Raw genomic sequence first — 72,089 nt, forward strand, 5'->3', positions numbered from 1 at the left:
TGGACACGGGAGCCCTTCCATAATACGGATTGTCCTCATCATAGGTGAGGCTGCTGCGGGACCCATTTTTGTTGGCCTGAGATAGTCACAGGATGTGCTGGATGAGCTGCTATACTCACCTTGACCTACCCTATCCATCTTAGCACAGAGGAAGGGGCAACTGGAGTTTCATACAAGTGCCATCAAGGTGACCTAATAAAACTTGCCCAGACCAGTATTTTAAAACTAAGCTACAATGGGTTTGCGAATGAGTAGAGGAGAAGAGACAACATGTGTCATAGGGGAATGGACAGAGAGAGGATAGGTATGTGAGAGGTTAAGAACTGTCCCCTAAAAAAAATCTGCATCCCTTCAAAAGGTACTCCTTCTCCTCATGTCAACTCGCAAATGCAAAAGCACTTTGGTGGGGAGAGGGAAGAGCTCCAAGTATACAGGCTGTAGCAAATGCTATCACAAGCAAACAATAGTTTTATCATATAAGAAACCAGACATAGTACTTTTATATGTGTTGTATTCTTTGCCTAGACCATTGCCCTTAGTGTGGGAGGACACTCAAAAGATGAGCCATGTCTAAGGAGTTTTGTCAAATGCGTTTCCAGGTGCATGAAATACAATAAAGTTGTCCAGAATGAAGAACTAAAGAGCACAGCAGCACATAATCTTCTTCTCAAAAGTCTACCAACCTAAGATGTTTTGACACCTTGACTAGGGTTCTGTCGACATGAAATCACCATCTTTGCCTCAGGTGCCTGGCCTGCCCACACTATTTGAACCAGTGCTGAGGGCCAGAGTTTGCAACTTACCAAACAGATGAAAGATTATGGGCTTCCACTCAGCCACTCCCCACCTAAATAAAGTTCTATCCAAAGACAAACAAATCCTTCAAGAATGAAATTTAGTCTATGGTGTACTACGCAATTCAAAGCGACGGTGAAGTGGAGAATGGTGCTTAACAAAATCTGTATTTACAGTAACAAGTAATCAATATAGCACCTCAATAGAAGGCGTCACTCAGAGGTTTGCTAAAATGTTGCATCTCAAAGTGGTTGTATAGTTTGCAATGTTGTGCTCCTTAGAGTATTCTGACTTGAGATCTGTGTGAGTCCTTGGTTTCCATCTCAGCCACAGCCACACACCTGCAGAACACCATCATGCTGTTAGAATTTGTGCGAACGAACATCATCTTTGGGATCCCCAGTGGGACATATGGTTTCAGACCTGGTGAAAATACAAATATGCTGTATAAGTTATACTTGAAACCCACTAGAAAAGTTGTGATTTTTCAGCATTTAATTCATTACCATTGAAGAGTCATTGGCTAGTTGATAAGTCACTGTCTAGTAACTCTTTCAAATCAACGGCTAACAAACCTTGTCATAACTGTGGGGGTTCCTCACTTTTTGTAGTGATAAAACCACTTCTGCAAAGTTATGATCCTACCTGGCCAAACACATGTCCCTTTATCTTTAATCTGAATTTAGGAAATACCCAAATTACTTTAGAATCTGTGTCAGCATTTCATGCAGACAAATTAAACACACTCATGGACTGTGAACCCAGAACATTCTTGTATTGGAGGAGCGGGCGGTCCATATAGGTCCACAGTGAAGTAATGGGGCATGCAACAAAAGTCAAAAGGTTCCCTTTTCCTAGTTTTAAATGGCAGGTAAGATTAACCCCGTGGTCTTTATGTCCAAACGTATTGTAGAATGGCCTATGAGTATGGTGAAATTGAAATCCCACACCACGTGTCGTCAGTATATGTAATTTACTTTCCACATTTGAGTATTCTTAATTCTAAACAGTTTGAAATAATGCAACAGTTAGTAAGCAAAAAGTAAATAATAAAATTAAAGCGGTTTTTATAATTTGTATATACGGATTTTGTTATAACAAAAAAGAGCTGATTTGTTCATTCCTTATTATTTCATAAAAACATTTGATCACATAGGATTTATTAAAACATAACATTACATTTCTTTTAAAAAAAACATTTGAAAAAGCAAGAAATTGTCGATGCGGCGTTTCGGTGAAAGAGTTGATCACCTTCTTCAGGACAATGCTTTCTTATATTAAAAACAATTATTAGGTAATTTTCTGGTTGCAGTTAAACTAAATTGGCTTTAAATTGTAGTACCGGAAACTTTCTAGGGCTCCAGCTGGTCAATTTAATCTTTATCGCTAGGGCCAGATCTTATATATATATCCTTTGACTCCTTTTCTTATCAGTATGTGTTGCTAATCTGAATTAAAATGTGATTAAGCAGATATTATTCATTCATGGTAATATCCTTCTGTCAGCGACTATCCCCGTTCAACTTATTTAAAAAAGAAATTTCCGCAATTGGTTCTGGGGGACTTAAAATTGTAAGTTTCTTTTTCGGAGCCTGGATTTATAACAGGATGGTTGTTGTCCCAGATATATTTTACTTAAATCTTTATACTGGAGCAGACCTTCTTATTTGTAGTTTGTCTGCAGATAGGTATGCCTGATTTTGTATTTTCAGGAGATTTTTCTGGGTTTCTGAACTCGCCTCCGCACCCGTCCTGTATCGTGGCTGTAATGGGGCATGCTACATACCTTCCACAACCTAAAAGAATGCCCCTTTACTTTCTCCTACAACTTGTGTATCCTCTTGCTGTAAACTACAAACTAATTATAAAATTGGGAGTGTGGAATCTGTGAGGCAAGTTCCCTAGGAGCATTATTGACTGTTATTCCATTGAACATTACCCCTTTGATATGACATATCCTCAAACAGCCAGGAGTGAAGAGAAAGCAATATAGTGTATAATAAAGGTGGCATAAGAAAAGTACCAAATACTAGAAGAAAAAATAAATAATAGATGAACAATCCTCAAGTTGCACAGCAAACAAGAGTCTGATGAAAGAAAGCAGGAAGAAGAAAAGTAGATATGGTTATTCAAGGTGAGCAGAAATCAAGGGTTGATTATTATGAAGATGAATATGTCTATATGCTGTCTGTAGATTCTGTAGAGGCGGACCCACGTCTCCTCCCACCTCAAAGTCCTACACTGGCTCCCCGGCGGCAAATGATGCTCACCCACGAATACAAAGTCCTTCACAACAAGGGTCCAGCCTACCTCAACCAATCTACCCGCAAACTTCACTCCTCAACCCTGTCCTTGGCCTACACCCCCAAATTCACAGAATCAGGGGGGTGGCCGTGCCTTCTCAGACCTAGCAGCAAAGTCCTGGAACAGCCTCCACCTCCGTACATCCCCCACCCTACAGGAGTTCCAGAAGGATGAAGACTTGGCTCTTCAACTAACTATCTCAACAGCAGCATCCTTCCCAGCACCTTGATACCCTCAGGGGTGATAAGAAGCGCTTTACAAATCCTATTTGATATGATTTGGTTTATGAAGATGGTTGCCCTATTGATCGTTATCCAGGCCTGGCTTACCGTGTCTCTTCAATATCCTTTATTGTATCAGGCAGCTCCACGTTGAGAGTCTCAGGAAGTAAAAAAGCGACCAAGCCACAGACAATGGCGACCGAGCAGTAGATCACTTGTGGCAGAACCTTCCATACTTCATCCAACAACAGGATCAGTGGAGCCAGGGCCACACCAATGCGGGAAAGAAATAAGTTGTACCCGATGCCATTTTGCCTGTAAGTACAATGTGAAAACAGACTTGAAGCCTTAGAGAACCATGAACAGACTAGGACAGTTCACATCATACTTGTGTTCAGCAGTACTGTGAATGGACCTCATATATTATCCTCTTCCCCATTTCTATTTGAATTATGTTTGGTTTTTGCTACAGAAACACTAACCAAACCTTGTGCTAAAAAATGAAAGAAGGAGATGTGTTTCGCTTCCATCCAGGTTGAATCTCATACATTGACTTTTTAGTAGTGAATTAGAGTGAGAAATGCAATTAACCAAAGTTTGTCCTACCACTCTTGCCTTTTTCCCCATTACTCAGTTAAACCACTTTAACATGCTAATTTTTCTGCACTATCAATTTTACTTATCTTATGGCTCCTTTTTGGTATATTACATCACTAGCAGCCCGTCCCGACGTTGTCCGGGTATGAATTGCGGCCGGCCAGTAGTATATTGTTTTGAAGGATTTCGTTTTGATAGCATTTCTTATCTGTGGCAGGCCTGTGAAAAGCTTTCTGTGGTTTTATTCGTCATACACATTGAATTTTCTTCTTAAAATTCCTAGGTAAAACTAAACAAATTTAATTTGCCAGTAGGGCAAAAAGTTAGGACAAAAGGAGGAATGATTTACCAGCTTATACTTTAAGCCCAAATAGTTAGATGGATTGCAATTACTCTGGTTTAAGGTAATTATTGCAGACAAGATATTGTCATCGTAGACATTCAGTTAGAGGTAGAACCGCAGTTCACCAAGTCTTTCAAACTGTCCTAACTGGAAGTCCTAGTTTTATACCAGGTTAAAGGGAAAAGTCCCAGCTGCCTCCTGGTGCTTGGGATATATAGGGTGAGCAATCTGCATATAGAAGTGTCCATAAGAAAAGCTAGATCTCCCAAAGATCTCTCTAAAGTAGGCTGCAGATGAAGACTCACCTGCCTCTAGACCCAAGCCTGGGTTCTGTTAATGGGCTGGACCAGGGATGTGCTGGACCAGAGATGAGCTGAACCAGAGATGAGCTGAACCAGAGATGCGCTGGACCAGAGATGCACTGCAGTCAGCCGCACTAGGCCCGAAAGCAGCGCCCTTCCCGCTTTCTGCTTGGGGGCCTTCCAGCATAGTACGCTGCCTAAACGTAAGTGCCGTTTCTTTTACATCCCACAGTGTGAGGGCTGTACACCATCAACAACTAGCTACTGTTGCTAAAGACAGATTCCGAAACTTGATCCCGCTTTTGTGTAAAACCTACTGTACTTGTATTGTACATGTCAACCCACCCACATTCCAAATGTATCACCCTGATTTCACACATACTCACCCACCAAAAAAGCAACTAGGTAATGGAAAAAGCCATGGGTCATGTTCCATTTTCGTTCGGAGACCATTCGGTGCTGTTTTCTTATTCTGTTATGTTATGTTATAGTGTTTTGTATAGCGCACAGCTACCCAAGTGAAGAAGTGCCCCGGAAACACCAGTGAAAGAACAGGGGCCCTGGTGAGGACCAGAGTCTACGGCAAAGGAAAGAGGTGTATTTTAATTGCCTCCCAGAATGCTAAGTAGTTGCTCAAGATGCATATCTGTAAAGGAAGAGAATTCCAAAGTTTTGCCACCATTTTGCGGAACGAGTGCCCCCAGCACGCATCCTCCTAAACACGGGGAACCACCACTAGGTGTTGCCCAAAGAGCGAAGTTGGCGGGTGGGTGCATAGGGCACAAGAAGGTTGGCCAAGATCCATGGGGAGGCAGATTTCAGAATCTTGAAGGCCATGCAGAGAGCTTTAAACTCTATCCACTTGGCTACCAGCAACCAGTGCAGCTGGCGAATGGCAGCCGCAGCAGAACATACTCTAAGGAGGCCAAGAAGGGTCCTGGCAGCTGAATTTTTAACCCTCAGTAATCTCAAAGTTTCTGCCATATTAGTCCCTAGATAGAGCGAGCTGGCGTAGTCCAGTCTCAATAGAATAGAGGCCTAGACAATGACTTGCTGGGTTGACAGGTAAAAAAAAACTGTAAAGGTTTGAGCCTTGCAGTAACCCAAAACATGTCCCTGCCACCTTTATAGTTTGGACTTGAAAACTGAGGGCTGAATCCATCCACAACCCCAGGTTTTATGCCACCTGCTTGGGGGGGTGGGGAGGGGGGGTTCTGCCGAGGATTGCAGGCAGGCCACCAGTGCTTACTCCATAGACCAGGGTCTTTCCCAACCAACAACACCTCAGACTTGCTGGCGCTGAGATGGAGACAGTTTGTAGTCAGTTGGTGACAGCTGCAAGATCACTCCGAAACTTGGGAGCATACCGCATGGAGTCATCCTTGAGTGCCACCACCAGCTGTGTGTCATCGGCATAGGAAACAATCGTCAGCCCTCTGTTTCTGGCTACAACGGCCAGAGGTTGGACATACAGGTTAAATAGCAGTGGGCTTAAGGATGAGCCGGGGGGCATACCCTGTTTAATGGTGTGAACACTGGAGATGAAGGGGGGCTGTTACCTGGAACTTCCTCTAAGAAATAAACGAGGTGAGCCAGTCAAGGGCGGAGCCCACTATGCCAGCCTCCTCTAGACACTGCAGCAGGATCGAATGGTAGACCGTGTCAAATGCGGCACTGAGGTCTTATCGTATCTGTGCCGAAATGCGCCCACCTTCTAATGCTGTCCGCAGATGTTCGGTCACAGATAGGAGCGCCGACTCTGTGCTGAGGCCAGGGCGAAAACAATTCTGGGAGGGGTCTAGAATGTTGTTTTTATTCAGGAATTCTGTTAAGAGGGAGTTAATGTAGGCCTCCATTATCTTAGACGCCCATGGTAGGAGAGAAATAGGGCAGAAGTTCTCTGGTTTAGCTGGGTCCGGAGTATTTTTTTTTAGCAGAGGATGTGATGTGATGTGAAAGATTCTTGTATAGCGCGACTAACACCTGAAGGTTTCTTGGCGCTTGTGTGGAGAAAGCGGAAAAGAAAAGGGGTAGAGAGCTAATTGTAGGCTTCAGTGAACAAAAAGGTTTTAAGGAGAGATCTAAACCTGGTGTAAGTGGAAGGTAGCCTTAGAGAGAGAGGAAGGGCATTCCAGAAAGAAGGAGCTAAGAAAGAAAACCTGAGGCCACCATGTGTCTTCCTCTTAAATCTGGGGACTGTCAGCAAGGCCAGCTGAGACGAACGAAGGCTACGAGAGGGAACATAAGGGTGAAGCAGGGAAGAGATAAATGAGGGGCCTCCGCCTGCAAGGGATTTGAAAATTATGCAGCCTAGTTTAAACTTGCAGCGAGCAGTGACCGGAAGCCAATGTAGGCTTTTCAAGAGGGGACGGACGTGTTGATGTCTGGGTTGGTGAAAAATGAGGCGGGCGGCCTGGTTTTGGATCAGCTGCAGTCTTTTGGCTTGGTAGTCAGGGATGCCTACATAGAGTGCGTTTGCGTAGTCGATTCGTGAAATGACTAGCGCCAGCAAAGCCAGAGTGAGGGCCTCGGAAGTGAGGAGGCGGGAGATCTTACGGATCTTCCTAAGCTGGAAATGGCTGGAAGATACTACCGCACTAATCTGGGACTTCATTGAGAGGTCACTGCTAATAATGACCCCCAGGCTTTTAGCAGAGTTGACTGGACAAGGGGGACTGCCCAGTCTTGTCGGCCAAAAGGAAGGTTGCCAAGGGTTAGGGGATCCCCCGACAAGAACCAGCTCGGTCTTGTCGGGGTTGAGCTTAAGATGGTTTGAGCTCATCCAATCACTGATAAAACAGAGGGTGGTTTGGAAAGTAGAGATTGACTGATCCGAAGGGTCGATGGTAAAGACCAATTGGATGTCATCCGCGTAATTAAACGCGGTGACATTCAGGCTGCGGAGGGAGCGGATCAGAGGAGCCATGTTTCAGTGGGGCGCTACGGTGGAGTTCCACGCCTCCACATAGCACCTGGACGTCCTGGTTCCTGGCTCCTCCCCCCCCACACGAGGCTGATGGTGGATAGCAGTTAGCCGTTACTCTGCGGCTTAGCGGTGCTCGTGTTTTTTCTGCAGAATGCTGGTGTCTGAGTGAGGCACTAAGGCGGTGGAGAAGAGCTGCTTATATGGCTGGATGGTGCAAAAGGTCTGATCGTGGCTGCGCTTTCATCTGATAAAGGATTTCGCCGTCGGCATACTCTGGGGCTGAGTTAACCACGGAGCTTGGCGCCGAGCTGAGAGGGAGACGTGTATAGATGAACTGCATCCTTTGTCCTGAGAAGTAGACCCCGCGATCACACAGCTGGTGGTAATATCTCTGGAGTGAGGTGCGAGTCAGCGCAGACTGCATTATATTTTTTATTTCACGTATGACATTTTTCTTTTTTTAATACGTAATGACTCATTCACACGGACTGCTGTGAGCCTGCTTGAAGCTTCGTCTTTTTTTTCACAGAAACGCCACAGTTGCTTTTCTTTTGAACTTTGTAACTGCTTTATAGTACAGAGACATTGTGGCAATTGGCGGGATATAAGCTCAGGACAGACCTGTGCTGGCAAAGTCAGAATAGCAGAATTAGACCACATTGCGAGCAGAATTGCTTATTCATCTCTTGGCCATTTAAAAAGTATATATATATTTTTTTGGCATCAGGCAGTTGCTGCGTTTGGATTTTGGGAGAGAAAGACATTTCGGCATTGCAGTGCATGCCGTGGGGAGGCTGTGCATTTATCAAGAAATATAATTTGCTAAACTGTGCCGAGAAAGGCTTTTTCATGTCATTGGAATGAGAACTGCTGAATTTGTTGTTAGCCAGCGCTGAGGGCGATATTTTTCACTGAGACCTGTGAACTGTGGTTATTTCTGGAAAAAATGTCTCCTAGTGCTTTCTAGTGCTTTCTAGTACTACAGCAATCCAAAGCTTTATCGGAGGTTGGCTCGGAATATAGTATAATCTCGGAGTGGAGCTGCAAGTATTTTGGAGCCGACAGGGGAATAAAATAATTAAAAAAGAAAAAAGATTACAAAATCCCAACATTCCAGTGATCGGAGAAATTACTGGCCTAATCTGAATTTGATTGCTCTGCCCCGCTGCTTTCATTATACAGTCTGTGGTGAAATTGCTGAGCGGTGAGGCTGTGTGGCCAAGACTTCGATTAAATTGGGTTCTGCCGACGATTGGAAAATATCGCAAAATATGAGAATTATCATGTTTTACAAGTTTTAATATTTTCGACGCCCTGGTCTTCTCTGGTTTCTATTAGATTGATTCTGCTTTAGTTGAAGACTGTAGATCAGAGACTTTGAGGTGAGAATACTTCAGCTCATTTTCTGATTATGGGCAAGCAATTGACGGCGAGGACCAGAGCGATAAAAAGACGACAACAGCTGAAAGATCAATCAGAAAAAGCTAAACAGGCAGGATCTGTTACTGAGAAGGAAAACTCTTCTGTTGATAATTCGGAGAGCTCTGAAGAGGGAGAAAATAATCCCCCGAGTGATAACATAATACTGGCTCATCAACAAGATTTTGGTAACCTCACTAGCAAGGGGAAGGAGACACTAGAGTCATCCGTGGCTGGATTGGATATGGCCTTGTCAAGTTTAGCTGAAAAATTATCAGGAATGGTACAAGGTGTAAATTCTACAGGGGTACATGATCCACAGGTACCCAAAGATGCCCTGTTAATTTCCACTTCTAAAGTGTCTAAACAATTTCCGTTATTCGAGCGGAAGGGCACAGCTCATGTTACTACTAATGCAGTTGGGACCCGTGCAACTTCGTCAAGGGAATGTGAGCTGGGATTAGACCGGCGTGAGACAGGGGCCTCAGCCCCCTCAAATTCTATAGACTAAATGGCGCCAATGTTAACTAGTAACGTAGTCAATTTAGTAGACTCTTCATCTTTAGATACTAAAACTTCAACTTCAAGTGAAAATGAGGTCTCAACTTCTCCGTCCTTGGCTGCTCCTCCTGTTATATCTTCTATCTTACCACAATCAAAATTAGATTTGAATGACGATACTATGGCACATGGAATGGTAGAGAGCCCGATTCTGGAGATGGATACTAAGACTACTGGAGACTTTCAAATCTCAGTGAAAGACATGCTAAACCTGATATTAGGGGAAATACGAGAAATGAAGCAATTTCAAAAATCTGAATTGGCTGTAATTAGTAATCGGTTGGATAAAATAGAAGATTCAATGGCTTCCTTTACAACTCGATTCCATGAATCGGAAACTAGAATTTCAGGGTTGGAGGACAGTATGACTACTATGCAGAAGGAGGTGTTCACGATTGGCAAATCTTCAAAAGCCTTTGAAATCAAATTGGACGAGTTAGAAAATTACAATAGAAGGTCAAACCTTCGAGTGGTGGGCGTGCCTGAGAATATTGAAGGCTCGGATATGATGCAATGGATTTCTTCCTTTTTTTCTCAAGAGGTAATCCCTGAGTTTAAGGGAGACCTAACAATCACACGTGCACACCGAGTCCCAGCACGTCCAGTTCTTAATTCTCCATTTCCTCGGACAATTATTGTTAACTTTGCTGATGCACGTGTCAAAGAGACAATTCTATCGCAGGCCTTCAAGAAAAGACAATTTAATGCTAATCCGACTACTAAATGTCGGATTTTCTCCGATATGTCGGCTGCTGCTGCTAAACGGAGAAAAGAATTTGTAAAGATGCTGCAATTGTTTAAGGATAAGGGCGTTCAAGCTTCAATGGCCCAACAGGCAAAGTTAAAAGTTTTGATAAAAGGCAAATTCCATTTATTCACTGATGTAGATGAAGCACGTGAGATGCTTAACCTGTTGCCGCAGAATTAAGCCTAAAATAGACATTGTAGATATGATTGTGGGGGGGAGGGTAAGTGAGGAACAGGGGGGTCACAGGGTTATAGGCGCAACAACAAGGCGCCTTTATGAGGGGGGTGAGTGTCAGGTGGCCAGCGTGGGGAGGAGGTGAAGGTGTAGTGCAGGGCCACAGGGCTAGGTGCTGGAGGAAAGCACCTGTTAAGGGGTGGGGGAAAAAAGAAAAAAAAATGAAGTTCTTGTTTGATGTTAATGGGAAAAGAAGCTGGCAAGATGTGTCTCTTAGTATCAATGATTTATTTAGATGTCTATGGTTGGGCTCAGAGTGATCTCTTTCAATGTTAATGGGTTGAATAATCGAAAAAAAATGAGAGCGATTGAACTCTGGACTAAGTCTGAGCGACCAGCTGTCGTATTACTTCAAGAAACTCATATCTCAACTGCCAAAATTGATTCTTTTTCTATGTTTAAAACTTGGTCGTCATATAGAGGGTTTTCATGCGCTCAAGAATCTAAAAGCGGGGTCGCCATTTTTCTAAATCAAAATTTAGATGCAGAAATTATTCAGTATGAAAATGGAGGGACAGGGAGGTGGTTCTGGGTCACGTGCTTAATAAAAAATAGGAGAAGACCAATCACCTTTGTCAGTTTTTATGCCCCAGTGGAAGATTGTGCCTCAATCTATGATGAGTTATTTCAATCTTTGTTATGAGTTAGGGGGGACATAGTGATAGGGGGGGACTTTAATATCCTTATGAATGTGAAATTAGACTCTACCGCTATGTCAAGGAAACAATCTAAACCTAAATCAAGAAGGTCTATCATGCAGTATATATCATTATTAGATTTAGGTGACCCATGGCGCACCAAATTTCCACAGAAAAAAGAATTCACTTGTTGGTCTGGGAGACATAGATCTTCGTCTCGACTAGATTTTTTTTTGGCTTCAAGGTAATTAAATTTTACTTATGAAAAATCTTTTCATAATGGGTTTTTAGACCATGCAATGTTGTTAATCGAATTTGAAGTAGGCGAAGAAATTAAGTCTTCTAAAAAATGGATATTTAATAAAACGTATCTGCAGGATAATAATTGGATCTCTTTTTTAAAAATCGAAATTGTCGAGTTCATAACACGTAACTTAGATACAGCCCCACTCCATATTGTGTGGGACTCATTAAAAGCTTTTGTCCGTGGTATCATAATTAGTAAAGATGCAGAAGAATGGCGCACTATTAAACAAACTAAAACCACACTCTACCAAAAAATTCATTCACTTACACTATTGCGCCAAGTTAATTCTTCTAGCGATGTACAAAAAAGATTAAATGAGGCTAAACGTGAACTTAATACGTTTATCTTCACACAGAGTGAACAGCAATTTTCAATAAAATCTCAGAGGATCTACGAGGAAAGTATTTTTTCTGGTAAACTTCTCGCATGGCAGGCAAAAGAGCAGGCTGCCGCAAATTTAATTCACTCTTTAAAGTGCCCTGTTACTCAGGCTGAAGTATCACAGACGGACGCTATTGGCACTATCATGCTGTCCCATTATAAACAAATTTATAGTCAACAGCAAATAATAGATCACTCCAGGCTTTCAAATTTTTTATCTAGATATAATTTGCCCTCGTTAACTCCGGTAGATAGTGATTCAATGAGGCGTACATTTTCTAATTCAGAATTAGAATTTGTGGTTAAGAATTTGCCAATCGGTAAAGCATGTGGCCCGGATGGGCTTCCGGCGGAATTTTTTAAAATCTTCTTTAGTACCTTCTCTGATCTATTATTACAATTATTTAATTATATGTTAATGGGGGGTCAAGCTCCGGATTCTTTTGGGGAGGGGATTGTTGTTAGTTTTCCAAAGAAAGGTAAAAATTTAAAAGACCCTAACTCGTACAGGCCTATCACACTACTTAATACCGATTATAAAATCCTTACTAAACTACTTGCAATACGTTTTAACACGATTACAGCAGATCTTATTCATTTAGATCAGAATGTTTTTGTGGCAGGCCGGCAGCTAGCTACCAACACCCATTTTCTCACGGAAGCGTTAGATTATTTTCAGGTTAAAAAAATCCCGGCCTTAATTTTATTATTAGATGCTGAGAAAGCTTTTGATTTGGTGGTGTGGACAGCTTTATTTTCTATTTTAAAACACTTGGGTATCCATTCACAAATTATTAGTTTAATTCAAAACTTATACACGGGTGCCAAAGCTAATATAGTTATTAATTCTGTTATGGTAGGCACAGTTTCGGTCCAACGGGGCACCAGGCAGGGCTGCCCCTTATCCCCTATTCTTTTTGCTTTTTTTATTGAACCGTTAGCTATAGCAATTCGTGAATCTGTAAATATTCCACCACCGATTTTATCTATGGCCAAAATTAAACTCTACGCCGATGATATCATGTTGATAATCAAGACGGATATCCAATCTCAGACTGCTGTTTTACAGCTTTTCGAAGAATTCGAGGCCTTAGGAGGTTATCGAATTAACAAAAAAAAAACTGAAATATTAGTGTGTGGTGGGGGGGAGGTGGATTTACATGCGGACTTAGTTGGATGTATTAGTTTAAGACCAAAACGGTACTTAGGGGTTATGTTTTCTAATTTGGTATCCGATTTAGTTAAGTTAAATTATGACCCACTTTTACATACGGTGCAATCCTTATTTACCAGATGGGATCCATTGCCATTCACTATTATGGGTCGGGTGGCACTTATAAAGATGTCTATACTTCCACTTTTTAATTTCTTATTCTCAGCTATTCCGTGCTACTTACCTAGTAGTATTTTTTCAAAAGCAGAATCACTATTCTCAAGTTTTATATGGGCTAAAAAACGCCCTAAGATTGAAATGAAGACACTCTACGTGGATATTGAATTGGGAGGCTTATCTGTTCCCAACCTTAGAGATTATTATAGTGGATATTTCGCCCAATATTTAGAACGATTTAAATTAGGAATGCAAAGTCCAAAATTATTTATTAATTTCTTTTTTGACCAAATCAGTCAAGAGGTTCAAATCCCTGCTCTTCTTCACATCCCTAAATCGCCAAAACTCACTCGGTATAAAATGATGTATTGGTTTTTCAAACGTCGTGATGTTTTTCTAAAAAGGTATTCCCTTCCGCAGTTCAATTCTAGAACTCCTTTAAGGAATGCTCTTATTTTTATGGGAATTAAAGTCGGAGCACATATTGTTTCTCAATGGGAACGGGCTGGGTTTTGTACTTTGTCAGACTTCTTAAGAGAAGGGGCTTGGCTGTCACCTGGAGAGATGCAGCGATTAATCTCAGGAAATATTTTATGTTATTAAATTCTTATGTTTCAATTTTTAAAACCCTGGGACAAGCTGAGCCAAGAATGATTGACTCTCCCTCTCAGTTGAGGGATGATTTGTTTTTGATTCCTCAGAGTAAGAAGCCAGGAGAATGGAAACGTTGCTTAGCTCAACATATTGAAACAGATCTTAGTATAGGAGTCATTAAAAAATGGTACGATCAAGAAAATCATGTTCTTACTTTGAATACCTGGAAATGTATCAATAAGATGAATTTTAGTGTTCTTCGAGGTTCTAATTGGAGGAGAATGATTTTTTTCAGCAAATGGCTCCTTTATCGAACTCCTGCCGTCATCTCCAAAATGTTTGTGAATGTTAGTGCCACATGTTTTAGATGTCTGCAATATAGTCCTGCTAATTGGTCTCACACTATAGCTCACTGTGTTAAAATTGTGCCTTTTTGGAATGAAATTTTTGAATATTTACAAAAGTATTGTGGGATTCAGATTGTCTATAACGCTAAATTAATACTTTATGGATATGATTCTGATCTTGGATTGTTAGAACAGATGGTTAAATTATTATTTATTATGATGGCAGTAGCGAGATATCTGGTGCTCCAGAATTGGAAATTAACACAAGCTCCTTTGTTTAATACCTGGCTTCAGAAAATGAGGAACGTTCGAATCAGTGAATTTCGCTATGCACAGCGAATTGGGGGGATAAGGAAGTTTGATAAAATTTGGAAATCGTATTTTGAGTAATATTGGAAGATGCTTTCTGTAAACTATGATTTTGTACTCTTTGGTTGTTAATATTTGTATTACCTTTTTTTTTTTTTTTTGATACAAGAACTTCAATAATAAAAAACAAATAAAGGAAGAAAAAAAAAAGAACCAGCTCGGTCTTGTCGGGGTTGAGCTTAAGATGGTTTGAGCTCATCCAATCACTGATAAAACAGAGGGTGGTTAGGAAAGTAGAGATTGACTGATCCGAAGGGTCGATGGTAAAGACCAATTGGATGTCATCCGCGTAATTAAACGTGGTGACATTCAGGCTGCGGAGGGAGCGGATCAGGGGAGCCAGGTATAAATTAAAAAGAAGTGGGGACAGGGAAGATCCCTGAGGGACGCCACAGGTTAGCCCAACCTGGTCAGCTGAAAACTGGGACAGCCTGACCGCTTGTTTGCGGTCAGACAGGAAAGAGTGGACCCAGTCAAGGGCAATGCCTCGAATGCCGGCCTCTCTGACACGGTCGACAAGGATACCATGGTCGACCGTGTCAAAGGCGGCCGACAGATCCAGCAGAACCAGGGCCTGACAGATGTTAGCGTCGGCCCCTCTGCGCAATACCTCCATAACAGAGAGTATGACAGGCTCTGTGGAATGCGCAGGTCTGAACCCAGCCTGCTGGGAGTCCAGAAAACCTGATTCCTCAATAAAGGAGCTGAGGGTGTTGGTGACATGTGACTCCAGCACCTTACTGAGGAAGGGAAGAAGAGATATGGGGCGAAAATTGCTCATAATCAAAGGGTCTGCCGAGGGTTTCTTTAGGATAGCCACCACCTCTGCCTGCTTAAAGGAGCAAGGGACCTCACCCATGGCCAAAGAGTTGTTCAGGAGGGCCAGGGGGGGTTCAGGGCAGACGGAGAAGGCTTCACGGAGAATGATGGGAGGGCAGCAATCGCTCGGTGAGCCAGAAGAGACTTTATGTAACAGAGTAAGAAAGCCTTCCTTCGAGATGGGAGGGATCTGGGATAGGGTATGGGAGTCGAGTGGGGCACAAGAGGCGTCCAGTAGAGGGAGAATAGGCACGACTTGAGCAGGGATACTGTTTTTAATCTTAATTATCTTATCGATAAAAAATTGGTTAAGGGAGTCACAGAGTGACTGGGAAGGGAGAGGTGCAATGGTGACTCTGTTGGGGTTAGATAACTCCTCTACAATGGAAAAGATATCTTTAGATTTATTGGTCGAATCCAGGATCTTTTTAGAGAAACACACAGTCTTGGCTAAAGATATAGCTGTTTTGTACACTTTGAGTAAGGTGGAAAATGTCAATTTTATATCTAAGCTATAGCCCCGGCGCCAACGCCGTTCAGCCTGTCGGAGCCCAAGGGCTTTAAGGTCCTCAGTGAACCACCTTTGGGCGTCATGGCGGCGCCTGGCTCTGATCGACTTTAAGGGTGCCACAGAGTCGGAAGCAAAGGTGAGCCAGCTGGTCAAGTCCTGGGCTTGTGTGTCAATAGATCCAGAGCTGGAGGGGGCAGATGTACTAAGGAGGGAGGTAAGTTTACTAAGATCCGCCCTATTCCAATTGCGAGCAGAAAAATTGGTCTCTAGGGCATTAGTGACGGTGAGGGGCATGGCTAGAGAGAAAGTGATCATGAAGTGGTCAGACCATAAACAAGGAAGAACCAGGGGAATGGAGATATCCAGACAAGAGGTCCAGACCTCGTCCAAAATATGGCCCTTAATGTGGGTAGGTGAATGTATGTGCTGGAAACAATTTAGACCCAACATGAGGTCAGAAAAGGATAGAGAGCATGGGGTCTCATGAGGGTCAGAGGGCCAGTAATTAAAGTCGCCAACGACCAATATATTCGTGTTATTGATGGCTAGTTGAAACATGAGATCACCGAACTGAGCCGAAAAATTGGGCATAGGCTGGGGGTGGCGATAGACCAGGACACATATAAGAGACGAGCCTGGCTGCTCCAGCCTGAGTACCAAACAGTCGGTCATATGAATAGAAGGGGTGGCTACAAGAGAGAAGCAAATTGAGTGCTTAATAATGGCTGCCACGCCTCCACCGGGTTTACCAGGGGGGCGGTTTGCCTGGAGGATATAGTAACCCGGCGGAATAGCCGCCAGGATATCGGGGGACGAGTCCTCATTGAGCCAAGTCTCGGTAAGGAGTAAGAGATCAGGTTGCTCAGATCCCAAAAGATGGAATATGTCTAGCTGATGGCCCACCAAGGAACGGGTATTAAGATAAATTACTGAGAGCTTGGGTTTGTGAGTCCTGACGGGGAGGGAGGAGCTGAGCCTAGAAGGCCGAGCGGGCGGATTAGGAGCATCAGGAAGAGCTAGAATTTCAGGAAAGGCTCTTCTAGGCGTAAATAAACCCAGTGAAGTAAGTCTGAGTGAGAGCTCAGGGGGGGGGAGTGAGGGGTCATGGAGATGGATACGATCCGACCGAGTATATAACGGGGGACGGACAGAGTGGCATGCCCTGTGCCCCGGTCGGACGCGGACGGGCGCAGACGGGCTTAACTCAGGCGCAACTCCGGCACGCATCCGTCGCGCCCGCTGCGCTCGTCCGCTGCGCCGACACATAGGGCACGTTTAAATAGGGCAGGATCTCGGGGGTGTGGCGATGATGTCACTCGCCTGACCAGCCCACCCCAAGATGGCGCCCACGCCGCTGTGAGCCCGCCGGGACGATCAGCACACAGCCGGCAGCCGGGGCTCCCTGGAAGAAGAAAGCAGGTTAGTGTCCTGTCACAAACTTTGAAATACAGGAGAGTTAGTGGGGCTGACAGAAGAAAAAAACATATATTCCCTAGTTAAAAACGCGCGTCTGCTATCAACTCAGCAGAGCGCTAGTAAAATAATCCACAAGATGCACTATCGTGAACAGCTTCAAAATAGAGCGCGTCCGCTTCTCCCACCACAGGCAAGGACCCACTGCCACTGGGCCACCCTTGCCTGCTTTTACATCCTAGGGACAACCTCCATAGCAAGGGACCTATTGATCATCTGGCACAGAGGTGCCAGGAGCACCGGCAACATTTTCCTGAATTGGTCGGGCTTCAGAGGGTCGGCAGGAAAGCCAGACTTAATTTTACTGCATAGCGAGTGCAGCTGATCCTGAGAGGTGGGAGGAAAGGTCGCCAAGGCGCAGGTAGTGAGGGATCTTGGCACTGCACTTGAGCACGCCTAGACCAGCGGGAAAGACAGATAGATGTTTTCCACCTTCCTAACAAAGAAGGTGGCATGGTCCTCACACTGCTGATCTGACGTGATCAGAGGGGCTGTGGATGTCTTCCGTGATTTAAGGTATGAAAGTATTGAGAACATACTTTTGGCCGGAATACAGCTCTCCCTAATTACCTTTGCATAGAAAGCTGGCCATTCTGATTGAATGGACCTGTGATATTTTTTAATAGCAGCCTGATAGCATCCCTTTGCGACGGGGTCATAATCCTGTCTCCAAGCCTACTCCAGCCTTTTGCATGCCTTGTGCATAGTCACCAACTTGTCATTGTACCATGGGCCAGATTTAGAGGAATGCTTCTTTGACCACTTGGCCGGAATGAATGTGTCCAGGGCCTGGAGAATCCAGTCACACAGCGCTTTATTAGCATCGTCTGGGTCAGCAGGCCAACTGGGAATATTTGTGGAGAGAAGGGCGTGGATTTGGTCCCAATTCAATATGTGCCGAGGGCGATTAAAAGATAGCTCTGACCTACCTTCCAGGGAGGTGCTACACCCCGGAGTGACATAGAGACTAGGTAATGGTCATACCAGCACACCGGGGTAGGGGGGTGGACTGTGAGGGAAAGGAAGTTGGAGGAGACAGGCTTCAGTAGATGGACAGCGGAGTGGGTAGGAACTGAAACCAGATGGATTAACTGGCAGGCTGCAAGGTCTCCAACGAATTTGGCTATGCTTGTGTCCCAAAAGCTGTCTAGATGCAAATTCAGATCCCCGATGATGCTGAAATTGGCTGCACTCATGGCCAAGGAACTGACTGCCTCAATGAGTGCTGCCCTAAACTCTTTGGACAGCCCTTGTGGCCGATACACCAGCAACCACGACATGGTGTAATTAGGACTAAAGGAGATCCCAAAACGCGCACACTTGCAGTCAGTCACAATCTCTCTCACAAATGAATGTGGAGTGAGGGAAAAATGATAATCTAACATGCAACAAAGAACAGGATAAATAACCAGGTGCCAGTCTGTTGGCAGGACGCCCTGCTTAGCATATCTTGAATTAGAGGAAGAGCCCCCCGGCTCAGCAGCCATGTGGCCACTATGCCCAACAGATGTTGCAGTTGACCAGCTGAAAAAGATTATAGTCATAGAAGAAACACCAAAGGTTTGAAAAATCTCTTCATCTGCTACACAATTGTCAGGCAGGGATCAGGCCACAAGCAAGTTCAGAGACAACGTTGATCAACATGAGAGAGGATCTTCTGGCAGCCTTTGGTAATTCCACTTCCCTTATTCTTGGTCCACTCTGACCTCCAACAAACCCCCTCCTAATTGCAGGATGCGAGCGAGGCGCCTCTGGATATGTAAACCAGGTCTTGAGGAATGAGGCGAGTGCATTCTTCCACAACCAAAGATAACCCTGAGTGAAACTTTAAGCAGAAGACCTGGGAAAAAGCACCCTACCTCTGGGGCACTCTGACTTCTCCAAGGTGGCCTGGGGTCCCACAGAGAGGACACATGAGCAGTAAGGACCCTTGAAATCACGGCGTCCCTAGAAGCACGGAGTCCACACTGTCAATTTGACCCCGATCCGCGTGGCAGAGAGTCAAGCTGCAGTCCCAAGTGGAGAGTCACTCACCCTCAAATCTTGTGGGGTGGGACATAGGCAGGTAATTCAAGTGAACACCAGGCCCTCCAGGGCTTCTCCCGATCAGGCCAGTGGGGAGAGGGGTAGCTGCAAGGCAGGCCGCCAAGCCCTGCAAAAAGCAGGAGGCGTTCAGCGCACCCGCATGAATTCAAGGAGGCCATACCACCCTGCGGCATAGTCAGACCCAGCTCGGACTTGATGCGTATTAGGTTATTAGGGCAGCAGCAGAGTAACTTACGTTTAAGGCTTGGTGCTGCTAAAAGACTAGTAGGACTGGGACAGAGTAAGTCACAAAAAGAAAATGTCTCAATATGAGAGTCAGATGGACTGAAGCGACAGACAATCTCAACACAAATGTTGTATTACTCTGTTTTATAATCAAACATCATATTTTAGAAACATTTTGCAAAGTCTGCACTCCTGTTAAGCTGCAATACGAAAGCAATTCGCTTTCAGAATAATGTCCGCACATGATGCATTATTCAGATATTCAGATATTCTACCGTATATACACTTTCGTGTCTTTTAAAAAACTTTTTTAAAAACTAGAAATTCATTTATAAAAACAAAGGTAAAAGTAACGCTATAGTTAGGTGTGCTACAAATAATTTTGTTATTTTAAAAAGAATTAGAAATTACTGAAAAAAGCTTCAAGTAACATTACATTTAGGTCAATTTGTCAGTTACATCATTAGCATTTTGAACTATAAAAAACTGAAATTCAGCAGTTATAGTTAGCATTGCTAACTTTAACTTGCGCCCCCCGACCATGCAATACTAATAGACATGTTCTATGACATCATTTATAACATCACTGATGACATCTCAAATGACATCATTGATGAAATCACTGATGACATCATTCAAACTACATTTTTCTGCATGCTGCTCTTTAAATTACTATGATATTAGAGGCCTGACAGTAGCTCCAAAATATCAGCCATTACTACTGCAACCACAGATACAACTCACTTAGGTGTTAAAAGCAAGCATTATATGAACACTAAGCCTATAGCACACACTTTACAGTTAGGATAGATCACATTAAGAATCAACCACACATATATGGGAAACCTTAATTCCTGCAATCTTACATCTCTATACAATTATTGAGAGAAAAACAAAATACTGAATGCCAGTTTAAAAAAGTAGCCTGTACATACAGCTTTAATCTGTATTATCCCTGTGGCACTCACTGAGTGTATATTAAGAAATAAAGTTGATATCAGCAGAAAAGTGGGCACTCTAAACGTTTTTTTTTCTCTCTGTGGCAAGAGTTTGTGTCAAACTGTTGCAGGCAGTGAAACTCTCATGATAAATACACCACAGAGTATCCAAAATATCTACTGAGAACAGTGTACACTCTATGCAACAGTTGTCCCAAAATAATATTTGCTAAAAAAAATATCACAATCTGAAGGTGCTAAAGTACATACTACCTGTATCCTTCATACTGTGGTGAAAGTTTTACAGCTAGCTCATCTTTTCTGGCAAAACTAGGACACACACATATCCTAGTATCTAATGCATAGTCTTCTATATTTAGTATAAAATTATCAAATGACAAGATTCTTTCTAAAAAAACATTCCCAGAAATAAGAAGAAAAATGAATCTTTATTATTTAAGTTAATTAAAACCATAACAATATTTCACTAAATCTGGCCATGTTATGACAAATATAATGTACATAATAAAATCTTATAATCACCAATAGTACATTTGGGGAAATGTTGTTTACAATGCGGTGTTTACACCGCACGACCTTTACCACACAGCCATTACAACGCAAGTCATTACAATGACTTGTGCTGGATGGCGCTCTAGGTTAAGGAATAGTGTGACTTTCTATTCCAACACCTTCCCTATTGTTACGTGGGCTGGGGTTGGAATAGGGAATCATATTAATCCTCAATCCAGCGCCCTCCAACCCAAGTTGTTGTAACAACTTGCCTTGGAAAAACCGTGATGTAAAGTACCGCGATCAAAATGATTGTGTTGTACTGTCATACAACCGTACATTTGCAGGAGAAAGAGACAAAGAGGCACATGCTTCAAAGTAGGGAATTGCGAATCGTTAATAGCGATTATTAAGGAATCGCTATTAGGGAGTCGTAATCATCTATGCATGTAGGTTCAGCCCACAAAATTGCGATTCCTACATATTCCTTAATAGCGAATGGCAAATTGCATTTCTCTGTTAAGGATGGCCTTCCTATTCATTCCTATGGGCAACTGGTGCTTGTATAAAGCACTCTGATTCCCGATACCTTTGGGTCAAGTTTGCCCTATATAAAACTCAGAGAAAAAAAAAAGAAGACATATTTTAGCAGTTGAAGGGGGCACAGGCAAGACTTTAGGAGAAGGAAATAGTTTTTAACCTAAGTATGGGATCTCTACATATGTTGTTTATTCCAGTAGTCAGTACCTTGTGGAAAAGTAAATTTTGCCATGTTCTGTGTCCCTACGTGTCCCCCATCTTATGTTATGTGTGCATGATTAATATGCATATGTATTCCCTATGTTTGATTAAAGACGCAATTACAGTTGTGTCCATCCCTAGTATGCCAGTTTCCAGTTCTCGTGAAAGCTACGAGTATTAGGCCTATGTAAAGTTACGTTGCCACGTTTCTCAGTGTGCACGTTATTTCATTGAAAAGTCCCCGTTTCTAGGCCTCAAAAGGGCCCGGACACCAGATTCAGCTCCTGTCTCCTGAACCCTCGCTGAGGAGCGATACAGCCCCCACCTGTATCCTCGACCCTTCACTTACTTCCTGCCTCGCAGTGCCCGGCTCGGCCTGGCTCTGCCTACGAGTCTGCCAAGAGTATGTTATGATTCTAGTTATCAGTTCAGCCCTCCTTCTCTGCATTCCTAAGCTACTGAATCGCATCAATAGTTTCCGTCCTTGTCTAGCCTTTACGTCTCCATGTAAGAGAAATACTGTATTTAATGGTCATTTAATATTCCTCAACACGCACTACATGTAGAATAATGCATGCTCCAGTCTTAGAGTCTGTTAGCCTCTCCACTCCTGACTTTTAGTTTATATCAACATGTCCTCTAAACATTAGATACTAGATAGGGTTTAGGTACATGTCGCCCTGACTCTCCAGACTTCAGTCTCTACTCCTAGCGCAGAGTTCATAGCCCCCAGCTTCTCCTAGTAACACGTCATTGTCAGTTTGCGCACACCATTAGGTCAGAGGTCCCGGCTCCTTAGGTAGCCCCCTCCATGTTTCCGCCCCATTTATGACATATTCTGTTACGTTTACATCACATGTCTATGTATACGCCTCTTGTTACACCCACTTTCACCCTTATCTTTCGCGACCGCTATTGACCACACCCACTGCTCCGCCTACTGTATTCACTGTAATGCAACTGTTTTAGTATATATGCTTGTGCACTGTTATTAAATGTTACGCCGACACCGATTCCTTTTCCCCTAGCGCGCTCATTCCCTGTCCCCCCTGCAGGGCCCTGCCATCCTGTTCCCGTGCAGGTTGTCCTGTTCCTGTCCTTTATGCTGTATTAAACCTGCAAACTCATACTACCTCGAATCTTGACTCTTATTTATTGAGCTATCTGTTATTACTATGTCCAGTCAAACCTAGATCCGGTATTATTTATTTATATACCACATAATGGCGCCCGAACAGGAACTTGCCCTTTCCCCACGCGCCGGTGAAGCCACGCCGGCCCCCTGACCCTCTGCAGCCGTGACGGAACCATACCGTGCACGTGCAGATATTTCTGCTTCAAGTATCCCTCAGGCCCACGGAGGAGACGGAGGTGGCGGTCCAGCATCCAGACGAGGCGGTGGAGGAACGCGGCGAGTCCCGACCAGAGCCCAAGCCGAGAGTCCAAGGTCCGAGGTATCCGGAGGCCCACCCGTAACTGAAGTCCGAAGTTCGTCCGTCCGGCGTCGAAGCAGTCCAGTCCAGTCCGAGGCCTTCCGTTCTTGCTGCCCGGTGAGTACCGTTGCTGGGGTAGTATCTAGACAGGGTCAATCTAATTGACTCTGGTCCGTGGGGTTTGGTGGTACACAGATCCCAAAACGAAGTGTCCACTTCGGTGGATGCGGGTCCTGACGTGTCTCTTCATGAGACCGGTAAGTTTCGTACTGTTTTAGCAGTACATCTAGTTTCTGTTCTAGTCAGTTCTGTTCTCGAGAAGATTCATGTATTCTGTTTCCAGTATTCCAGGTAGTATTCTGTTCGAACTGTTATTTTAAAATGTTCTTCATGTATTTTTAATGTCGTGGTATGAAAGTGGTGTAGTTATCGTGTTCATTGTGTATTGTATTGTGTCTAGATTACAGTTCAGTCATGCCCTTATTTTCTAAATTACGTCAGTTAAAAACCAGAAAAGGTCTGTTAGAAGCAGCAGTTCCTGTCCCGCCTAGGGACAGTCCAGGTCATTTTATGTATCAGAAGCATGGCATAAGTGCCATATTATATCTAGATTTATGGGTAGAGTATACCAAACAGTTAGAAGAAAAGTATAGATGGCCTGTATCAGGCACATGGGATGCCGAGTGCATCATGCGAGTAGAAGAAGCATTATGGAAAAAGAAAGCCAGACAGTCACAGAAGGATGCCATCGAGTTATGGCGCAAAGAATCTCATAAAAGAACCGAAAAAGAAATCAGAAAGTCAGAACTAAGTAGAGAATCCTTAGAACGAGCCCAAGAAAGGGAACTAATCGAGATAGGTGAACGAGTTAAAACCGAACAGTCAGACAGACAGAGGAATGCCCTTATTAAGGGTATGTATCCTCTTCTTGCCGAGGGCTTGCCAAAAGCAACCCCGGAGGCATCCAGTAATTTTCCGCCACCATTAGTTCCGACCAAGCTACGTCACAAACCGACCGCAGCTGATATTTTTATTTCGTCCTATTTGGACGACACAGTCCCAGAATATGCAAATCCGCCAGCTCCTGTAAATAATGTAAATCCTGCTCCTCCAGTCACCGGAGTACCTGCTACGGTACCCCCGGTCCAGCCCACATTACAATTTCCCGCCGCGCCAGTACGAAGAGTATCAGTCGACGATTCTAGTTTAGGGGCCGCAGGAGGAGGTCCTCCTGGTACCCCGCCACCACACCAACGAGTAACGTTAGTCGAGTTACATGAATGTGCGTTACAGCGTACGCCCAAATATAAGTCCGTTGCAGATATCCGACGAGCTCTTACTGAATGCCGCTATGATCCAGTTGCAGGTGATGATAGTACAGTTATATATTCCATCCGTGTAAGACGGGTGACCGGGTATTTGGATACCCTACCGAATATGAAAGAAGATCTAGACAGAATTTATCGTTTCATCCGTACAGGGGATGATCCAGAAAGTATTGGCGAAGCCATGTCTCAAAGGAAAGCTGAGATCCAGCTCATGTTATTAAAGTTTCTGATTAATTGTTTAATAAGGGAACAAGATTATCCGACCAAAGATCCGGCCGAAATGAGAATCCTGACAAGGTGGAGTGATAATATAGCCGAGGGTAAGCACAGAACCATCAGTAGTATAGAGAGTATGTACAAGAAAATTCGTAAAGAAATAATAAGGTTACACGAACAACGAAAAGCAGCACAAGTAAGCGAGAAAGAGAATGACTCTTCTACTGAAGAGGTAGACGACGAGAATCCCCCTAGAATAGCGTATGTAGGTAGAACTAGACTTTCCGACCGACATTCACGTCTAGACTACAAGAAAACTTTTCCTCATCCAGCACCAGAACAAGGTTCTCTAGAACAAGTATTTCAAGCTACCGATCACATTCTGAAATCACGAATCGGTTATAGTGAGTTAAGTACTATGCATGAACAAGAACTAGCCCGATCAGCAGTCCGATGGATTACTGATTCTACCACTTTTCCAGACGAAATAGTGGCACAAATGTTTCTGAAACTGCCCCCAGCCGAGCAACGACTGGTGGGTATGTATATGATCCAGCACCTCATTACTCTGTATGAGGGTCAACATTCTGATCCAGGTCCGTTACATGATGTCCTGAACGAGTTACTCCAGTATAGATGGAAAGGTCTAGGTACCGATTTAATTAGTGTTATTCTAGAACAGCGCCACAAATATAGAACGTTCCTGAACCCGCATTTTGTTCATGTCTCACCCCCAGAAAGTAAACCCTTTTACATAGATAGACAGAATCCGTTACGAGAAGTAAACCCAGTCAGGACAACGGATGGTGAAATGCAAAGAGTATTTGTTTACACCCCAGTTACCAAGATGGAACTCTTAGAAATGAAGAAATTAATTCCCTGTCATGACAAAGATCCAGCAGGGTTCCACCGAGAATTAAAAGACATGCTCCGTATGGGAGAATACACGTATCCAGATATAATTAAAATGCTAAAGGTCCTGTTGCCCGCAGGGGTATATGAAAAACTCAAGGAAAAAGAATGGGAGGTGGGAGAGAAAAAGATCGATTGGGCAGTTCTAGAAGCTGAAGATAAGATACGAGTACCAGGTACCGGTCTTGGAGAGAAATGTAAAGAATTACCTGAACTGTTAATACAAGTTTTGCCAAGATTATTAGCCACTAAAAAGGAAGACTGGGATGCAATCTCAGCCTGTAAACAGAAACAAGACGAAGACACTAGTGATTTTTATTCTAGATTTGAGAAATGCTTTAGTATTAACAGTGGCCTCAAGACAAGTAGCGAGTCATACCCTCATCTTTTTGTTACTAAATTAGTCGAGAATTCAAGTCCACAAGTTAAGAACCGAGTTTTGAAAGTCGAAAGCACATGGCAAGCTAATACCCCGTCCCAGATGTTACAGATGCTCCAGTATCACCAGAATAGAATCAGAGAAGAGCAAGATCATGAAAGAAAACGTATGAAAGACACGAAAATGAAAGTACTAGTTGCACAATCTGTTCCTCAAGACAGTCAAAAGAGGGGTACGAATCAAGCCAGTCATCCTGCAGCTCCCGTTAAAGGGACCTGCAATTATTGTAAACAGCCAGGTCACTATATAAACGAGTGTGCAGTTCTGAAGCACAACATAGCTACCGGTAAGACTAAAGAAAGACCACGTCCGCCTAGACAAGAACAAGTTTCACAGACTTCTCAGCCACAGAATGCACAACAGACAGTTCCAGCACCGCAGCCTATTGCTGCAACACAGCATGTTACACAGCAGATGTACCAGTATGCTCAGACCGAGTATCCAGAGTATCAGCCATATTCATGAAACAGCCTAGAGAGGGAGGTAGGCTTGCCTCTCATCGAGATACCTGTAGATCAAGAGGGTCCCTATGTTCATAGTCAAGTACTAGGGAAAGACAGAAAGTTTCTGATTGATACAGGGGCAAGTAGGACCACCATTAGTCACGCCGAAGTTCCAGGGGCTCCGCTCTCAGGCTCTAGAAATGTTTCCCTTGGATTTTCAGGAAAGCCTATTGTAAACGAGATATCTAAGCCAGTTACTCTAGAAGTAGGTCCATTGTCCCGCACTACCGATCTGTTACTTACGAAGTCATGTCCAGAAAATTTGTTAGGCATTAAAACACTGAAAGAATTAGGTGCAGTTATTTGCTGCTCCCCAGAGGGAATACGCCTGTTCCTACGTGACTTCAAGGGTCACTATGTATTACGAGATTTTGATCCAAGATTGTCTAATGTTCCGCAGCATCTATGGGCGCAAGGTCCAACTGATGTAGGTTATATGCAAATCACACCCCATCGTGTGACTCTCAAACCAGGTGTAGTGTTACCACGAATCAGACAGTACAGATTGCCACCTGAGGCTGTAACAGCCTTATCCAAAATTATTGACGAGCTCATCGCTCAAGGAGTAGTTGTAGAAACTGACTCCAATGTATGTAATTCTCCGATCATTCCAGTCATGAAACGTACTGATCCAAATGCACCCCCAGTATATCGATTAGTGATTGACCTTCGAGAACTCAATAAATGTATTATTCCCCAGTACCCAGTTGTCCCAGATATCTCTTCCCTATTGACAGCCATTGATTCCGAAGCCTCATTTTTTACAGTCATAGACCTCAAGAACGCGTTTTTCAGTGTCCCCATTCATCCAGACAGCCAGTTTCTTTTCGGATTTTGTTTAAATGGAAGGAGCTATATGTTCACACGAGCTCCTCAAGGTTTCACAGAAAGTCCTAGTATTTACAGTCAAGCACTTAAGAGACAACTAGACAATATTCACATGCCAACTGACACTGCCCTGCTCCAGTATGTCGATGATCTACTGATCACAGCCCGTTCTGAACGTGCTTGCGAGCGAGCATCCCTTACAGTCTTGTATTTCCTAGCAGAGATGGGGCACAAGGTGTCCCCTTCGAAGCTTCAATTCTGTGTCCAGCAAGTGATCTATTTAGGCCACTTACTGTCCAAGAGGGGTAGGCAGTTGACACCAGACCGTATCCAGTTAATAGCGAGTCTTCCTCAGCCCAAGACCCGGAAGGAGGTACGTGCTTTTATCGGCCTTACTTCTTATTGCAGACAATGGATTCCTCAGTATGCATTTCTAGCTAAGCCATTGATACAGTTAACGACACAGGAGGCAGCCGTATCGACTGTCCTCCCTTGGACACCTGAACATACACTTAGTTTCAATGAGTTAAAGAAAGCCTTATGTCAAGCTCCTGTTCTAGCTACACCGAACTACAGTAAGCCTTTTACACTTTTCGTCACAGAACGTGAAGGTACAGCATTATCTGTTCTCACACAAGATCAAGCAGGACAATACAAGCCCTGTGCTTATTTTTCGAGCACACTAGATCCTGTAGCCCAGGCTCTGCCTGCGTGCCTCAAGTCAGTTGTAGCCACAGCACTAGCTATCAGACAAAGTGATTCCATAGTATTAGGACATTCCTTGACAGTACAAGTTCCACACTCCGTGGAAGTTCTTTTAAACCGAACACAGACTCAGCACTTGACAATTGCACGTTTAACAGGTTATGAACTGACACTGTTCCAGCCACACATAGAAATCAGACGCTGCAACGTTCTAAATCCTGCTACACTGTTACCGTCAGTTAATTCGAATCCTGCCACACACGACTGTGTGGAAGTAGTTAACACTATGACAAAGCCAAGACAAGATCTGACAGATATTCCATTACCAGATCCCGACCTGACACTTTATGTGGATGGTTCATGTATGAGAACAAGTACAGGAGAACTAGTAGCAGCGTATGCAGTGACTACAGACACTGAAGTTATAGAAACACATCGTATTGACACTCTGTCCGCTCAAGCAGCAGAGCTAGTCGCTCTGACCCAAGCCTGCATACACGCCAAGAACCTGAAAGTCAATGTTTACACAGATTCACGTTACGCATTTGGAGTCGTACACGACTTTGGAGTGCTCTGGCAGGAGAGAGGTTTCATGACTTCTCATGGAACCAAGATTCAGCATGGTCTCCTTATTCAAGCTCTGTTAGATGCCATACACTTACCGACATCTATTGCTATCATGAAGTGCAAAGCACATACGAAAGTTACTGACACTATTTCTCAGGGTAATGATCTAGCAGATCGCACAGCCAAGCTTACAGCACAGACTCCAGACATGTCAGTTAATCCGACACAGACACATACTCCAGATCCGACTACATGTATGACAGTTAAGGACCCTACTCAAGATGTCATAGATATCCAGTTACATGCTACTCCCGATGAAATCAAGAAATGGTCCGAACAAGGAGGGGTCCAGACAGATCAGGGATGGGTAACGAAGGGAAAAGCCACATGGTTTCTCCCCGACTCTATGGTTCAAGTCATTATCAATACCGCACATAGTCCAGCACATTTAGGAGAAAAAGCTATGTTAGATAGTATCCAGAACATTTGGTTCAACAAGCATTTACGAGCTGCAGCCAAGCAGAAAGTCCGTACCTGTATGATATGTTGCCAGTTTAATCCAGGTAAAAGTGTCCCGGTGGAACAAGGTGGATTCCAGCCCCCTGACCACCCTTTTGAAGTCCTCCAGATGGATTATATTCAGATGGAGCGATGTAGAGGTTTCAAGTATGTCCTTGTAGTTGTATGCGCTTTGTCCAGGTGGACAGAAGCATATCCAGTTCCAGATTACACAGCCACGACCACTGCCAAGCAGTTGGTTCGTGAATTCTTCCCCCGTTATGGACTCCCTAGGGTCGTATATTCTGATAACGGCCAGCCATTCTCATCTGAGCTCATGAAACATATTTCCCTGTTGTTAGGGTACCAGTGGAAGTTCCATTGTGTACGCCATCCTGAAGCAGCCGGTCTCGTAGAGAGACATAACCAGACCCTGAAAATCCACATTGCTAAAATATGTAAAGAGAAAGGTGTGGACTGGCTAGTAGCTCTGCCAGTCGCTTTGTTTTATATGCGCATGGTCGCACATTCCAGATCAGGTCTGTCCCCGTACGAGGTCGTATTCGGCCGCCCCCCTAACATGTGGGGTACACCTAGACCTCGAAGTATTACCGATGTTTCAAGTAATATGCTGACAGATTACCTAGCTTCCTTGATGTCTGCCCTACACTCTTGTCGTTCACAGGTTGCCGCCGCATTTCCAGACAATACCGAGGTGGCACCGCATGAAATCGTTCCCGGATGCATGGTTCTTGTCCGGAATTTTGATCGTTCGAGTCCGCTGGAGCCCCGCTGGAAAGAACCAAAACAGGTCCTCCTGGCCACCCGTACTGCCGTCAAGCTGGAAGGCAGGAAGGGCTGGGTCCACCTGTCTCATGTGAAAAGACTTTACGGACTAAAGACTGTTTCAAAGAACATTTCCGAGGATTTTAAGGATTGCCAAAGTACTATTCTTAAGGACTGTCCCGCAAAAGACAATGATACAGATTCCTCCCTGTTAGAGAAAACTCCGCAACAGGAGTATAAGCTAAAATTAAGGTCTAGTAAAATAAGTCAGCCAGTTTGATTGTCTAAGTCCTCCCCTAGGTGAAACGGTTAGACCGGTTTCTGACATGTATAAAATAGACCCCCACAGTGAGAGAGTTAGTCAAAACTCAATCCGATGTATCGTTTTTCTAAGCTTCATATTGTTTTTCAGCCTCATGATTACCTGCATATGTTATGCATTTTATTTGTGTTTTCCAGTTTCTCATGTAAATAAGTCTGCTAATGCTACAGTAGAGCACACGTTTAGTGATCTGCCTCCTCATGAACTATCTTATCGTCTTGCTATGCGAAATAATTCCTTTATCCGCATGTTACATTATTCACACCAGACCAGCAATGCCACTAATTGTTGGGTGTGTGGTCGACTCCCCCCTTTCCAGACACCGAAGGGAGTTCTGCCACTCTTTCCTTATCCATTTTCACATAATGGTTCGTGTGGAGCATGGTCCACGTTAACGTCATCCTCAACAGATATGTCTTTTCTGAACAGTACATGTTTTCCAGACAAGCAAGGTCTTCCCCACAGAACAGGGTTAGATCTAGAAAATGAAGTTTATAACTTAGGTAATTATTCTTCGAATTTTATGGTCCTGAATGTTCAGTCTGATACTACTCCAGACTTACCTGCTATATCAGTACTACCAGTAAAAGGTGAATTATGTGTCCGAAATAATGGTTCCATACATGTAGGCCATAGTGATTGTACTACTATTATCAAGTATAGTGACAGTAGGAAATCTATTTTCAAAGCTTCACGTCATTCTTATTTTGTTTGTGGTCAGACCGCATATGTTCGTCTGCCCCTCGATTGGGAGGGAACCTGTTACATTGCCTTCCTACTGCCACCAGTTTTTCTAGCCCCACCTGACTATCATAGGAATTCCCACCTAGTACATACTAGACACAAAAGAGACCTCCCGATTGTCGATTATACTGAAACTGCTCTAGAACAATACATAGATATCAATAAAGGTGTCTTCCCTTATTTAGGTACTGTCGTGAATAGTAAACTGATACGTAGATTAACGAGAACCCTTGAAGCAGTAGTGATTGAGACTACTTCTGCTCTAAGTAACTTAACCGAAGAACAATCCTTTATGAGAATTGTCGTGCTCCAGAATCGTCTCGTCCTTGACGTCATACTGGCCGATAGGGGCGGGGCCTGTAGAGTCATCGGATCTAGTTGCTGCATTTTCATTCCTAATAACGCACCGTCTGTTTATTCAGCTATTACCAGACTCCATAATATTGCCCATATGTTACACCAAGATCCAGGCACCTGGACATGGTCCGGTTGGTTCTGGAATATAATTTCCGCCTGGGGATGGAAAGTATTGTCATTTCTAGGTATTGCAGTAGCGATCATATTCAGTTGCTGCCTCTGTATACAATGTGGCATTTGCGGCATTTGTGCTACCTCTTGTATTCCTAGTCCCAAGTCCCGTTCTGAATTCCGTTCCAAGAATATTCGAGACGAGCAAATGATACTGTATGAAATGATAGATGGTATCATGAATATTGATGTTTCCTGATGGAAACGTAGTGACAAGGAGGGAATGTGGAAAAGTAAATTTTGCCATGTTCTGTGTCCCTACGTGTCCCCCATCTTATGTTATGTGTGCATGATTAATATGCATATGTATTCCCTATGTTTGATTAAAGACGCAATTACAGTTGTGTCCATCCCTAGTATGCCAGTTTCCAGTTCTCGTGAAAGCTACGAGTATTAGGCCTATGTAAAGTTACGTTGCCACGTTTCTCAGTGTGCACGTTATTTCATTGAAAAGTCCCCGTTTCTAGGCCTCAAAAGGGCCCGGACACCAGATTCAGCTCCTGTCTCCTGAACCCTCGCTGAGGAGCGATACAGCCCCCACCTGTATCCTCGACCCTTCACTTACTTCCTGCCTCGCAGTGCCCGGCTCGGCCTGGCTCTGCCTACGAGTCTGCCAAGAGTATGTTATGATTCTAGTTATCAGTTCAGCCCTCCTTCTCTGCATTCCTAAGCTACTGAATCGCATCAATAGTTTCCGTCATTGTCTAGCCTTTACGTCTCCATGTAAGAGAAATACTGTATTTAATGGTCATTTAATATTCCTCAACACGCACTACATGTAGAATAATGCATGCTCCAGTCTTAGAGTCTGTTAGCCTCTCCCCTCCTGACTTTTAGTTTATATCAACATGTCCTCTAAACATTAGATACTAGATAGGGTTTAGGTACATGTCGCCCTGACTCTCCAGACTTCAGTCTCTACTCCTAGCGCAGAGTTCATAGCCCCCAGCTTCTCCTAGTAACACGTCATTGTCAGTTTGCGCACACCATTAGGTCAGAGGTCCCGGCTCCTTAGGTAGCCCCCTCCATGTTTCCGCCCCATCTATGACATATTCTGTTATGTTTACATCACATGTCTATGTATACGCCTCTTGTTACACCCACTTTCACCCTTATCTTTCGCGACCGCTATTGACCACACCCACTGCTCCGCCTACTGTATTCACTGTAATGCAACTGTTTTAGTATATATGCTTGTGCACTGTTATTAAATGTTACGCCGACACCGATTCCTTTTCCCCTAGCGCGCTCATTCCCTGTCCCCCCTGCAGGGCCCTGCCATCCTGTTCCCGTGCAGGTTGTCCTGTTCCTGTCCTTTATGCTGTATTAAACCTGCAAACTCCTACTACCTCGAATCTTGACTCTTATTTATTGAGCTATCTGTTATTACTATGTCCAGTCAAACCTAGATCCGGTATTATTTATTTATATACCACAACCTTGCTACATTAGGTTAGATTTTGAGGTTATAGTGCGAAGAAAGAATATGCTTTGCAGAAAGTTTTGATTTAAATCGTTTTTAAGTAAGTTTACTCAAAACATACTCAGAAAAGAAAGAGAAACCAATCAACTATTGAATTTGTTCACAACAATGAAACTGTGTAGAATATTCATTTGGAACTTATTGGCTTACTTGCAAGCCCTTTACGTCGCCGGTGCATATTTTTTTGATGCACTTGCAGCCAGCGTGGCTTTCCATGGCCTTGTAAATATGGCCGCCTTTCAGGCATTACTTTGCGTGAAAGGGGCGTTTTATGGGTGTTGCTATGGGTTTTCCCATTCAACATGCATGGAACCTGGTGAATTCCCAGATGTGCAAGGTTTTGTAAACCTGGGAACGCGGCAGATTCCTATTCCTCCCCAGGGGAGGTGTAAGGGAGGCACAACAAGGATTAATACCTTTATTTCTCCCCTGTTTTCCTTTTGCTATGTGCGTTGCATTCTAAACAATCACCCCTACAATGCAGACTCCCTTGCATCATGGCGCAAAGGGCACCTGCGTTGGTGCATGACAGCTCATTGTGCGCCAGCACAGGGGGATACGGACAGGAATGCTCTGTAACTTACAACGCAGTGTTTACACCGCAAAACCTTTACCTGGCGCCAGGAAACGCACTGCGGGTAGCTGTGCGCCTTATAAGTTAAATAAATAAATAAAAACTAACTTGTATCTTTTGATGCACGTTAACATAGCAGTAAGGCTTGCAGCACTGCCGTGCATCAAAATATTGTAAATAATGCCCTTAATTTGCAAGAATTATGACATGATAATATGGTTAATTGGCAGAAACCTTGTCAACTTCGCACATGGAGGGAATCATGACCTAGACCCAGCACAACATGCAGATTCTCAATGCAACCCAGATCAAAATACTACTGGAGACTGAGGATAACTTTAATCTTTTATGTTTTCTTTTAGACTTGATGAGATTGTTTTGTTGTTGGTGTTCCCCAAATTATCAATCATGAATGTCAGAATGCAGAGCCTAGGCGTACCTGAGGACGGTGGGGTAGAGCTCAGCGGTGTACAGGTAAAGGACCATGAAGGCGCATCCGGAGAAACCTTTCCCTAAAGTCGCAATTGTTGTTCGCAGAGGGCCCAGAGCTGGAAATGGTCTACGTAAGGAAGAAGAGAAAGAAAAGGTAAAAAAATATTGTTATTCATTTTATTCAAACCTACACACACTATCAATAAATACACTTCATATTAATTTCACAAACAAACAGAATAGTATAGATTATCCCATTGACACCAACTAATCCTAGTTTGTCTAATGGATTAACAACTTGAATTATAGGATATCATTTTCTGTATCTGGAAAGTTTATATAATATAGTGTATGTCATAGGCGGTATAGTGTACATAGACCCATTTTTATATAGGCAAGTTAAAAAAACAGACAAATATATACTAATAGAACATTAGAATATTGATAGCTCCATTAAAGACAATGGAGTGCTCAGGGCTTCTATTGGCTGGTAGAAGCCAGGAGAGCAACATTCCAAAGTTTTTTTTCTTTTCACAGCTGTTGCTGTGAGCAAAAGCCTCTCAGAGCCCAATGGGATTTAAACCCCCTCTGGCACCATAAGGCTTTTGTTTTTACTAATTAGAACATTCTACCCTCTAGGATTGAAATGTTCCAATAGCCTTTGAGCCCTCCTAGCGGGCTCTACCAGCCATCAAAGGCCCACTCCCTTAATGCTGGAGCAGGCCTTTAATGGCTGGTAGGGCCCGCTAGGAGGGCTCTAAGGTTATAATAAAACTTTTGAGTCATATCTTATTCACAATATATCTCAAGGAAATTTGTCTAAATATCCTTAAAGCAATATTTTTGACTTCTTGTCTTAAATAAATCTCCTCCTTTGTTGATATACAAAACATTCTCCAATTATTGGTTTTTGTTAATTTTCAACTACTCAGAGCTAGACTGTTCTTTTTTTATCCAAAGGTTGGCGTCAAGTGTAATTTTATCCGCTGTGCACAAATAATGAAATACAATCAGTAACTTTCTTTTGAGAAAGTGTCTCTTTTAGTGTGGTCACCTCTATTTTTAATTGATGCTGCTAGTATTTGAATTCTGAACACTGAGACTCTACTATCCAGTGCCCAGTGAATCTTCCTGGTGTCTTAAAACATGACAGAATAGTCACCAGTGAATTGTAGCATGTCTTTTGCCATACACATGGCTGACCAGAAAAACACTGTTTCAGGCTGACAGGCATAACTAGACCACTGTATCTTAGAAACCTGCAGCTGAGCGTGTCAAAAATAAACCTATTTTGACAGGAGAAAACCTTTCTTTTAAGTACTAAATGAGTCACCCCTAAGTAAGACTTGCTGGTCACCAGGCAGGGTGTGTAGTACTTAAAAGTGGAACACATAGAACTTAACGGTTAACATACCCCTGCAGTGTCTAGCCTCCAATAGCTATTTTCACTGTATATGTACTATGGCCATGTCTATATTTAAAGCTAAAGTGCAAATACATTGCTAATTTTGTTCAAATGACCTAGAAAAAACTCCATAATTCATTCAATCACTGTTTTGTTATTTATACAAAATGTCCAATTCAAGGATTCAATTGGATTTTTGCCAAATAATCAGGAAATGTGACTTTTGAAAAGTTAAACTTTTTTGCCTAAAGTTTTAGGAGGCTAATTGAAATTAGCCTGCTTGGGATGCCCTCCCTGTCAATCCCGCCTCCATTGAGTAGATGTGAAACTATTCCCAGAGTATGATCAGCTTATCTCAGGTAAAGCCAATAGGTAGTGTCCGAGAACTACATTAACTTCAAAGGGACCAGGAAGAATCCTTCATATTCATAGTTTATTGCAAAGTGAGACCTGGAGAAGTGGGTCCTTTTGATTCAACGATATACTCTAACCTCCCCTGACTCAATTCACAGTGGGAGGGTGGGTGGTCCCGGAGCCAATCAACTGTAGTTAGTTAGGTGGAGGCTGCATATTACCATGGACTCAACAGTAGGTGGGCCACAAGTCTTCTCCAATTAGAGAAGGTTGCTGAAATCCTGGTTTTCCCTACAAAGGGTATACTGCTAGATAGTTTGCAATAAGGCAAATATAATGTGTTTTAAAAGGGGGAGGTTTGCCCTAGGATCTTTCTTTCAATTGGTCAGGGAGTCATCCCCACCTACTAGCTAGTGGACTGCACAAATTTGTCACCTCACTCTCAGCACTTCGGACCACCTCTGGACCTGTGGAAGAACAGAAGAGGAAGATGCCTGTTGTCTGTAATGAGTAACGAGTCCTAAGGGGCATGACCTGCTTCCACTTTTACCAAGGATTGAGAAGTGGACTTCAAGGGTCAGTTGGTTCACCGCCCGATTGGCACAAAACAGGCTGCAAGAGGATTTTCCTGGAAGGGACCTGTAGAGCAATGGCAGGTGGACCCCAACTGGACTTTGCTGGTGGTCTCTGCTTGAATGATTCCTAGCCTCTAAGTGCTGTCTATGAGGTCCTGGGACCCTTAGAAGTGACCGGGAGGAATAAACCTGAAACATGGAAATGTTTCAACCTCACGAGGAGTGGGACTAACGGTCAACCAGTAACCACCAACCTCTAACCACCAATCACTAGACACTAAGGCAATCTAACAAGCCAAACTCATGGAGAGCAAGAACATCAAGTTGGTCCTGCTAAATGCAATTAAATGAAATAAAATTGCAGTTTATAGAGTGCTCTACTACCCGAATGTGTCTAGGCGCTGAGAATTTCTGGCACACGAATAAAGCAAGACCTAATAGAAACTTAGTAAGAAGGGTAATAAACGGAGGATTTAATATACCTGTATAGCCATACCTATTTATTGAAAAGCCATGTTTTTAGGATTTTTGCCACACAAAAGAAGGATTCAGCAGACCCTTTTAGCTAACATATCTGGATTTGGGGCATCATGCCAGGATACAACTTTCTGACTCGTCTGACTGGAGGATTTTGAGCTCTAAAAACAGAGACTAAATCCCAGTGTAGAAACATTGATTGGAAAAAGGTGCTTAAAGTATCTGACCAATGAGCAGACGTCAGCAGCCTCAAAATTAGAATCTTCCCGCTTAAAACCTTTCCCACTAAAACCATTGGCTTCAGTGGGCCCTGGCCAAATGTGCATCCAACTTCAAGAGGACTTTTTTGGTTACAGTGTTCAACCGTGCCCAGTAGCAGGAGATCTACTTCCAGAAAAACACTATGATTCTGAATCTGAGTCACTAAATTTTCTCCACCTGATTCAGAGTAGGTAGATTTTTCCACACCCAGTTTTTCGAAGAAAGAATCATGCTTGGAACTACTGGCTGGAATAATCAAATATGGCTTCAGCTGCAGCAGCAGACACGCTTTATTTCCCATTTCTTCTTGACAAGGAACCCTGGAATGCTGCCACCTACTGTACAAAATCTTCTCTCTCCTGCTTCCCCTACCCCCAGTACTCAGAGCAGTTGGTAAATGATTTTAGAAATGCTTTCAGGTTTTACAACTATAAAAATTGGTTCTGTGAGGTAATTGAACATCCCATGGTGTTTTACTTATAAGTGCACAGTTATGGTGCAAAGTCACCACACATAATGATAAAATGACATGTGAATTTACTGTTAGTCCATACTAAGTATGGGCAAATTTTGCGGATCTGCGGTCCGCAAAATTCACATGAAATCGCAAAGAAATACGCGAATTTGTGGATTTTTCCACGAACTGGCGATTTTTTTGCAATTTGCAATATACTCAACTGGAGTACTCTACTGGCTAATCAGTAAGTGCTACCTCGTTGGGTAAATGTATAGTGCTTTTCCTACACTGCAGCTGCGTAAAGGGCCAGAAGATTTGTCTCCACTGACCATGTGTGCCTGTAAGTTTGCCACCGCGCCAAAAGACACCGAGGTCCCTTGAGTGAGCTGTCCATCATAGTTGGGAAAGGGCGGGAAGGTGTTTGATACCGCTAGTGTGTGGTGCGGGGCTTCTATGCGTGTTCACATGCCTCTTGTGTATAAAGGGTCAGAGAGCGAGCAGGGCAGCAGGTGAGGAGAAAGCAGCCTCCTGGTCACAGGAACTACACAGGGATTGCGCTTGAGAAACTCATGGATGCAAAGACCTCCCTCAAGTATTACAGCTAATTTTCGACGGCAGATATGGGGTTAAAGCACACTTGCCCAGCCTCGACAGTGCTCACTAATGTTTTGGGCTGATTAAAACGTTACTGAATTTGAGCTTCAACTCGGGCACCTGCTTTATTTATATCTGTAAGTGCTTCCTGTTTAGGTTTTAATTTCGGCCCACAGGAAGCACTTACAGAGTTAAGGCAGGTGCCCGAGTTGAAGCTAACTTTGTAACCATTTTAGAATGGCGTCGGCTGCCAGAGTTGATGCAACATTCTACAACGCTTGTCAGTATTGATGCTTGGAGATGCACAATTTGGGAAAAAAGAACTGTGTTTGCTTTTACTCTTGATGGCCCCTTTAAGATTAGACAGTCATTCTGGGCAGAATGGGAAAAAGGTGAGAAGCTGGATGAGATAAATAGGCAAAGGTGCAGTTATTGGTAGAATAGTCAATCTTATGAACTTTCTAAGACTACAACATCAACTAACAAGAATTTTCATAAATACTATTGGATCTACATCTTGGGAAATCAAGTGACTGGAAAAAAGCAGCAATCTTTAAATAATTGTTTCAAACTTTCAGTGGCAGAAACAAGTCCAAAAAGTGAGTCAGTTATGGTTGTGGAACTTGTCTTGGTTATTGACCCAATACAAGTGGAGATGCAAGTGGGAAATGTAACAGAAATCAAGAACTATTGGCCTATCTTTAAAAAAAGTAAATTATAATTGTCTTTTAAGTGAGTGCCATGTATTTCTGTACAGAATTGTTCTTGGTTTAACAACAGTGCTGCCACCTCCCCCCTTGTGTGATCTATTTTGGTAGATTATTTTGTAACCTGCAGACAGCCCATTAATGTTGTTTACTGTGTTGTCAGCAAAGCTTGCTTCAGTTAATTGGACCCAATGAAACGTATTTTTACTAGTCAGATGATGTGAGTCACAGGTATGTTTTTTGGGGTGCAGTTGAATGTAGATTATACTAGGTTGTAAGGTCCACAATGGGAGGTAATTATTATGGATGTCTCAGTTTCTCAGGTGGGCCTCAGCTCATGTATTAACTCACTAAAAGTGGAAAATCAAGCTAAAGGTGTCACTGAATGCAAGAGTGATACTCCTATCTATTTAATACCTTTGAATTGTGGTTGAAAAAAGTCTGTGTCTGTAGATAACATAATATAGTAAAGAGCCTGGTTCACAAAGATCAAATCAATTTCATTCAAAAAATATGTGGCAGAAATAATATTGTTTGGACATTTTTACTGTTACCAAGGGTAAGGATTTGCAGCATATGTTAACCACAGATTTGACAACATTTTGAGGTTGTGCATTGGAGCACAAGGGATTTGAGTACAACTTTAAAGGAGGGCTGTGGTTACTCCATCAAAAGAGTATTGCAAGGATATATAAGAATGGAGTTCTTTCTAAGGTCATAAGGGCCATTATCACTCAACCTGGTAACTGTGGTCAAACATATGAAGAATATTAACAGAGAAAATGGAGGGAATTTAGAATACAAGATATTAATATAGGAAGACAGCATGTTCTTTACTGACCAAGTCAAGAGTTAGCAATTTCAATTCTGTTCTTTCTCATTCTGTTTTTGCCACATTGCAGTCTATACAGTCATTAGGAACAAACGGAGCAGTTCACGTATATCTAGTTCTAGCTAAAATGTTGAACTGGAAAACTGGGGGGTTCTAAACATGTTTAATTGCAGCCTGCATGCTTTCCAGAAATCAGAATGAAAGATTCATGCTTACCTGAATGGCATCTGTGGCACACACACACACACACACACACAGAATGTTAACCAACAGCTGGCAAATTAATTTATCTCAGCAGTTGAAGTCACAGAGGCATAGGTGAAATAGAATAGGTTTGATTGAACCAAGACTTTAGTGTGGGGGTATCACTGAATGCTGTTCTAAAAATTGATTAGAGGTACATACAATAAGACATGATAACATGGTGAGATTGACACACAAACAAACTTATAGTGCAGGTCATCTGGGAACCTTGGAAGATCAGGAATATCAAAATGTATGGTTTTGTAGATTTAGATGACTACTAGCGATTTTCAGAAAGAAGGGTAAATTTCCAACATTTTCTGTTGTATTACTTTATGGCAGTCTTTCCAGTAGGATCACTTTACTATAAGCTATTTGTTTTATGGCTGTGATTATCAAGTTGATGGTGACATGTTTATTTCATGTTTTCTCCAATACCAATGAAGTGAGATGAGATTATGGATTGCAAAGACTTCCATCACATGGCAGATGATAATTTTACACAATTGGAGGGGCAAATCCAAGATAGATGACCTGTGCTGGGAAGTCAAAATGTTCATCTCAGCCTCAATGGAGAATTTGTTCTTACATTCAAATATGTTATAGGAAAATTCAAGTGTATTAGGGACACATGACTAGGATTTTACTTAGCTATGAGATTGTTTGCTCCCTCCTTTCTGATACCTATATTGTTTCTTCAAACTAGTGCGGCATAATGCTGAAGCATAAGTGGTATTAAGTTGCTGTTTTCTTCTTTGTTATATAGTGGACACTACACAACATTTGTTTATAGAAGCTTATTGAGAAAGCATCCTTCCGGAAGAAACTCACAGACTGGAATGACGGTATTGATGCCTATATGTGGGAGAGGTGTGGCGCCGCGGCCAGGGCGACTGACGCTGGAATCTGGGGATCAGGGTTCGATCCCTGGCTCCGGCGGCAGGTTAGCCCAGCACCATGTGACTCTGGGCAATAGCTTGCTTAATCTTCCCAACGGCCCCCAGCGCCTAGAGACCCTTACTGGTGATTGTGCGCTTTACAAATGTGGATTATTATATGAAGAAGCCGGAAACAAGGATACTCCAGGCTTGTAGTTGACGTCGACTTCTCTTCTTCATGAAAAAGTACAGGGTCAGCCTGAATGGTATCTCGATGGCTCCATAAATGAAGTTGGTCATGTACATGTTCAGCCCAAAACCTGTGATGTTGAGGCTGATTCCATAATAGGAGAATACCACACCAAACCTATATGAGAGAAGGCAAGAATACATTGGTAGAAATCTGACTCCACTACACAAGTATAAAAAATAATGTGAGGTTACCATTTTTTATCATATACACAATATTCCCTTACCATACCAGCCCTGTATAAAGAGAGATTTTTCTCATTTCTGGAGTTCTAAACAAGTTCACGAATGAGTAATTTGTTTTCGTGTTCTCTTCTTCTGCAATCTTACTGAGTACCTGAGAATAAAGATACACAATAAGTAAAGACTTTTGTTTTTCCATTGAATTTACTTTTGTCTACAGGGCTGAATCTGAAGCTCTGCAGCTTTGTCTTCACTGATTACACGTTGAAGAACAGGCAGACTACAGTATACTACAAATATCGTTTGCTCTTCACAGAGAATTGAGTCAGGTCCTACACAGCTGATTCTACTTTCATACGTATCCCCCAATAATATTTAACATTTCATGTTTTTGGCTACCTTGCAACAGTTTCCAAGGAGCTTGGCCATTTACCAACACATCCTGAACCTGACCTGTTCTGACTGTATGACCAGTGAGCTACCTTTACTTAGCAACAATAAAAACCTGGATAGGGGGACAAGGTACCCTTCCTCCAGAGGGGAGGACCATATTTTATTTTGAAAATGTCAACATTTTGATTGCATAAACTAATGGTCTCTGCCTCCAAAGCAGAATGTCACTGGGACAGGATTTCAAACTTAGTCAGACTGGTAGGTAGCAACCCCTCCCTTAAGGACTGGGGAGATGTCCCTTGCTCTGGGGAAGTCGGTGTGCACTTGGAGAAATTTACCCCTGACAGTAAAAGCAATATATACTACATAGTGTGCTACTTTGAAATTAATCATCTGATATCTCTGATCCAATCAGTGAGACTTGGGGCCTGATTCAGAGTTTAGTGATGGGTTACTATTTTACCAACATGACAGATATATATATCTGCCCTAGAGCCATAGGATGTACTGCACTTGTAACAAGACAGACAGGATATCCAAAATGTACAAAAAGTTGTGTTTGGTATGTAAGAGTGAGTTTTACTTTGAGCCCAGAGGTTTTCTCCTTGGCACAATTAAACAAGTTTTTTGTGAGGTTTCTGCATTTTAGGGTGCATAAATACCATGGATATAGGTGATGTTGCATGTTTGACAAAAAGAAAAGATATCTGATTGGCCTAATAAGTGTCTTTCTACATTTTCAGGACACTACCAGGTTTTCAACCATTTTTTCAATTCCTATAGGAAAGGAGAAGGTGTCGGACAAGACGATAAAAAAACAAGCTGTATCAGAACAAGTTTAGCAGGGGTACTATCACAAAATACTCTTTTGGAACATTTGGCATGAAGAAACTCTTCAAAGATTGGCACAGCAGACAGCTAGCTCATGCAGAGCAAAGGTGGAGTCTTCTACTTCAACCGTTGGGCCTACTGTTCAATCGGGAGACACTATGCCATCTCAAGTCCTGAAGCCATAGGGATGTTACTCCTCCAAACGCCAACATGGCAATTTAATGTATGATGTGCTCTAAAATAGTTGAAGTTGGGGACCAAAGTGCCTCTATTGGAGACAAGTTGGTGTCTGACCATTATTCACAGTACAAAAAATATTTGTATCAGTATGAAAGTAGTAAGGGTTCAAACATCTTAGGGGACATGAGAGTGTTTAAAGTGAGGGCTGTTTGTCAAGTGTTGCGGGTCAATGGGTTGTTTGTCTAGAAAAAGGTTTGGGGCCACAAGTGGGCATTTTTTGTTTATGTTTTTCAGTAGTCTTAGGGTACTTTCACAGGACCCAGCTCCTGTGGCAGGCCGGCAGGACCATATGGGGTCCACAGTGATTCCCATTAGGGTCTGGGAAGTTACTCTAGGATTCCCCCATAACGGTAAGGGGGTCAGGATACCACTATCCTGCCACTTATAACTTAATTTAATTGTCCCTTCAGGACTCGGGACAGAGTCCTGGTGTCCTATAATGTAGCCATAACATCTCTGGCAGCCAACCAGATCTTTCAGACCTCTTGGACTTAAAGGGCTGATGGGAAAAAACTCACTTGGCCAATCAGACCACTCAATTTCTTTAATTTGTTCTACTGCGTGCGACACAAACCATCAAGGTATCACCACATTTTGTCTGTTAATGGCCGAAGAGATTTATACCAAATTCTAAAAAGCAAGCTTTCTGAGTAAATATCGAGCTTTCTGCTAAATTTGGTGCAATTGTGTTCAGCCTTTATTTTCTGCAATGCATTGGAAAACGTGTTGTGACACCCCCCACATACTTTTCCTCTGCCCCCCTCCCCGCTTGTCGGATCTCCCTGAAACATTCAAGGAACGAGATGAGGTGGATGAACTGTTTTTTTACTCTCTTACCAACTTAAAATTTGATAGGAACCCTAATGAAATTGTAAAGTTATTTAAATTAATTAAACACATACCTTTTGAGAACATTTACTAAATATTAAATAAAAGCATTAGTGAGGGTGGGTAAAACTAATTTAATTAATGAATAAAAATCATAATTCATGACTTATATTTTCTCATTGATGTCAGTCAACATGCTTTAATTCTAAGAAATATATTCTCATAGAAATATTACGTAGATATCATTTAACATACACAATTACAAGCATCATAAAATTGAGACATAACACTTCATGTAAAATAATCCACCAACACTTATCATCAGCCTGAATTAAAAAAAAATATATTTACCATTTAGGTTTTTCTTCACATTAAAACTCGATCACAGTCATAACCTTCACATATACATTTTTAAGAATATTTGAGATATAATTGATTACCCAAGGCATAAAGTTCATTTAGGCACGTAAGACATTTTAAAATGCAATGTGCAGGGCTATGCTTTCTCAACTCCCAAAGTCTTGTTTCACCTAGTTCCGTACATGATCAACACCAACCTATTTAAGGTGAACAAAATTTAGTACATTTACAACCCATTATCAAACCTATTAATAACTATCAGAGGAATACTGAGTTCCCAAGGCATACAACTCATTTTGTCCGGTAGAGCATTAAAGTGCATTCTTGTCTACTTTCTGGCATAATTGACACCCACCTATTTAGAAAGAACAAAACTCCCTTGCAGGGTGAACCACCAAAATTCACTAAATTAACCGGTGTTTAACCCAAGTGGCTTGCCACAAAAAGCAATCAGGCTTAACTTAGAGTCAATGCGTATTGTATTTATGCAGCACACAAACTGTAATAAAGTGAAAACACAAGGAAAAAATAATTCTAAACCAATTTCGAAAAAGAGTCATGAATTTTTACATTTGTTAGAAAAACCTTGCGCCTTAAAGATAAAATCGCCAGCTGCAGATCAAAGAGCCAATTTAGTTGCACTAGACCAGGCCAAAGTATAATAATACGGCTGACCGCAATGGAGTGCATTTCGGATGCACAATGTGGATGGGCCCGGCCAGCTCTAACCTTTGGAATTAGAAGAAATTCTTGGAAAAAGTGTTTGAGAAAATAAAGATCAGCGGTATTGGAGAAGGGGTCCGAGGAGGTAGCGTCATCATCGGGTAGCCTTGAGCCAAAGCTACAGCTACGTTCGGACTTAGTCTCTGAAATGGGAGTCCAAAATTTACAGCGGGACGAAGCAAAGGGCTGTAGCCGAAACCAATTCCACCAGGCCAGATACCCCTTTGGTGAAAGACAGCTGAAAAATGTGATGCATTCAAGAAGAAAGTAGCGAGAAAAATGCAAATTCAATCCGACTTGCAACTCACTCGGGGAAAATAGGCGAGCAGGTTAGTCTCCTTCCTGTTCTCAGGGCATATTTCGGCCAAAATGTTTGTAAGTCCTCAGTTTTGTGAATTGGTCATCTTGGCACCTTTAGCACCACGACCTAGGGTCCAGGACCCGTGGGACATCTCTTGGGGATTTAGGACTCACTCAGGCTGGGTACAGGTGCAGGTTCAAGACAATGGAAGCTTTTTATATCCCTGTGACTCTGAATAGGAGGCCAGAAAACTAGCCCTTGGAGTCACTCCTAGCAATCCTGGGTGCAGGTGAAGGGGCAAGGCTCAACAGTAGGGCTGGCTTCTCAGGGTTCAAGAAAGGCTCCAGGCAGCAAAGCAGTCCATTCAGATACAGCAGTCTGTCGGAATGTACAGCAGATCACAGCAGCAGGCAGTCCAATGAGAGTCCTTCTGCAGGTCCAGTAGTGAACTGAAGAGTTGGTTTGAAAGTCTTACATTTATACCGTGGTGTCCTTCTTCTAAAAGGTGGGAGACACTTTTGGAAAGGTTCTTTGAAGTGCATGGAATTTCCTGACTCCCCTGTTCTGACTCCAATGTGTCCTCAGTGACATTACTGGGTGACTAAGCCCTTTGTGGCAAAGTACCGGCTATTCATGTGTTAGTGGCGCTATGTTCAGCACCGCCCCATCATGCAAGTTCATTCCCCATTCAGGCACACCTAATCCCTCTATTGTGTGACTGTTTGTGAGCAATTCACATAGCCTAACTGCCAGCCACACTCAGTCATGTGACCCAAGACTGGCTACAGGCACAAAAGGCGATAGGCAGGAAAATGCCAACTTCCTAAAAGTAGTGTTTTCAAAACTGTAATGAAAAATATGACTTTACCATTAAAGAGGATGTATCATTTAAATTTTATAGATACCAGGCATGATATAACTTCCTACTTCCAAGTACAAATTATAGCATATTAAATGCAATAGGGAATACTGCCTACTATACCGTCTAGTTTCTTAAAAAACAAATTTGGAAGTTTCAAAGGAATATATAAGTAAAGAAACCTGGGAAGAATCATCAATTTGATGATATTGCATCTTCCGGTAATACTGATTTGAATCTTATGCCATTTTTTAAGCTTCTTAACCGTATCATTCAATAAAGCTTCGTAGTTTAATTCAGTGCTGCTTTGTATCTGAGGAGTAAGATGAACACCAAGATATGTAGTTTCTGGACAATGTCCATTTATAGAGGGTTCTGATGCATAATTCAACAAAATCTGGTACTTATCAATATTCAATTTGTATTCAGAGATGGTGCCAAAGCTATTAGCCTCTTGATTAATCAATTCTACAGCCGGGTGGGTCTGTCGAGAAAATTGCGATGTCATCTGCATAAGCATTGAGTTTTAAATCATTACGTCCAGAGGATAGTGGCCGGATGAGCAATGAAGCGCTCTTACCCATGTCCTGGATCGATCAGGGATTCTCAAAGCTGCAAGGGTATGCCATAAGTAAGCCCATGTCACCGGATCAAATGCTTTTTCTGCATCCAAAAGTATCATTCCCACTTTAACTTTTGTGTGCTCCGCATAATCCCATAATGGCTGTATTAATTTGAGTAGTCGTGTTCCTTCATCTAATAAAGCCATATTGTTGCTCCGAAACCAACTTTTCCATAAAGGGAAAGAGACGACTATCCAAAATCTTTACAAACCATTTGTCATCATTATTAATAAGAGAGATCGGGTGGTACGAACCACAAGGCATTGTTCTTATGCCGCCACCGGGGAGATGCTGCTGAGCTCCCTGGGGAAACTGACCAGCAAAAGCAATGTAGACGATGGAGATAGCAACATAGACTAAGTTTAATATTTAAGAAGAACCACGACGGACATTGTTTAGCCAAGTAAAAATGCACTTTACCGGCGCATGCCTCCAGTCTCCTCCCAGTCTGCCTCTGCTTCTTTACTGTGCTCCGTGCTGACTTTTTCCTGCGAATTCAAGAGACGCGGCGAGATTTAGACTTGATTAGCGGCCTGCTGCTTGCCACTGGCTGACTGGGCGCTCTAGCAGATTCCTTTTCCTCAACTGGAATATATTCTGCCAAACAACTTTCTCTGCTGCAAAGTATGGATCATGGGACCTCCAAAACCAAAACTGTACAGGGTGGGCGAGCTGGAGCTCGGGCGGCAGCAGTATTGGCAAGCACAAGTACAGGGGCTGTGGAAAATGTAAACGAGGAAGGAGAAAATAAAGAAGAAAAAGCTGACCTAACACAATCTGCCTCAAGGGTAGATTGGTCTATTTTAAAAGTATTACAGTCTGGGAAGGCTTTGTCTGTGATTAATCCAGGGGGTGCAGCTACCTATCCTTCAGAGTCAGATATGGTGAGTACATTAATTTAGGCAGTGTCACCACTTGAGAGCAAAGAAATACAGATGGATACAAGGGTATCTAAGCCTACGGAAGATAAAGTATTAACAGTTCAATAGCCTCAGGGGAGATTTGGCTGCGACTGCATCTGTATCTGCTCCTTCCCAACTTCTTACTTTAAATATGGACACTCCTGATGATGCTCAATTGCCACAATCTCTCCAGACGTCGCAATTTATTCAACCCAGGCTGATACTTTTCTGCAAAGAAGGCCATGGTGTAGACTATGAAAATCAAGAGGAAATGTCTAAGGATGGGGATCAGGGCACTGTTAGTGTAAACAAGGATTATAAGAAATCTGCTACTCAGACTTTGGAACAAAGTTCTAGCTGCTCATATGCTGGAGGGAAAGATATCTTAGTAATTAATTCTGGGATTGCAAAAGAGCTACAAAATCTAATTCCTGCTATTAATGAATAGATAACTGTTAGCTGTGATGAATCTATTGAACATGGCTAGGAGGGAACTCCAATAAACAAACCGAATAAAGGGACTGCTAAATAAAGGGTTTAGAGACAGAACAAAAGGAAGACTGTTGATAAGCAAGGAGATACTTCATTTAAATCTGCCAATTTTGTGACAACTAGCAGCCCACTTCGCAAGTGGATTTAAAAGAAGGGGAGGTGAAGAAAATGATTTCACCATTATCTGGCATATATCCTGACCTGCTCCTTCCAAATACTCAGGCTTGTCCAGCTCCATCAGTGGTAGAGATGGGTAACAATATCATCATTACTGGTTGTAGAGATACTAGAGTTATTATAGTAAAAAACGACCATCGATGCTCTCCCCTCCAACATCAACTCCAAATGCGTTACTTACTCAACAAAATTTTGGAGAGTCGGTTAACCAGATTAACAGCTCTGGCCAGACTACTGAACATACTTTGCTGCAAGAAATACTTAAAATACTACAAGTACAATGGGCAGAAGCTCATGCGTACAATGCTGGGGCAAGAGCTGATAGTTCCGCCATCAGATCCACTCTTGCAGAGGTGAAAGATCAGATAGCTTCTCTCACTTCTGAAATCACACAACTTCAACAGAGAGTATCTTGCAGTGAAAATCACTTGAGTCAAACATCAAAAATACGGACATACATGAGACTCAAAAAAGATCTAGGTGGAGAAGCGTGGCTCAGTGGTTAGAGGCGGCAGACCCGGAAGCTGAGATCAGCCGTGGACCAGGGTTCGATTCCCCGCCTCGGCGGGTCTCGGGCTCAAAAATTCCACGGACTCTACAATTCTTGCTCCGGTGCCTACTCGACTCACGGGATCACACTCTGCGACTCTGGGCAATAGCTTGCTTAATCTCCACTACGGCCCCTCGCGGCGGGATGCCTGGCTTTCACCTTGTGAATACCCTGCCGGGGTATCTCACAGGGGAATACCAGGACGGGTTCCCTAAGCAAGCGCCTTGAGACCCCTGGGTGATTAGTGCGCTATATAAATCGAAATACATTTACATTTACATTTACATCTATGTATATGAAGGTTGAAGATTTAGAAAATCAAAAATGACACAACAAATTGCGAGTATTTGGGGCACCAGAATGAACGGAAGGGAGGGATTGTTGAGCATATCTGGTTGATATGTTCCAGAAGTCCTTTCCAGAGCTGGCTGATTGGGGATGGGCTAGTCAAATACAAAGGTCCCATAGGCTTCCATTGGTTTCTAACAGACTGCCTGGCCACTTTCCAAGAGCAATTCTTATATGTAGGTAATTTTCTACTACGACAAGCGATATCTATAAAAGCCAGACCTACTACCCAGTTCAATGTTGTTAGATCTGACTTTTGCACATATACTATGGATCGCCATTGGAGACTTCGGCAGCTCATCGACCCTTTGAAAGCAGCAGGGGTGCAGGTCTGTCTCCAGGAGCCTGGCTGCCTAAAGATAACAAAGGATGGCTACACTAAGCTGGCGTTTTCAGAGCAAGAGGCTAAGGAAGTCCTGAGGTCTTTTCAACAGGAATCGGGGAAATAGCTGGGACAATCATCGGTTTATTTTCTCTTTCTCCTTTGGCATAGTTAATCAGAGTTGGCAATATTTACTCTGCATACTCTTGTCATCCTGCATGCCTACATTGCTTGAGGGGAGGAGGGGGAAAATATCTTTCTGTTCACCTCCCTTTTTTTCCACATTTTTTGTTGGGACACTCTGCAGCTGGACTTTCCTAAAGGCTGGTATTTAGACAGTAATAAGGGGGGTGATTCCTTTGCTAAGACACAGGGTGGTAGAGAAGTGAGGGGAGGGGGAGGAGGGATGTTGGGCACATGGAAAACGCAAAGGATTTAAGCAGGACACTTTTTTCTTTAGGGGAGTGGTTTATCGAGGGTTTTTAAAGAAATCTGCAAAAATTGAATTTATTGCTATCAAATAGCAGTGTAAACCAAGAATGACCAGTAAAAAGATCTTTAAGAATATTAAAGTAGACTTATGATATGATATATTATCATAATTACACATACCAGTTCAGATCCAAATTATCAATGTGCGATCTATCCACCAGTTCGGTGTAACAGTAAAGCTGTAATAACATATAAACAACATTTTCATGTCACGAGCTTCATCCCATGTTTAAAGTTTTATTTTGTGACTCTATTAATATCACCATTCTAAAGCTCACCTCCTTATGCTCACCTCGTATTCAGAAATGCCGTAGCACGATCCTTATTATATGCAGGTTTCCCTTTTCCCTTTGTATTCTGTATTCATCCGCTACAATAGTAAATATTGTCGATAGTGTAAGTAACCATCAGGTTATTATTGATTACACAGTACACAATTCCTAGTTATCAGACACTAGGGAGCCCCTACTTAGTAATTAGGTCACCGGCTCACCTTTTTTGAGTTCTCCTTAGGTTTCAAATAGTAAATGTGTAGCACGTAGGTTTCCCTTTTCCACTTTTTCAGTATCCAATCTGTTGCAATAATAATTTATAATGACAGTATAAGTGTTCTTGTAATTCATGTAATTTTAACAGTACTATACTTCTCTACTAAATAGGTGGAGTACCTCTTTATGGTACTTTCATAATAATTTCAGTATTTGTAAGGAAATTAAAACTCAAGAAGTATTTTGCTAATGTACAAGAGAAACCTAAAGATGTAAGAATAAAACCTTTGAGCAATATCACAATTCAAGAACTAAAAGAGACTCAATTACTACTCTCCATCACTGAGAAAGAAGACGATCCTGTCACTATGATTAAACTGCTTGAGGACTTAGATCTAGATAGGTTTCTCAGTGAGAAGAGTGGACTTAAAGAAAAATCAAAGTGGACACCATCTATTGCATCTGGTAGTACCATAGAAGCATTCTATAGAGCTGTTAATTCAGATATTGACAAAGTGATCGATCAAAAACACTATGTAAAATACAAGGATAATCTGACAAAAGGTGAAAGGTCTGCACTTAAAGAACTGACTTGCAATCCTGAGATAACCATACGCAGAGCCGATAAGGGAGGAAACGTAGTCATACTTAATACTACTGACTACAAAAGAGGAGTATTGTTACAACTGAATGATGCTAAATACTATGAAAAAATACCTAGCAATCCCTTAGTATCTTTGACAGCGATAATTAATGATCAGCTCAAAACGTGGTATGATCTCACGCTACTAGATCATGATGAGTATACATACTTGAGGGTCACCGCACCAAGGGCCCCATGTATGTATACTCTACCCAAGATACACAAATGCAGAGACAACCCCCCAGGAAGGCCTATTATTTCAGGGATAGGGGGCCCCACAGAACGATTATCCCAATATGTGGATACATTCTTACAAATGTATGTCCGCAATTTACCATCCTTTATTGAGGATACTAAACATGTATTGAACCTACTACAAGATCTGGTATGGGATGAAAGGATGATCTTAGTGACACTTGATGTAGTGTCTCTTTACTCGAATATAGACCATGATCAGGAAATACAAGCTCTTGATTACTTTTTAAGCAGAAGACCAGCGGAATTATACGATCATACACAGATGGTCCTTAAAATGACAGAGATTGTATTACATAATAATGTTTTTCTATTTGATGGACAATGGTTCCGACAACGTCTTGGTACTGCGATGGGTTCCAGGTTCGCTCCTTCCTTTGCGAACCTCTTCATGGGGAGGTTCGAGGCGGAGCGGATCTGGGGCCCATCGGGAGAAAAATGGATACAGTACATCCATTACTGGGGAAGGTACATAGACGATTGTCTATTAATATGGACAGGATCAGAAAATAAACTGAAAGAATTCTTCGAGTATATTAATGACAACGGTTTGAATCTTGAATTTACAACTAACTATAGTGTGGATAATATAACGTTTTTAGATATAGAGTTGTTCACAACTGATGGAAAACTATGCAGTCGCATGTTTAGGAAGCCAACCAGCTGCAATGCTGTACTGCATGCAAAAAGCTGCCACCCCAATAGCCAAAAGAATGCCATCCCTTACGGGGAGATGGTAAGAGCGAGACGAAATTGCACAAATGAAATTGATTTCGAGCATAACTTGGTAGACCTCTCAAATAGATTTTTGAAACGAGGTTATCAGAATAAAGTGATAACAAAATCTATTGAGAGGGCTAGGAAATTGACAAGGAATAAAACACTTGGCAAAAAACCTATTACTGTAACCTCAAAACAAACTAGGATAAGAATGATTACTAACTACAGCTCTGAGAGTGCACACCTGTTTAGTATTTTGAAAAGACACTGGCATTTACTGAGTCTTGATAAAGATCTTCTCCCCTATGTAGGAGAGATGCCAGGAGTAACATTTAGGAAAGGACGTACAATTTCTAATTATGTAAGCCCGAGCTACCCTATAAGGACACCAGAATCCGACTGGCTGACTACCAGCAGAAATGGATTTCATAAATGTGGAAAATGTAGTTCCTGTAGATGGGCCATAAAGAAAGTTAAGTCATTCAACTATAATGACACTGGTGAATACACTATTGATCACTTTATTAACTGTGATACAACATTTGTTGTATATGTTATTGTGTGTATCTGCAAAAAGATTTATGTGGGTAGCACGATTAGAAAATTGAAGGAAAGAATGGTGGAGCACTTCAGGGCATTAAAAACAGGAGATACACGTTACCCGGTAGCATCGCATATGGTTAGAACTCATGGTGACAAAGAGAAGCATATATTCAGCTACCACGGTATTGATCATGTTAAAAGAGACCCTAGAGGTGGCAACAGGACGATTCAATTACGACGCAGAGAAGTTATGTGGCTTATGAAACTTAGAGCGGTTGAACTTGGCCTAAATATAGATAATGAATTTGAATACTATTTAGGCCAAGACTGAAGCTCCTACTCATATTGCCTGAACCTATCTCCCTAACCACGGTGTTCTATGAGAATATGAATCTATGAACCATAGATTACAATGTTATCTGTTATTTTATTTGGAACCTATCTGCCATTTACTGTTAATCTATGTCAATTGGATCTTTAAACACACGATCATGTTATGAACCGCAATCCCATGATGAAAGAGGTACATGAGAAAAAGGTAAAGGGGTAACTGCTGTAATACAAATGACTAGATCTGATTCTGATCTTTCCCAGAGCAAATTATAGCATTATTGCATTGAGAATATAATGGACACACTGTATACTGTAGAAACGAGAATTAGGAACAATTAAGACTTGGTAAAAATGGCGCCTGGAATTGGTACGAAAATATACGATCAGTCGTGGAACTTTTGGATACTATAATATAATGTTCCAACATCATGTTTAAAAAGGTACTTTGAACTGATAATAAGAAATAGTAAGAATTTGAAGATACTCACGGAAGAAAATGACTAGGCAAAGATGGCGCACATATTTGAACTGTACATGGATCACCACAAGATAGCGCATGTACAACTCGTGAGTAAATTTGGATCAAAACTGTTATGGCGAGGGATACGGACAGCACGTTCTAAATATATTATTTGATTTGATATACTGAAATCAAATCAAACGAATGTACAAAATAAGACGCGATAACGGAAGTAACCATGTTAAGATGGCGCCAATATTCGATTAGCCCTTGTACCTATAAAAAGCCACTACAAGATGGCGCCCGCGTAGTACGCGAGAATAACATGGAGAGATTACAAGAAGCAGTAACGGTGAGTGCTATGGGCAGCATATTGCTTAACTCTTTAAATACTAATATTCAGGGACATTAGATCAGACTGAATCTGTCAATAGAAACTGGGATAACCTATTATAATTACGAGGACGAGAAGATTGAATTTGTGTAAAGATGAGGATAACTGATTACTAGAATGGGGATGAGGACGCTAATAATGTGGCGGAAAACGCTCACCCTTGCAATATGGGCTGTATTATGGATATAATTATATACACACTCAGTTGTAGATATTAACTGAACGCTACAACGAATTTAGCATGATACTGTAGTATTAACCACACCCCCTCACCTCAAAGAGGTACTTTACCTGTTTAGTAGAGAAGTATAGTACCGGTAAAATTACATGAATCACAAGAATACATATACTGAAATTATTATGAAAGTACCATAAAGAGGTACTCCACCTATTTAGTAGAGAAGTATAGTACTGTTAAAATTACATGAATTACAAGAACACTTATACTGTCATTATAAATTATTATTGCAACAGATTGGATACTGAAAAAGTGGAAAAGGGAAACCTACGTGCTACAGATTTACTATTTGAAACCTAAGGAGAACTCAAAAAAGGTGAGCCGGTGACCTAATTACTAAGTAGGGGCTCCCTAGTGTCTGATAACTAGGAATTGTGTACTGTGTAATCAATAATAACCTGATGGTTACTTACACTATCGACAATATTTACTATTGTAGCGGATGAATACAGAATACAAAGGGAAAAGGGAAACCTGCATATAATAAGGATCGTGCTACGGCATTTCTGAATACGAGGTGAGCATAAGGAGGTGAGCTTTAGAATGGTGATATTAATAGAGTCACAAAATAAAACTTTAAACATGGGATGAAGCTCGTGACATGAAAATGTTGTTTATATGTTATTACAGCTTTACTGTTACACCGAACTGGTGGATAGATCGCACATTGATAATTTGGATCTGAACTGGTATGTGTAATTATGATAATATATCATATCATAAGTCTACTTTAATATTCTTAAAGATCTTTTTACTGGTCATTCTTGGTTTATACTAGCTTTTTCTACCTTACACTTGGTGACTTTTGTTTTATGCTTGGCTTTATGGTCTATGTGAGATGTTTTCTATATCACTCACTAACTCGGTGGTTTTCTCTTTAAATTGAGAATAACCTATTTTTGTATATGGTAATGACCATATCTGAGTTGTAAATATTGTAATCTTACAGCCCTGAAGAAGTCTCTTGTCCGAGACGGACTAAGACGAAACACGTGTAGGCTGTCTGCTGAAATTAACTTGGAAGAAGGAATAAAGACAAAGACTGAAGAAAAGGAAAATACTTTTGTGGACTGAATTTGATTTTGAGTGCTCGGTGGTTTATTTTGTGACGTGTCGGATCACTTTGTGGTCTTGTTTGGAGTCAAGGCAACAGGCTCATATCTACCTGGAGCACCGAACTTACTTCGCTTGTTAAATATTGTCCTCAATTTGCTGTGCGCTCCAAGAAGTTGTTGTCAATCGGTTATAATTTTAAAAAAACTTAGGAGCAGCCGCAGAGGAATATGAATAGGGATAAGGAAGCAGAAGAACTTTTTGGAAATTTAGTCTCAGGCAGATCTATAGGTAATGCCATGAGGCCATCTAGACAGACTGGTACGGTAGGCCTTAGAGCTAAGTTCATTAAACTAGAGTCACTAAAACGAACTGAACTCAATAAATGGTGGGATGCCGCAACCTTAAAGCAGTATCTTAAACTAAATAGAATCCCTCGAGGATTAAGATCGCAAGTCATACCAACATATGAAGATCTAGAACCTGATCTATACATAGCGTGGGAGAAAGAATTAAACTCTAATGCTAGAAACCTTATTGCGATTTTGATCGAAAATGCGGAAAGAAAAATTGCGAAGTTGCTTACTGAGATCTCTAAAATAGAAGAAGAGATCAAAGAATTAAACCTCCCGGAAGCAACAATTAAAAACTATACCACTTTAGATGAGATATTGAATGAACTGCAGAATGATATAAAACAAAGGAAAGCTAGAAAACTTAAACGTGACGAGAAAGACTATACATCTGGTCGCATATATACTTTTGCCAAAAGGTTTGATTACCTAGTGAAGAGTGCATCTACTACTAAACGAAGGAACGGCACCCCATCATCTAGTGAGATAGAACCAGAGTCTAGCAATGTATCAAGTAGTGAGAATGAAGATAACTTAGAACCAACAACTTCTACTACACCAGAGACATCTTTTTTAGACGAGGTTCAGAGATTGAGACGAGGAAACAGGGATCTGGAGAGGAACAGGGATCCAAATGCAAAAAAACAAGGAGAGGTGGGAGGGGCGGTAGGAGATCAGGCAGAAAGAGTAGGGGTGAGAACAAGATCTTGGAAACCATAATTCAAACTGATGTCAATGAAATTGGAGATATTGAGATTGTTAATCTGTCATCCATGGAACTGTCTGATGATATGACTTGTTTACTAAGCAAAGGTATGGGTTTCTGTCCTATGGCTAACTCTGATTGGTATATGACGAAAATAGACCTGTTCAGATTTGTAAGGAAATTAAAACTCAAGAAGTATTTTGCTAATGTACAAGAGAAACCTAAAGATGTAAGAATAAAACCTTTGAGCAATATCACAATTCAAGAACTAAAAGAGACTCAATTACTACTCTCCATCACTGAGAAAGAAGACGATCCTGTCACTATGATTAAACTGCTTGAGGACTTAGATCTAGATAGGTTTCTCAGTGAGAAGAGTGGACTTAAAGAAAAATCAAAGTGGACACCATCTATTGCATCTGGTAGTACCATAGAAGCATTCTATAGAGCTGTTAATTCAGATATTGACAAAGTGATCGATCAAAAACACTATGTAAAATACAAGGATAATCTGACAAAAGGTGAAAGGTCTGCACTTAAAGAACTGACTTGCAATCCTGAGATAACCATACGCAGAGCCGATAAGGGAGGAAACGTAGTCATACTTAATACTACTGACTACAAAAGAGGAGTATTGTTACAACTGAATGATGCTAAATACTATGAAAAAATACCTAGCAATCCCTTAGTATCTTTGACAGCGATAATTAATGATCAGCTCAAAACGTGGTATGATCTCACGCTACTAGATCATGATGAGTATACATACTTGAGGGTCACCGCACCAAGGGCCCCATGTATGTATACTCTACCCAAGATACACAAATGCAGAGACAACCCCCCAGGAAGGCCTATTATTTCAGGGATAGGGGGCCCCACAGAACGATTATCCCAATATGTGGATACATTCTTACAAATGTATGTCCGCAATTTACCATCCTTTATTGAGGATACTAAACATGTATTGAACCTACTACAAGATCTGGTATGGGATGAAAGGATGATCTTAGTGACACTTGATGTAGTGTCTCTTTACTCGAATATAGACCATGATCAGGAAATACAAGCTCTTGATTACTTTTTAAGCAGAAGACCAGCGGAATTATACGATCATACACAGATGGTCCTTAAAATGACAGAGATTGTATTACATAATAATGTTTTTCTATTTGATGGACAATGGTTCCGACAACGTCTTGGTACTGCGATGGGTTCCAGGTTCGCTCCTTCCTTTGCGAACCTCTTCATGGGGAGGTTCGAGGCGGAGCGGATCTGGGGCCCATCGGGAGAAAAATGGATACAGTACATCCATTACTGGGGAAGGTACATAGACGATTGTCTATTAATATGGACAGGATCAGAAAATAAACTGAAAGAATTCTTCGAGTATATTAATGACAACGGTTTGAATCTTGAATTTACAACTAACTATAGTGTGGATAATATAACGTTTTTAGATATAGAGTTGTTCACAACTGATGGAAAACTATGCAGTCGCATGTTTAGGAAGCCAACCAGCTGCAATGCTGTACTGCATGCAAAAAGCTGCCACCCCAATAGCCAAAAGAATGCCATCCCTTACGGGGAGATGGTAAGAGCGAGACGAAATTGCACAAATGAAATTGGTTTCGAGCATAACTTGGTAGACCTCTCAAATAGATTTTTGAAACGAGGTTATCAGAATAAAGTGATAACAAAATCTATTGAGAGGGCTAGGAAATTGACAAGGAATAAAACACTTGGCAAAAAACCTATTACTGTAACCTCAAAACAAACTAGGATAAGAATGATTACTAACTACAGCTCTGAGAGTGCACACCTGTTTAGTATTTTGAAAAGACACTGGCATTTACTGAGTCTTGATAAAGATCTTCTCCCCTATGTAGGAGAGATGCCAGGAGTAACATTTAGGAAAGGACGTACAATTTCTAATTATGTAAGCCCGAGCTACCCTATAAGGACACCAGAATCCGACTGGCTGACTACCAGCAGAAATGGATTTCATAAATGTGGAAAATGTAGTTCCTGTAGATGGGCCATAAAGAAAGTTAAGTCATTCAACTATAATGACACTGGTGAATACACTATTGATCACTTTATTAACTGTGATACAACATTTGTTGTATATGTTATTGTGTGCACCTGCAAAAAGATTTATGTGGGTAGCACGATTAGAAAATTGAAGGAAAGAATGGTGGAGCACTTCAGGGCATTAAAAACAGGAGATACACGTTACCCGGTAGCATCGCATATGGTTAGAACTCATGGTGACAAAGAGAAGCATATATTCAGCTACCACGGTATTGATCATGTTAAAAGAGACCCTAGAGGTGGCAACAGGACGATTCAATTACGACGCAGAGAAGTTATGTGGCTTATGAAACTTAGAGCGGTTGAACTTGGCCTAAATATAGATAATGAATTTGAATACTATTTAGGCCAAGACTGAAGCTCCTACTCATATTGCCTGAACCTATCTCCCTAACCACGGTGTTCTATGAGAATATGAATCTATGAACCATAGATCACAATGTTATCTGTTATTTTATTTGGAACCTATCTGCCATTTACTGTTAATCGATGTCAATTGGATCTTTAAACACACGATCATGTTATGAACCGCAATCCCATGATGAAAGAGGTACATGAGAAAAAGGTAAAGGGGTAACTGCTGTAATACAAATGACTAGATCTGATTCTGATCTTTCCCAGAGCAAATTATAGCATTATTGCATTGAGAATATAATGGACACACTGTATACTGTAGAAACGAGAATTAGGAACAATTAAGACTTGGTAAAAATGGCGCCTGGAATTGGTACGAAAATATACGATCAGTCGTGGAACTTTTGGATACTATAATATAATGTTCCAACATCATGTTTAAAAAGGTACTTTGAACTGATAATAAGAAATAGTAAGAATTTGAAGATACTCACGGAAGAAAATGACTAGGCAAAGATGGCGCACATATTTGAACTGTACATGGATCACCACAAGATAGCGCATGTACAACTCGTGAGTAAATTTGGATCAAAACTGTTATGGCGAGGGATACGGACAGCACGTTCTAAATATATTATTTGATTTGATATACTGAAATCAAATCAAACGAATGTACAAAATAAGACGCGATAACGGAAGTAACCATGTTAAGATGGCGCCAATAATCGATTAGCCCTTGTACCTATAAAAAGCCACTACAAGATGGCGCCCGCGTAGTACGCGAGAATAACATGGAGAGATTACAAGAAGCAGTAACGGTGAGTGCTATGGGCAGCATATTGCTTAACTCTTTAAATACTAATATTCAGGGACATTAGATCAGACTGAATCTGTCAATAGAAACTGGGATAACCTATTATAATTACGAGGACGAGAAGATTGAATTTGTGTAAAGATGAGGATAACTGATTACTAGAATGGGGATGAGGACGCTAATAATGTGGCGGAAAACGCTCACCCTTGCAATATGGGCTGTATTATGGATATAATTATATACACACTCAGTTGTAGATATTAACTGAACGCTACAACGAATTTAGCATGATACTGTAGTATTAACCACACCCCCTCACCTCAAAGAGGTACTTTACCTGTTTAGTAGAGAAGTATAGTACCGGTAAAATTACATGAATCACAAGAATACATATACTGAAATTATTATGAAAGTACCATAAAGAGGTACTCCACCTATTTAGTAGAGAAGTATAGTACTGTTAAAATTACATGAATTACAAGAACACTTATACTGTCATTATAAATTATTATTGCAACAGATTGGATACTGAAAAAGTGGAAAAGGGAAACCTACGTGCTACAGATTTACTATTTGAAACCTAAGGAGAACTCAAAAAAGGTGAGCCGGTGACCTAATTACTAAGTAGGGGCTCCCTAGTGTCTGATAACTAGGAATTGTGTACTGTGTAATCAATAATAACCTGATGGTTACTTACACTATCGACAATATTTACTATTGTAGCGGATGAATACAGAATACAAAGGGAAAAGGGAAACCTGCATATAATAAGGATCGTGCTACGGCATTTCTGAATACGAGGTGAGCATAAGGAGGTGAGCTTTAGAATGGTGATATTAATAGAGTCACAAAATAAAACTTTAAACATGGGATGAAGCTCGTGACATGAAAATGTTGTTTATATGTTATTACAGCTTTACTGTTACACCGAACTGGTGGATAGATCGCACATTGATAATTTGGATCTGAACTGGTATGTGTAATTATGATAATATATCATATCATAAGTCTACTTTAATATTCTTAAAGATCTTTTTACTGGTCATTCTTGGTTTATACTAGCTTTTTCTACCTTACACTTGGTGACTTTTGTTTTATGCTTGGCTTTATGGTCTATGTGAGATGTTTTCTATATCACTCACTAACTCGGTGGTTTTCTCTTTAAATTGAGAATAACCTATTTTTGTATATGGTAATGACCATATCTGAGTTGTAAATATTGTAATCTTACAGCCCTGAAGAAGTCTCTTGTCCGAGACGGACTAAGACGAAACACGTGTAGGCTGTCTGCTGAAATTAACTTGGAAGAAGGAATAAAGACAAAGACTGAAGAAAAGGAAAATACTTTTGTGGACTGAATTTGATTTTGAGTGCTCGGTGGTTTATTTTGTGACGTGTCGGATCACTTTGTGGTCTTGTTTGGAGTCAAGGCAACAGGCTCATATCTACCTGGAGCACCGAACTTACTTCGCTTGTTAAATATTGTCCTCAATTTGCTGTGCGCTCCAAGAAGTTGTTGTCAATCGGTTATAATATCAAATAGCAGTGATCACATTTTTATGTTGGAATCTATCTGGGCTGAATGCTACTCGTAAGTGACAACTTGTGCAAGAGACTGACCAGCGTCGCTTTGCTTTGTTAACGGAAATTCATGCCATCTTTAAGGACAAGACACTGCTTAACCAATTAGGGTTTACTATAATACTGTTGTTTGCTGATTTCAAACAGTGTCAATAAGAGCGAAGGCTATTTTAGCTAGTAAAGGTTTATGTATCAAATTGAGCAGGTTATTGCCGATGTGAGGGGAAGTTTGGCTGTTGCTCAACTAGTGGTCTATGGGATTAAATATGTCTTAGCAGCAATATATGGGCCTAATATAGATGACCCAGTGGTTTTTAATACACTTGTGCTTAATTTACTTGAACTCCAGGCAACATTAATAGTCATGGGAGACTTCAATTGTATTATGGATCAGAGGCTAGATACAACCTCTTGACGATTAGTTGTTAGGCTGCCAAAACTGCGGAATGCAATCTAAGAATCGGCAAGCCTCCGTGGTATACAAGATGCTTGGAGAGAACTTTATTCAAATTCCCTGCATTTTACATTTTATTCTTGCCCACATAGGCAATACTCGAGGTAAGATATAGCGTGGGTTATCAATGTGGTGTATAACACTTTAAAGATAGGGATCTGCCCTAAGATCACTTCAGATCATAACCCAATATGATTAAAAGTCCAAGCGTCAATGGTTGTTAATAAGAGTCCGTCCTTTTTCTTTTCTACCCTCTCTACTATCTGAGGATGAATATATTCAATATATTGGGAACTCTTGGTTTAATTTCTGAGTTTTAATCTTGGCACAGACTCTTCTTATAAAATCCGGGACTCTATGAAGGCCTACGTCTGAGGTATTACTCAGCAATTTATTCTATCTAAGAACAGAACTAAAAAGGCTGTCACTAAGGCGGCCTTGGTTACTTTAACTGGCTTGGAACTATCTCATGCCAAAGCTGTTAGAAGACAGGATGAGGATCAATGTTCAATGTATTTGAAATTAGTAGAAGCAAAGGAGAAGGCATCAGGGATCATTAAGAAAAAGGTGGCAGTCATCTTCAATAAAGTCTGTTCTGAACAATATGAATCCAGAGAACAAGCCGGGAGAGTATTGGCCTTTAAAATTCCTGATAAAAAAGCTAAAAATTGCATTGCTGAGATTAAGGGGGAGGATAATGTGATTCACTTTGGACTTTGGGTGATTTTGGAACAATCTGCTCTCTTTTATGAAGATCAATATGCTCCTTCAAATGTGGCATACCAAGGGGAGATCTTTGGCTAATTATATAAAGCATCATTTACAGCCCAGGAGGCCACCCAATTAGAGCAGGAGATATTGGAAGAGGATATATGGTCTGCCTTAGCATTTTATCTACCTCATTGGGCTTCACCTGGTGTCTAGTTTTGAAAAAAGATTAGGTTTGGTATTTTACCAAAATAGCTGCTGAGCCCAGGACCAAAAACCCAGGTGCCCTAACCCCAACCCAGGTAGTTTTATTATAAGGGAATGGGGGAATGCTGGGTGGCAGGACATTTGTGGTCCACACAGATTCCAGAACTTTCCCATATAGAACATTGAGAAAAGAGTGATTTATTTCAGCAACATTTGAGGTTTGCAAGGGATTCTGGGTAGGGGAATCATGGGAACTCTCCAGGGTGTCTTGTTTTCAGAAATGTATGGGTTTGGTAGGTTTCCCAAATGGCCACCGAGCCCGGGGCCAAAAACTCATGGGACCCATGCTAAACCAGGTTGGTAAGTTATACATCATTTTGATATCACCTCAATAGGTTTTGGGCCCTTCCCTGCTGCGGGTACTTGGCATACCCACACAAATGAGGAACCATTTCTATTGGGATACTTGGAGAAATGCTGAGGGTAGGAAATGTGTTGTTTCTTTCTGAAGCATGAACATTTTGGCACAATAATGCAAGGAGAATGTCACTGTCACATTTGGAGGTTTGCATGACATTGTGGGTAAGATACATTTTTGGGATCCACACGAGAGGCATCACCATGTACTCCCATGGGTGTTCAGTTTATGAAAATATCTACGGATGGTAGGGTTTTCTTAGAAGGAATGTACACCTTGGCAGAGAGACAAAAAAGACAAATATTATTGCACAGCCATCTATTTCTTAAGCACACACACACATACTGGTTGGATTTGGCACAAGAGTGAGTGATGGTTCAGTATATAGAATGTTATTAACAAGAGATTTCACATAACTGAAATGCACTGTCAATAATTTAAAGGACAAAAACTGAACCAGTGACTTGCAGCTTGTGAGCTGTCAAGCTATGTCAAGGCCCTAACTGCTTTACAGGCCATTCACACATCTTTCATACTTGATACACACACGACCATTCACACTATCTGCACAAAACCAATACATTACAACATTCACAAAAAGGGACAAGGTAAACCCTGCTTGAAAAAGACATAAAAGACAAATATTTCTGCACAACCACCTATTCCTCAAGCACACATACATACCTGCTGGATTTGGCATGAGGGTGAGTGATGGTTGAGTATATACAGTTGTAGAAATGCATAAACAACATTTGATGGACAGAATGCAGAACAATGTCATACATTCACCCCAGTACAGAGATATGGGCCTAAATCCTTCATTTTTTTGCTCACCATGACATTCCAGTTTGAACCAAGCCATATGTAAATCAGTCTTGACCCTTTACCCTATGGGAACAGACCAGCCCAAACTTCCAAGCCAGGCCCTCCCTGGACTGGAAACAAGCATCCTTGAACAGGATTTGGGCTTTCAGCCCTCATCAGCCAGGATAGCTTGATTTCAGTGGCATGGAGAGCATGGGACTCACGTCTGAGCATACCCATCCCAATGGGGTGAGAATTGCAAAAACAACAGTTGATGGACAGAATGCAGAACAATGTCATACATTCATCCCAGTACAGATATCTGGGCCTAAATCCACAGTTTTTTGCTCATTACTCCATTCCAATTTCAACCAAGCCATATGCAGATCAGTCTTGACACTGTGCTGCATGGGAACAGTCCAGCCCGAACTGCCAGTCCAGGTTTGCCCTTGCCTGGAAAAATGAAATGCACTGTTAATAATTGAAAGGATGAGAAACTGAACCATTGACATACAGCTCCTGAGCTGTAAAATCACGATAAGACACCAACCTCTTTACAGGTCATTCATAAACCTTTCATACGTTTTCCACATACAAAACCAATCACACCACTAGCAACGGGCCCAGCACATCACAACAGTCAGACCAGCAGACAGAATCATTCAAGGGCCCTTTACTTTCAGACACTCACATTTCTGAGACATCAACCACACCATCTCAAAGATTTCATGGAGTGGTGTTTGGCTAGCAGTGTGTGTAGAGACCAGCAGCAGGTCACTACTCACACATTGCCACCCAAGCACCAGTCCACGCACACTGCCAGCCGAGTGCCAGTCCAGAAACACCACCAGCCAAGCACCAGTCCATGCATACTGCCATCTAAGCGCCAGTCCATGCACACTGCCAGTCAAGTTACAGGTCACGCCCACCACCAGCCAAGCACCAGTCTAGGCATACCTCCAGCCAAGCGCCAGTCCACACAACACCACCAGACAAGTGCCAGTCCACGCGCACCACCAGCCAAGCGCCAGTCAAAGCACACCACCAGGCAAGCACCAGTCCACACACACCGCCAGCCAAGTGCGAGTCTATGCACACCACCAGCCTAGACACACCACCATCATAAATATGATTTTTTATACAAAAAAGTAAATACAAACAAATACCAAATAGATACAAATCTACTAACACAAAATATGAAACTAAATACATTGCACAAATGCCAACCTTGAACCTGAACAAAAAACAATAGCGAACAGGCAGTTCATGGTACATTCTAAAACAAGCAGGCACACACAGGGCAGGGTTAGAAGGACACTCGGGGCTGTACATGGGAGTCTCCATCCACGTACCTCTTCGCCAACAGACTCTACATCTCCTACTGGGAAAGTCTTTTGAGGGTATGGGAGGAATATGATCAGGAAAGTGGCGATCTTTCAATCCAGCCTAATCCTCTACCACTCCAACTTCAGGAACACTTACCACTACAACACAGCTGCCTTTTACAGACTCATGAAACTTAGCAAAAGTTATCTTTGACAAGAATCCTTGAATACAACAAAAGCATTAAAGGTTGCCAAGTGGAAAAGATGGATAGCCAACTTCTTATATCAAATTTAAGCCTTACAAAGAGCAGCGTAAGGTTCCAACCTCTGATCTACTCTATCAACACCACCCAGGTGCCTTTTATAGTCTAAAATGCACACAGGTTTGCACACTTCAGCAACCTGACCCCAAACAGTCACAGGTGAAGTGCTTTCATCATAGATGGTAGTCAGCATGTAGACATCTCTCCTATCTGAAAACTTCACAGCTAGTCAGTCCTCGCAATGCACTGCACTGTCCCCACACAAGCTTTTGACAAACAAGTTCTTTTGGGGAACCTTTACGGTTAGAGCAGATTGTGCCACATGCCACTTTGGCCAATTCCCTGAACAACAGCACACAAGTGTAGAAATGATCTGCATTTAAATGGTGACCTTTGTTAAAAAGTCCTCTACCAAGTTCCCACACAATTTTTCTCAGTCACTCTAAAAGTGTATGGAAAACCCAGGGTGTAAATCCTGGATTCCTTACCAGTGAACACCCTGAAATTAGAGACATATCCAGTCCTACTGTCACACAGCATATGCAGCTTAATTGCATAGCTTGCTCTCTTACTAGGAATGTGTTTCCAAAACTCTAGAGGCCCTGAACAAGATCTAAGACTCATCCACTGCTATTTCTTTCCCTGGAGCAGAAATCTCAGAAATTCGATCTACAAAGAGATCAAAGACAGGCCAAATCTTAAAATGACGGTCACAATCAGGGTGATCTTGTGGCAATGCTAAACCATTATCGACAGAATGCAGCATCCAAAGCACTAGCAAATACCTATCACGACTCATGACTGCCAGAAATATAGCTGTTGCCATCACAGGGCTAGTAATATGAAACATTGATAACTACCTCAGCAAGCCCATCAAAAAAGTTAAACCCAAGTACTTCTTCATCTCTTCAAGATTTGTGGGAGTCCACCGGGTAGCCCTAGAGTGGGGTCTAAGGCTGGTAATGTTGTCCCTTAAAAACTGTTCAGCATACAAATTAGTTTGCTCAATATTCTCTGGCAAAAATACATCATCGATAAACAACTGCAAAAAATGTATAGTCAACAAGTTTTCAGTATTCACTCTAACACCCGAGAACACCAGTAAAGTCAGACAATGCGACTGCACCATGCCCGGGGCCACCCAAGGGTCATCACTTCCAATGGGAAGGCTTGCAGCCCCAGACTGCAGCCTAGTTGCCTCTTGTTGCACTATTGGCACATCAATGTCCTCCCCTAAAATAGACCTTCTATCCGCACTAAGAGAATCTTCATTCACGGTGAGAGTAGCTTCATCATCCGATGATTCCGTGTGGAGAAAAAAATCACTGCCTGATTCTTCCACTCCCTCCTCTTCCTTAGATGCACAGTCAGTCTCTGATCCATGGTCAGAGGAAGACTCAAAAAGCATACCAACAACCTGCTGAGCAGTAATCCTGTGGCTGGCCTTTAGCCTTACTAAGAAAGGAAACTGCACAAACAAGTCAACAACAACCAACACTGTGCAAAATAGGTAAGTAAAAAAAGTGTGCCTTTATCACAAAGATCTATATACTCTAAAACTATACGGTTCACTTGCAAAAGACAGCTACACTCACCAGCACCTAATTCAAAAGAAGAGGGACGGTGCAACAGGATGAAGTCAAACTATTCCGTATATATTCCAAAATAGGTTCTTCATTAGATTTTCAATTAAAAGCATGAACATCAACCAACGTGTTTCGTTCCAGATGGAACTTTGTCAGGGCAAAATAATCTCTATCCAGGTTCAACAATCAAGTGATTTAACAATTGGAATAAATTTTGTCAAGGACCGGTTTCTAAACAAAATTTTGTAAGCACGTTCAGCATTTCACAGTTTTCCAAGTTGATCAATTTGTCTCAACAGTACCCAAAGTAGTCTTTGCGTAATAGCTTTGACTTTATACTCTATCATATAAAAAGGAGAATCCAAGGGCCAAAGTAACAGCCAATGTTCTTCATCAGTATCAACGTTTGCGGTCTCAGTGCCAGTCCCTCATACAGACTCCCTCTGCAGAGACACATAAAAAACCAACAATATCCCACTAGAATGTAAAAACAAAACCAATTACTCACAAGACAACAAAATACACATCGAGCACAAATGCAAAATGTTTTTGACACTCAAAAAACAGAAGCCAAACATACTGTTCATATTACACCATATTCCAAAAACACATTCATGCAGAGAAATGTAAGTCATTTACATTGTACCAAAAATGTCACATATGAAACACATGCAACTACACAAACAGCAGAACCACCAGTAATGAAACCACAACCTAGAAAAGTCTAAAGAGCAAAAGCCTTGAACTAGGTCAAAAAGGGAGAAATAAAGCATTACAATTACAATTCACAAGAAATACAACTATTAACATAATAACACACTATGGAACTACCCAAATGGTCAATCTGCCAGATGGGCCTTCAAATAGGGCTGAGAAAAATGATGGGTGATCTTGCCCAAGAGATCGAGTGAGGTAATCTGCCAGGCAGATCTGTCTCCCACAGAAATGGCCCTCCCCTGGCAAAAGAAATACATCCCGGATGCCTAGTATGGTTTTCGGTTTGCAGCCATTATCCCGCAGACTTTTAGGCCACATACTATGATACCGCAAGGTCATTGACCCCGCATACCATCATCCTTCATTTTTTTTACAACGCATGTGCTTTTATCACGCATGCCTTTACAACGAAATACGTTGTAAAGGCATGTTTGGTAAATGCATTTGCGTTGTAAACCACGCCGATGAGAGAGGTAAGTGAGTTTGGGTTAATTTTTTTGGGGTGGGGGTTGTGCTGGGGTAGTGATTGTGTAGTGTAGTGTTGTGTTAGTGTAGTGTAGAGTTGTGGTGGTTGTTTAGTGTAGGGTCGTGCTGGGGGAAGTGTAATAGGTGTTAGGGTAGTGTTGTAGTGTTTGTGTAGTGTAGGGTCATGCTGGGGTGTAGTGTTTTAGGGTTTTGGGTAGTGTTGTAGTGTAGGGTCATGCAGGGGTAGTGTTTTAGGGTTTAGGGTAGTGTTGTAGTGTTTGTGTACTGTAGGGTCATGCTGGGGTGTAGTGTTTTAGGGTTTATGGTAGTGTTGTAGTGTTTGCGTAGTGTAGGGTCATGTTGGGTGTAGTGTTTTAGGGTTTAGGGTAGTGTTGTAGTGTTTGCGTAGTGTAGGGTCATGCTGGGGTGTGGTGTTTTAGGGTTTAGGGTAGTGTTGTAGTGTTTGTGTAGTGTAGGGTTATGCTAGGGTGTAGTGTTTTAGGGTTTAGGGTAGTGTTGTAGTGTTTGTGTAGTGTAGGGTCATGCTGGGTTTAGTGGTTTAGGGTTTTGGGTAGTGTTGTAGTGTAGGGTCATGCTGGGGGTAGTGTTTTAGGGTTTTGGGTAGTGTTGTAGTGTAGGGTCATGTTGGGGGTAGTGTTTTAGGGTTTTGGGTAGTGTTGTAGTGTAGGGTCATGCTAGGGGAAATGTTATAGGGTTTTGGGTAGTGTTGTAGTGTACGGTCATGCTGGGATGTAGTGCTTTAGGGTTTAGGGTAGTGTTGTAATATTTGTGTAGTGTAGGGTCATGCTGGGGTGTAGTGTTTTAGGGTTTAGGGTGGTGTTGTAGTGTTTGCGTAGTGTAGGGTCATACTGGGTGTAGTGTTTTAGGGTTTAGGGTAGTGTTGTAGTGTTTGCGTAGTGTAGCGTCATGCTGGGGTGTAGTGTTGTAGGGTTTCAGGGTAGTGTTGTAGTGTTTGTGTAGTGTAGGGTTATGCTGGGGGTAGTGTTTTAGGGTTTAGGGTAGTGTTATAGTATTTGTGTAGTGTAGGGTCATGCTGGGATGAAGTGTTTTAGGGTGTAGGGTAGTGTTGTAGTGTTTGTGTAGTGTAGAGTCATGCTGGGGTGTAGTGTATTAAGGTAGTGTTGTAGTGTTTGTGTAGGGAAGTAAAGTGCTTTATGGTAGTGTTCGGGGGTTGTGCTGGGTAGTGTAAATGTAGGTAATGGACTGTGTGTCAAGGGTGGGTGGTGTAGGGGTACTACATTAGAGTGTAGTGTAAGGTAGGGTAGGGAACTGTTACTTACCTTTACTACTTTTACAACAAGTATACCTTTAACATGCATGCCTTTTTGTTTTAAAGGCATGCGTGCTAAAAGTATATTCGTTTTAAAAGTTTGCGATCTCTTAGATTGCGGACTAATAGTACTTGCGGGATTATTTTTGCGGGATGATGGTATGCGGGATGTTTTTATGCTGGCTAACGTCATATATTCATGGTTTTCTGCTTCCCTACTCACACTTAGGGTGGAAAGGCCAAACAGAGTGTCGATCTCTTCACAAGAGGGGCAGAAAAAAAATTACCCATACTTTACGCCCTTGGATGCAATCATGTCAATTTCCTTATACACAAAACAAAATCCCTGCTGCGTATTGGGTTTTCTGCCCCCAGCAGAAATCCAAAAAAGGGCTGATTTGCCCCCGGGGACAGAATACATATATGAAAAAAATCTGTCCCCTGGCAGCGACCCTTGCCCAAGGTGTTGCTTCCATTTTGATTTTAAAAACACCCCTGGTGTCTAGTGGGGTTTTCTGTGGGCAAAAAGGTCAAACAATGGACCAATCTGCCCCAAAGGGGCATAATACACACTCAAATCAAATCCGCCCCCTGGAAGCAACCCTTGCGCAAGGGGTTCCTTCCATTTACATTTTAAAGAAGTCCCTGTTGTCTAGTGGGGTTTTCTGCTACCCCAGGGGGCAGAGAGGCAACAAAAAGGGATGTTCTGCCTACAGGGGTGGCAGAATAAACACACAAAACAAATTTGCCCCCTGGGAGCAACCCTTGGCCAAGGGGTCACTTCCATTTTAATTTTAAGGAACTCCCTGGTGTCTAGTGAGGTTTTCTGCACCCCCATCAGGGCATATAGGCCACAAAAAGGGCCGATCTGCACCCTGGGGAGGCAGAATACATATAAAAAACAATATGCCCCGGAAGCAACCCTAGCCCAAGCAGTCACTTTTATATTATTTAAAAAAAAATCCATGGTGTCTAGTGGGGTTTTCTGCACCCTGGGGGTAGAAAGGCAAAATAAAAGGGCCAATATGCCCCCAGGGAGGAAAGAATACATAAAAAAAATTATATGCCCCCTGGAAGCGACCTCTGCCCAAGGGGTTGCTTCAATTTTATTTTTTAGATATCCCTAGCTCTTGAGGGCTTTTCTGGCCCCCTCCTGGGGCCAGAAACACCAACAAATACAGGTGATCTGTTCCCGGGGGGGCCATAAAAGTCTTAACAATATTTGGCCCCATGAGGAAGTGACCCTTGCCCAAGGGGTCCCTTCTGTTAACTAAATAATGGATCCCTGGTGCCTAGTGGGGCAATCCTGCTTCATGATCATGATGCTGTGCGTGATCGTGCAGCAGGAATCACCTGATTCAACCCCCTCTGCATCCTCTGTAAAACCTTCAAGTAGATCCCCCCAAAGCCAGGAACACTTTCACCCACACACTGATAACAAGCAGGCTTAACTACGGAAACGCTCTTTATGTTGGAATCAACAAATCCCTGCTCCGCAAACTCCAGACCATTAGGAATACTGTGGCCAGACTTGTCCTCAGCATCCTGTGAGTTGAGCACATCACCCAACACCTGCAAGAACTCCACTGGCTCCCTGTTGAGAAGTCAGTAACATTCAAGATACTCACCCATGCCAACAAATCCTTAAAAAAACATCGGACCAAAATACCTCAATGAAAGAGTCTATTGAAAGTAAATTCTGCTCTGCCGACCTAGCCCTAGCAGAAACCCCATACATCCACAGAACAAGAGCGGGTAGATGAGCCATTCTACATTGCAGCCAAGGCCTGAAATGAGCTCCCACTCAACATAAGATTCTCTTCTACTCTGTACACCTTCAGGAACAGCCTCAAGGCCTAGCTTTTTAGCTGACTCAATGCTGCATCCCTCCAACCCAGAGCACCTTGAGACCCTCTCGGGTGAGTTGTTGCTGATTGATTGATTGATTGATTGATTGATTGATTGATTGATTGAGCAAGAAAGCTCTATTTTGTATAGTCCTAAATTAGGCGCCAGCATGCACACATAGCATTCCTTCAGGTAACATACACCTTGGCTGTGGAAATACAACACATGCAAAACCAGAGGAGGGGATTGGCAAATGTTGCCACTTACTCTGCATATGCCAAGGGGCAGTTGCCTGGATTTGATTAGGTGTCCCCTTCCAGGCACTTGACACCGTCATTGACAGAGAGGGGCAATAGATGCTAGCTGAGGGCTGGTACAATGGCTTGCACATCCTCCTATTGAGCATTTACACACCAACCACCAACCAAGGAGCTTTTTGTGCCAGTTCACTCCCAAAAATGATTTTGCGTGTGGTACATTCTAAAACAAGCATGCACACACAGCGCAGGGTTAGAAGGACACTCGGGACAGTACATAGAGGGGATCTCCTCGGGCTCGCCGTTAGATCCTCTTCCACCTAAATTCTGGAAACTCTTTCGGGAAGAGCTCTTCCCGCCACTCTTCTCCATCTGTTGTCAGTCCCCTGAGTTGGCACAGGTTCCGGATTGCTGGAAGTTGGCAGTGGTATCCCCTCTCCTAAAAAAAGACACTCTGGACCCTACTTGTCCAGCAAATTATAGACCTATTTCGTTGCTCCCATTCCCAATTAAAATCTTGGAGAAACTGGTGACTAAACATCTTTCCAGTTTTATGGAGAGCAACGCATGTCTGGACGTGGCCCAGTTTGGCTTTAGACCTGCCCATGGGACGGAGTCTGCATTGGTGACAGTGCTAGACGACCTGCGGACGCGTGCCGACCAAGGTCGAGCGGCTTTCTTAGTACTACTCGACATGTCGGCCGCGTTCGACACAGTCAGCCACACGATCCTCATTAGGAGATTGGAGGAAATAGGGGTATCGGGACTGGTGCTGGATTGGCTGGTATCCTATCTCGACAACCGTCACCAAATTGTTGCCCTGCCACCCTTTAAATCTAACATTAGAAAGATAGGGCAGGGCGTGCCTCAGGGATCGGCCATCAGCCCGATCCTATTCAACCGCTACCTCTGCCCCTTGATTCAGTTGATAAAATCTTACGGCATAGCGGTCACCAACTATGCGGATGACACCCAACTTGTCTTCGCGTTTGAGGGCAAGGAGGCAGTGCCGCAAGAAATTTTCAACCAGTGCATGTCCATGACGGCGGCATGGTTGTGCCGTAATTCTTTGCAATTTAACAGT

General features: G+C 42.1%; 1 protein-coding gene across 1 annotated transcript; it reads right to left on the bottom strand.

The window, feature by feature from the left end:
• Positions 1-3,424: 3,424 nt before the first annotated feature.
• LOC144761837 (solute carrier family 22 member 7-like) lies at positions 3,425-41,430 on the bottom strand. The gene is made up of 5 exons (XM_078647065.1): positions 41,240-41,430; positions 40,941-41,130; positions 40,717-40,741; positions 33,988-34,096; positions 3,425-3,635 (listed from the first exon to the last, which is right to left on the bottom strand). The coding sequence occupies exons 1-5, from the start codon at positions 41,392-41,394 to the stop codon at positions 3,425-3,427; spliced, it is 690 nt and encodes a 229-aa protein (XP_078503191.1). The 5' UTR covers positions 41,395-41,430.
• Between the last annotated feature and the right edge of the window lie 30,659 nt (positions 41,431-72,089).

This window comes from Lissotriton helveticus, chromosome 6, assembly GCF_964261635.1.
Source record: "Lissotriton helveticus chromosome 6, aLisHel1.1, whole genome shotgun sequence".
Lineage (NCBI taxonomy): Eukaryota > Metazoa > Chordata > Amphibia > Caudata > Salamandridae > Lissotriton > Lissotriton helveticus.

Coding starts and splice junctions, on each gene's coding strand:
- LOC144761837 (XM_078647065.1), bottom strand. CDS start 41,394: ATGGAAAAACAAAAGTCTTTACTTATTGTGTATCTTTATTCTCAGGTA. Junction 41,131..41,239: donor CTTTATACAGGGCTGGTATG/GTAAGGGAATAT, acceptor TCTCTCATATAG/GTTTGGTGTGGTATTCTCCT. Junction 34,097..40,716: donor CAATACCGTCATTCCAGTCT/GTGAGTTTCTTC, acceptor GACCATTTCCAG/CTCTGGGCCCTCTGCGAACA.